At 45.8% G+C, this 65,155-nt stretch overlaps 1 protein-coding gene and 2 pseudogenes across 1 annotated transcript; 1 reads left to right on the top strand and 2 right to left on the bottom strand.

Annotated features, from left to right (window-relative positions):
* Window positions 1–38,273: 38,273 nt before the first annotated feature.
* On the bottom strand, window positions 38,274–40,987 carry LOC124669787 (annotated as a pseudogene).
* Window positions 40,988–44,741: 3,754 nt separating this feature from the next.
* Window positions 44,742–48,482, top strand: LOC124669786 (transcription factor ILR3-like). Its single transcript, XM_047206329.1, has 5 exons — window positions 44,742–44,985; window positions 47,185–47,250; window positions 47,320–47,397; window positions 47,500–47,662; window positions 47,965–48,482. Exons 1-5 carry the CDS (start codon window positions 44,813–44,815, stop codon window positions 48,247–48,249), a joined length of 765 nt encoding a protein of 254 aa, XP_047062285.1. The 5' UTR covers window positions 44,742–44,812; the 3' UTR covers window positions 48,250–48,482.
* A 918-nt stretch (window positions 48,483–49,400) lies between these two features.
* Window positions 49,401–50,065, bottom strand: LOC124672631 (annotated as a pseudogene).
* Window positions 50,066–65,155: the final 15,090 nt, after the last annotated feature.

Here is a 65,155-nt window from a genome sequence, read left to right on the forward strand (position 1 = left end):
AGTTTTGCCAAACAACTAAGAACTAGGGTTTATTTTTAACGTGGTCTAAAGCAGCTAGGGGGGCGTCCTAGGCACTTATATAGGCGTCCGGGACGACTTCTGGTCGAAAAGATACAAGAATAACCGACCCAGAATAGATCTGTCGAGACAGACTCGGACGAATCCGGTCTGGAATCCGGTCAACTGGGCCAGGGACCGGGTCGGCCGGTCTGGCATCCGGTCAACCGGCCGGCAACCGGAAAGTTCGCAAAATTCGTCTGGTTGGTTTTCGGTACGATGCATCTGGTTGGCGACCGGTCAACCGGGCCAGGGACCGGACTGGCCGGTCTGAAGGCCGGTCTAACCGGGCGCTGGGCCGGCCTGGACGTCGACTTCTCCTCTCGCGTATGCCTCCCGCTCCTCCCTCGCGCGTCCATGAGATATCTTCATGTCCAGCTCCATGTCCAGCTTCACGTCCATCTTGACGTCCGTCTTCATTTCCAGCTGCTCCTCTACTCCTCGTACAATGCTCGTCTCCTCTTGATACCTGATGATACATAAGTAATAGGACTTAGGCAGTATAAAGTTCTCATCAATCAAAGTACCGTTTAGAAACAAGTTCACCTGTTGTTTAAGTAGCTTCGCACGAGCCCTTGTAATTGGTCCAATCCAAACTTCATTGGACTTGAGCTTCACAGCAGGTTCATCTTCATTTATCAATGACGGAGGTAGTGGTGTAGTAGGGATGTCCTCATCAATACTATTTATTTTCCCAAGATGATTGATAAAGTATGTGGAGTTAATACAATTTCTAATTTGAGAACCATCAAAGTGGGAGCTATTGATTGTCCTATATATGAGCCTAAACAAGGATATCAAAGTATTATGATTGGATCCATATCAATTCAATACAAGGTAACATGATTGATTTGAGGTTTAATTCTTCTTATGTCATGTAAGATTTATTTGGTAGCAAGACTTGATCAACCTTGTTAACAAGTACACTTTATATGCATAGAAGAACAAAACAACATTTCTTTCTTCCTCCACTTGCTTGACCGGTTGGGGGTGTCTCTGGTAGTAGTACCTTAAATAAGCTCGCCGGTCCTCTGGATATGGAGGTCCGATCTCTATTTCTCCCTTCTTTTCGCTGCTATCATGGTGGTGGGGGTGGAGGAGGGGATCAATGGAGGCCTCAATCATCTCGATTGGTTCGGAGCTCATCCACATTGGCGACTTGCTGGAGCTTTGGTGCGGCCCGTGGCTGCTTGCCGATCCTTGCGCCGCTGTACTTTCTGGTCGAATGGCGACCGAAGAGAAATTTCCTCCCAGCCCATAGATGGCTAGATGGGAGGCAGTCCAGCTACATCTTGGCGTCCGTGTCATCTGCGTCCGCGAGGAGCTGGAGGTGGACGAGCGGCGGTTTCGTGGCCCCAAGTGGTAGCGTCCCCGGAAGCGATGGAACTGGATCCAGGGCGTGGTTGAAGAAAGGATCTGATCGCGTTTTCATTTTTCCTTTGGAGATCCTCCGTGCAAATTCCACGGACTGGAATGTATTTTATGTTTCTGTTGTGCCCTGTCTTGGGCTTTTCTTTGTACTGTGACTTTATAATATAGCCCTTGTTCAAAAAAAAATTTCATTTTCTTGTTTTTGCTTTGTTTTTTTCTTAAAACACAAAAAGACCAAAAATATTTTCTGTTGTTTCTCTTTACCATTTGTTTATTTTGGTTTCTTGTTCCTATTTTGCTTTATTTGCTATCATTGGTTTGCTATAAGAAAATCCAAAAAGATTTTGCTTTGTTTGCTTGTTTCCTTTTGTTCTTGTTTCCAATTCGAAAACACCAAAAATATTTGCTGTTCTTTTTTGGTTTTGTAAAGTTCACTATGGAGTTCAGAGGTCTTCGGTGGTTGGAGCTTGGCTTTCATTTCATATTATTCAAGCTACACAAGTGAAAGGCAATAATGACGATCTACGACAATTCGATCGTGGTGAGAGGTCTGGTATGAACTCTATTTCTTTTCATTTTTGTACATATACTCATCCATGTGAGCATGCTTAGTTGGTTCATGTGAGGTATATGTCATTTAAGAAAGTCTAGTAGTTCATGATCTCTCATGCTTAGCTCCAATTTATTAATATGAGTAGCATGTCATAAATATTTGCTTGCATTGTTTTATTCATAGATAGGTATGACATTGTGGTATCCTCCTCTGAATAATTCACTTGAATCAACTTGGCACATGCTCACGCATGCATATGACTGAACAAAAGTCAATTAAGCCTCGATGATTTACCTTGCCTCAGAGTTCTTGCATCACTTTTATGCCTCTGTTAATTTATTTTGTCGCAAGCATGATTATGACAGTTATTGCTCTCTTGATTGTCGCTTCCCGGTCTATTGCTAGCCTTCACTTGTATTGAGCGGGAACGCTGCTCGTGCTTCCAAACCCCTGAAAACCAAGTTATTCCAAAGTGTCCACCATAAATACCTATGCATGGCATTTCAAACCATTCCAAGTAAATTCTCATGTGCTACCTTTAAACCTTCAAAATACTTCTCAATTTGTGTCGATGTTTTATAGCTCATGAGGAAGTATGTGGTGTTTTATCTTTCAACCTTGTCATTTACTCCTGACAGACTTTCACCAATGGACTAGTGGCACATCCGCTTATCCAATAATATTGCAAAAAGAGCTGGCAACGGGATTCCCAGCCCCAATTAATTAACTTTCATCAATAATTCTCTTCACATGTTTTGCCCTGATTTATCAGTAAGCAACTTAATTTGCAAACAGACACTCCTCCATGGTATGTGAATGTTGGAGGGCACCCGAGGATTCGGTTAGCCATGGATTGTGTAAGCAAAGGTTGGGGGGAGTGTCATCCATAATGAAACTAAAAAATATGTGTAAACAAAAGAGAAGAGGGATGATTTACCTTGCTGGTAGAGATAACGTCCTTCATGGGAGCCGCTCTTGAAAGTCTGGTTGACGAGGTAGTTAGAGTACCCACTATCATTCGTTGACAACAACAAACACCTCTCAAAATAATTTTACTCATGTTTTACAAATGAAAAGCTCTAGCACATGTTAATCCCTACTTTCCTCTGCGAAGGGTCAATCTTTTACTTTTACATTGAGTCTCCATCCTTTCTTTGAGCACCTTCTTGAGAGCACAACTGTCATTCTTAGTATAATATGCTTGTCCCAAAATGTGATTAACTGTGGTATAACTTTGATGCTTTTATCTTTGATAATCTCTACTTCCAGTCTTTCCATGAACTTCGAAGGTACCCGGGCATTTATGTTTTGTTGTACAAATACGGGCAAGCGAGATACCACTTTATCATATCCTTTTATGAACATTGCAATCTTGCTGATAGACATGATTCATGATGCTTATTATTAATTTGTTGGTACCTTTTCCATGATTGACATAGCTATTAGATGACTTTATTTGCATGTATCTTATTATGAATTGCCTAAGTACTTGTCCATATCATGAGAATATTTACATCATATGAACAAATGTGTTCGTGAAAGTTCTTTTATAGCACTCAGTTGTTAACTGAATTGCTTGAGGACAAGCAATAAGCTAAGCTTGGGGGGAGTTGATACGTCCAAAACCTATCTACTTTCCCGAACACTTTTGCTATTGTTTTGCCTCTAATTTGTCTATTTTGGATACAACTAACACGGACTAACGCTGTTTTCAGCAGAATTGCCCTGGTGTCTCGTTTTTGTGCAGAAACTCAACTTTCAGGAAAATCCCCGGAATTAATGTCGAAGGGCCTATTTTCCCAGAAGACTCACGGAGCCAGAAGGGCAGGCCAGGGGGAGGCCCACGGCCTCCAGGCCATAGGCCGGCGCGGCCTAGGAGGGGGGCGCGCCGCCTTATGGTGTGGTCCCCTCGGCCAGCCTCCGACGCTCCTCTCTGGACTACTTAACGTCTTCGACCTAAAAACACACGGGGGGTTAGACGAAATCGCCAGAAGACATCCAGAACACCGCCGCCATCGCGAAACTCCGTCTCGGGACCAGAAACTCCGTTCTGGCAATCCGTCGGGACGGGGAATTTGAGGAGATCATCGCCATCACCACCACCGACGCCTCTCCATCGACCAGCCATGTTTCCCCCATCCATGTGTGAGTAATTCCCCCGCTGTAGGCTGAAGGGGATGGTAGGGATTGGATGAGATTGGTCATGTAATAGCATAAGATTGTTAGGGCATTGTGCCTAGTGTCCGTAATTGGTACTTTTATGATATTGTTGCAACTTGTTATGCTTAATGCTTGTCACTAGGGCCCGAGTGCCATGATCTCAGATCTGAACATGTTATCAATTCATGATGATATTCATTGCTTTATGATCTTACCTGCAAGTTGTATACACGTATTGTTGTCCGGAACCCGAGGCCCCAAAGTGACAGAAATAGGGACAACCGAAGGGGAAGGCGGTGATATGAGGATCACATGTGTTCACGGAGTGTTAATGCTTTGCTCCGGTGCTCTATTAAAAGGAGTACCTTAATTTCCAGTAGATTCCCTAGAGGCCCGGCTGCCACCGGCTGGTAGGACAAAAGATGTTGTGCAAGTTTCTCATTGCGAGCTTGTACGACTAAATATGGAACACATGCCTATTGATTGATTAGTACTTGGATACCGTTTTATTACTATCTGCAAATGCCCTACCTTGATTGTTACATGAGTTTCTCTCATCCATGCAACGCCCGTTCATCCATCCCTGTGCCTACAATATTTTAATCCTGCTATTTACTATAATCACTACTGCTGTCTTTGTTACACTGCTGCTGATATTTCACTACGCTACTTGCTATAAAGCTGTTACTATCGATAAACTCTTGCGAGCAAGTTCTGTTTCCAGGTGCAGCTGAATTGACAACTCCGCTGTTAAGGCTTACAAATATTCTTTGGCTCCCCTTGTGTCGAATCAATAAATTGGGTTTTACTTCCCTCGAAGACTGTTGCGATCCCATATACTTGTGGGTCATCAGTGGCCATCGGTGGGAGAGAAGGCACTTGTTCCACTCCCACCAAAAGCCTCACCACCGCAACGACAGCGTACGGAGGCAACATGGCAAGTTCCAAGCGGAGCGAAGCGCCTCTGCTGTCCAGCGCCCACATACCTGAGGAGTGGCGTTGCAGGTGTGCGACTCGCTCCCGCGAGAAATCGGCTGCCACCATCTCGCCCATCAACCCCATCGCCTCCAGGTCAGAGATTCGCTGCTCCAAAGCCTCCATCTCGACAATGGAGAAGGGGACGCTCTCCCAGTTGTGCCCGCGCGCCGGAAGAGCGGTGGGAACGTCGTAGTGGGGGCTCCTCTTCCTCACGTCCACAAAGAGCCATCTACTTCGAAATCGTGGAAGCGACAACTACCAGCTCATAGGAGCGAAGGCTTGACCAAGAACATGGATGAAGGAAAGGCACCCTGAACACTCCATCGGGTCGGCAAGGCGCAGTGAGTAGAAGGAGCGAAAGAAAGCAATGGATGGTGAGATGCTGATGAAGGCCTCACACCAGAAGGCGAATATTGCCAGGATGGTGATGATGTTGCGATGAAGGTGAAGCACCGAAACCTGATAGTGCTCCAAGAAAGATGAAAATGGTGGGACCAACCCGGCAGTAACGCAATGGAGGATGAGGGGGTACGCCGTGGCCAGAAGATCGCGGAGACGCACGGTGGCCGACCACATCTTGGTGGCACCCCACTCATTGGCTTCAGAAGCGCCGATGTATCGAGCTTTCCGAAGGCTCTTGGCGTCGGAAATCCACGACTCCGCCAGAGCGAGTCGTGGGGCTGGTGGCGGAGGAGCTCTTACCATCGCTGAAGAAGATCCCTCAGCCGCCATTAATGTGGTGGTACGGGGGCTACGAAGAGAAGGTGATCAAGGCGCTGGAACTGAAGATGTCTAGGAAGCTGGGAAAGTGAGGGCGAGTTGGCCAATGGCGAGGAGCAACCCCCTATTTATGGGAGGCTCCCCCGATGAGACTTCGCCCCCCCCCCACGAAGCCCACTTCCTGGTCCAACGGTCCATATGACTCACTTTCTCCATAACCAGCGTCATGGATGGCAACCGCTCAATCGTGTGCTGACTCGGGTCATAAGTCGGACCCAGCCACGATAGGCCCCCTATCATTTCGCCTCCTCTTGGACACGTGTAGGACAGGCACCCGGAGGCTACTGTGGGATCCCTGGCAACTAGTGTGCCATGGACCTACGGTCGTCGGGCCCTTAAACTTCCACAATAAGACAATCACTCGAGGAGGCCATTCTCGAGTGTGGCTACACGAGGCATCAAACCCTCTTGGAGACACCAAGCTGGAGTGGAAGGTAGATTCGGGGAAGGACTCCCTCGCGGAGGTTCTCCAGTTACCAGACTCTACAAGCCAGGAGGCCTCTGATACGTCCCAAACATATCTATAATTTCTTATGTTCCATGTGTAACACCCCAACTTTTGCAAACATGTTTAATATCCAAAGTGCAAAAATTAGGGGGAACAAAAACTTTTTCTAAAGACTAATTAAGATGAATTGCCTTGATCTGTTTGTTATGATGAATTGCCTTGATCTGTTGGTAGATGAATTGTCTTGATTTGCTTGTTGAGTTTTGTCTTGAGCTACCCCAAAGCACAACACATCTAGTGGTAAAAACAAACCTCTCACTAAATAAAACACATGTGTGGCCCTGGAAAATTCTTTTCATTTCTTTACCAATGCATAAACCCTATGCTTGGTGTATTCCCATAAAAACCACAAACTCACATAATACAAGTCTCGAGAATAATAGCTGAGCTATGGTCACTCTTGCATTACCTTAACCTCCAAATAATTGAACCTTTTGACCTAGACCCCTAAACCTCTTTTTGTTTTGTCCTATGACTCAAAATCTTAATTCAAAGGATCTTGCCGAAAACCTTTCTTTTAAAATTGGCTATGATCACCTTAGAACATAGTATCACAAAATGGTTTCTAAAGTTGTTTTGTTTTAACACAAATGGATTACTCTCATCTTGTGTGACTTCTTTTTTTTAAAAAAAAGGTTTTATATGTAGCTTTGGTTACCTATAATAAAATAGAATGAACCCTATTTTGTATTTTCTCTATGGATCATTCACTCCTCAAAATCCTCCTTTTTATTTTCTTCAAATACTTCAAGTAAGGTTCTTATTTTGACTTAAATAAAATAAAGGCCATATTCACCACAACAAAATTTTGGGACTATTTGATCCATGATCAAATATCCATGGCACTGCATTTGCCACTAACACATCTCAATGATCCATCCTTTAAACCTCACTCCTCCACCTTCGCTTAATCTAGGTATATGATCATTTGTCCAACCAATGGATAAATCTTCATTTTTCATCTATCCTCCCAAGACCATTCATCATTATCGGTCAATCCCCTAAAACCCTAAACCTCTTTGTCTTCCTTTTCTCCATCAAAAATATTTCTACATATATCAAATCCTTTTCAGAATATTTTTGAGAGTAAATTAGGAAATGTGATTGATGTGTCATATCATATATTTCTCTTTCAAAAATAATCTTCTTCTAAATTAATTTTCCCTTTATTTTTTTTTTTAACCCAAAATGCATGTTAATGGTACACATGACCTTGCTTGCATTTTTGGTATCACTATAATTTTGGGAAAAATCGACTATGCATGGATATGCAAGTAGACCTAAAATATTTTAAAAATATCTTCTTGTCTCCTTCAAAATTTTCAAAGTCAAATTAAAAACAAAACCCTATCTATATGTGATCAACTCTCATAGTGGGAAAGACCCATTCTTTCAAATTCAAAATTTTAAATACCAACTTGTATTCATTCAACCACAACTCGCTCCTCTATGACGCACTACCATCACCACCACCACCTTCCTCTCACCTTAGCTTTTCTTTTCAAAATCTTGCTGCAACCTTTGCCTAGCATGCACTTGATGCTAAGCATCACACCATATCTGATTTTTAACCATCTCACCTCTCTATTCCTCCCTCCCAAAAACTGGATTTTCTCCTTTTCCAAACTCCATGGCTGGGCCACTTCTCTTGGCACCCAGCCGGTGCACCACCTCCGGTCCGACCCTAAGCCCACCAAAGACACCACCCCGGGCCCTCTCCTCTCTCCCAAAACGAGCCCAAGCCAAGCGGACTACAACCCGACCCAAACCCTAAACCGAAACGAGAGAGGGAAACACGCACGCGGAACCCCTCTCCCGCTCGACCCCTTTCCTTCCCGCGCGCCCCTCCCCCCTGCCGACGTCTCCGGTGTGACGCCACCCCATCCCCACCCTCCTACGTCATCCCCGACGACCGCCCCGACCACCCATTGGCCATGGATGCCGCCCATGTTCCCCTCCCGTGCCTCCCCCGCCTATATAAACCCCGCTCCTTCTCACTCTCTTCTCCACACCCCACCACCTCTCCCACCTCCTCGGAGCCCGCGCGAGAGCTCCGGAGCGCCCCTCGCTGCCGCACGCCGGCGTGGTCACCACTGTCGTGGTCACCGTGAAGGAAACGGGCGAGCCGGGCGTCGCCCTGCCCCTTTTCCCTCCCCTCTATTCCATTGGATTGCCCGAGTTCTGCTCTTCCTAACGCATCCCTCCTCGTCGCCGGGATCGCTGGTAGCCGTCGCCATTGCCGTCCGCCCGGGAGCAGCTGCGGAGAAGAACGACCGGGAGGAGGCTGCTGCGAGGGAAAAAGGAGGCGCCGCCGGCCGTCCCTGCACTACCTCGACCCGCCGCATTCCCGTCCGCCTTCGGCGCCGTCCGCTGCAGCCGCCGGTGAGCCTAGCCCCGCCCTCCCTTCTTCCCTATCGCCTCCGTCCGCCGCCCGCCCGCGTCCCCGCATGTCCACGCGAGGACGACGCCTCAAACCGATCCTCCCGATCGTGGAGAAGGCTGCATGGCCACTTGGCCACTTGGCCCATGCAGCCTGGCCCACATGGGCCCTCTCCCTTTCTTTTTTCTTTTTTATGCCACCTGGAAAGAAACCACCCGGGCCAGCCCACTTCTCCACCCTGCGTGGCCCATGATTTTTTTCCCGCCCCCTTTTTAATTTGAAATTTCTGATAATTAGTGAGTAAAACCAGTAGCACTCTTTTGTGAATAACTCCTAATCTACAAACCCAAATCCAGTGAAACCAAGTGCATTAGTTCATAAATTTCAATATCTTTCAAATGCCACTGGCCCCATATTTTTATGATTTTTGTACGATTTTTAGTGCATTATACATGTTCACTGGTTGATAATTAGTATTTGTAATTCCTAAAAAAGTAGGATCAATTTTTTCGATGAATCCAATTTTGTTGGTCTTGTTATGTTAATGTACATCTAGGATAAATACTGTTAGTCTCTATTCAAGAAATGTTGTCTTTGTTTGCAAGTGTATGTGTGTCACATGCAATGATGATTTAAAATCCCTTTGAGTTATTCAAACCCTTGCCACCACTTTGTTTTTAAAATAGCCAACCTATGTTTTATTCGGCCAAACAAAACCCTCCGAGATTAAACCAAGTACTACTGTTTTGCTTAAGTTTTCAAAATGATGTGGTATATTGTTTACTTCCTAGTATTGGGTAGTATTTTTGCAAGCAAAATAAAATAGGAAAAATGATTTGTGCCTTTCCAAAAATGTTTGAAAATAAAAGATGGATGCTTTTGAGGCAAAACCGATTCACTTGTCTCCTTGGTGGTGTTATCTACCCGGGGGTATATAACTTGTTCCTTGGTAATACCCATAGAGGCATTTTCTTATTTTTCATACTCTCATACCTTGTTAAGTAAGATAAATTGGTTTCCTTTTCAAAAGTTGTTTTTGAAATAACTATAAGTCCTTATTATGTTAACCCCTAGTAGAGTGGTTAGCTTTTGATTGTTGATTGTTGCATGTTTGTTTTGTTGGTGCAATGTGTTGATTGTGTTCCTCTTATATTTTCCGGCGATAGATGCGAACAATTCCAGAGAAGAAGACGAAGTGGTTCGAACGAGGATTTTATTTATATTGTTGGAGTTCTTATCTGACGGAGTTGAAGAAGTCCAGGGACAAATAAGCCAATCAAGGCAAGCCATCTCTTGATCTCTGAATGTTGAACCACATATTGTGGTTACTTTGTTATTATTATTGTCTCTCGATTTATCTTGTGTGTTTTCTACTTTTGTTGTTGAGGCATGCTTACCGTGAGCATCTTTACTCTCTTTGGCACCTCGCCAACAAACCCCTTTTGTGAATGGTGGTTGTCAACATCATGATCTTGGTGTACCCTCTAAATGTGATGGGTATGCCCACTTATCTTGTGTGTATCGACCTCTTGACACCTTCTTGCACCCCTTAGAGGTATGATGATTAGCATCATTCCCTCTTGTTGATGCTATGCATACTTGCTCCCAAGTATGTTGAACCCATTGTTGATTTTATGCATACTTACTCTCAAGTATGTTGAACCCCTTGTTGTTGTTATGCATGCTTACCCCGAGCATGTATGCCCCCTTGACCACCTATTTTACCATCTTCTTAGTGGTATGATGATCAACATCATGACCCTTTGTCGAATACTCCTACTTGTGTTGTCCCCATGCATGCTTATCCTAAGCATGTATGATCCCCTTGACACCTCAATTATCATCTCCTTAGAGATATGACGGCTAGCGTCATGCCATTGTTACATCTTAGCTCCTACATAAAACTTTAGGTTGGGAACCCCTCAAGGTTTACCTTGTTGTAAATGTTTAGGAAAACCTTGGGTGAGTTAACCTTACCCAAGTGTATGGTTTATAAAGGCAAAAAGGATCTTGTCAAAGATGGTTGAGAAAAGGAATGTGTGTGTGTGAGTTGAGTTTTGAGAAAAACGACACATGGTTCTTTGTATTCGCCCGGAACAATTACACAGCGCAACCACATTATCCAAAGTGGGTACGGGCTTAGTTCGACGTCTGTTGAAATTGGCATGAGCACCCTTCACAACTTTCTAGGGAGGGTCACGACGACCTCTGACGCCGGGTTGCGCTCTGGAGGAGGCAATACACTGTAGTTGCCTATAGCCGGACGATTACTGAGGGTCTTCTGTCATGGCGCCGGAGATACGCTCAAAAGGAGGTATGCTGCCGGGGTGCCGGGAAGGGGTAAGCCCGCGAGGAAGGACTCATGTCAAGGGAGACGGGCGAAGGACTATGACCGATTATCCGAGCCTCGCATACTTTGGTATGTCGAACCGGGGATGATCCCGGCGGATTTGTCGGTTCTTGTGGTGAAAGTGCGCACACTCTGCAGAGTTAAAACTATTCGAATAGCCGCGTCCGCGGTCATGGACGGTTGGGATGGCCGTTACGTAGCTGTGTCGAGTTTTGGTTTTGAAAATGTTTTCCAAAGGAAATGTGTGTTGGAAGTACCGGAAGGGTACGGGAAAGATGGTGTGCCGACCATGTGGAGATGGTTGAGGAAAATGAAACAAAATGGGGTGACCCTTCCTAGTGTTTTCATGTAGAGGAACTCTTCTTCAATAAAGATGTAGAGATGTCATAGTTTATCTTTTGAAGTATCTTCTTCAATAAAGATATAGAGACGTCATAGGACTTCCATCGCGTCCGCTTCAATTGAGATGCCGGAATGCTACCTCTTCTTTCAAGATATAGAGATGTCGTAGTCTATCTTTTGAAGTATCTTCTTCAATAAAGATATAGAGATGTCATAGGACCACCAAAGTGTAGGATAACGTTGCATAGAAAACAAAAATTTTCCTACCGCGAACACGCAATCCAAGCCAAGATGCAATCTAGAAGACGGTAGCAACGAGGGGGTATCGAGTCTCACCCTTGAAGAGATTCCAAAGCCTACAAGATGAGGCTCTTGTTGCTGCGGTAGACGTTCACTTGCCGCTTGCAAAAGCGCGTAGAAGATCTTGATCACGATCGGTTCCGGCGCCACGAACGGGCAGCACCTCCGTACTCGGTCACACGTTCGGTTGTTGATGAAGACGACGTCCACCTCCCCGTTCCAGCGGGCAGCGGAAGTAGTAGCTCCTCTTGAATCCGACGGCACGACGGCGTGGTGTCGGTGGCGGTGTAGAAGTTCGGCGGAGCTTCGCTAAGCAAACCGGGCAATATGAAGTGGAGGAGCAAAGCTAGGGTTTGGGAGGGGGTGGCCGGCCACTCAAGGGGGCGGCCAAGCTATGGTCTTAGGGGTGGCCGGCCCCCTCCCTTGGCCCCTCATTATATAGGTGGATCCCAAGTGTTGGTGTCCAAGTCTTCGAATAAGACCCGAAACCAAAACCTTCCATAGGAGGGGGCAAACCTAGCCCAACTAGGACTCCCACCCAAAGGTGGGATTCCCACCTCCCATGTGGGGGTGGCCGGCCCCCTATGGTGGAGTCCACTTGGGACTCCACCCCCACTAGGGCTGGCCGGCCATGGAGGTGGAGTCCCTTGTGGACTCCACCTTCCTTGGTGGTTTCTTCCGGACTTTTCTAGAACCTTCTAGAACCTTCCATAGAACCTTCCGCGACATTTTATTCACATAAAATGACATCCTATATATGAATCTTATTCTCCGGACCATTCCGGAACTCCTCGTGATGTCCGGGATCACATCCGGGACTCCGAACAAATATTCCAACTTCATTCCATATTCAAGAACTACCATTTCAACATCCAACTTTAAGTGTGTCACCCTACGGTTCGAGAACTATGCGGACATGGTTGAGTACTCACTCCGACCAATAACCAATAGCGGGATCCGGAGATCCATAATGGCTCCCACATATTCAACGATGACTTTAGTGATCGAATGAACCATTCACAAACATTACCAATTCCCTTTGTCTCGCGATATTTTACTTGTCCGAGGTTTGATCTTCGGTATCACTCTATACCTTGTTCAACCTCGTCTCCCGACAAGTACTCTTTACTCGTACCGTGGTATGTGGTCTCTTATGAACTCATTCATATGCTTGCAAGACATTAGACGACATTCCACCGAGAGGGCCCGGAGTATATCTATCCGTCATCGGGATGGACAAATCCCACTGTTGATCCATATGCCTCAACTCATACTTTCCGGATACTTAATCCCACCTTTATAACCACCCATTTACGCAGTGGTGTTTGGTGTAATCAAAGTACCTTTCCGGTATAAGTGATTTACATGATCTCATGGTCATAAGGACTAGGTAACTATGTATTGAAAGCTTATAGCAAATAACTTAATGACGAGATCTTATGCTACGCTTAATTGGGTGTGTCCATTACATCATTCATATAATGATATAACCTTGTTATTAATAACATCCAATGTTCATGATTATGAAACTAATCATCCATTAATCAACAAGCTAGTTTAAGAGGCATACTAGGGACTTCTCGTTGTCTACATATCACACATGTACTAATGTTTCGGTTAATACAATTATAGCATGATATATAAACATTTATCATAAACATAGAGATATAAATAATAACTACTTTTATTATTGCCTCTAGGGCATATCTCCTTCGATCTCCCACTTGCACTAGAGTCAATAATCTAGATTACATTGTAATATACCTAACACCCATGGCATTCGAGTGTTGGTCATGCTTTGCCCTAGGGAGAGCTTTAGTCAACGGATCCGCTACATTCGGATCGGTGTGTACTTTGCAAATCTTTACTTCTCCATCTTCGATGTACTCGCGAATCGAGTGGTAACGCAGCTTGATATGCTTCAGCCTCTTGTGTGACCTTGGCTCTTGTGCATTGGCGATGGCACCCATGTTATCACGAGTAAATGATTAATGGGTCCAATGCACTAGGAACCACACCGAGCTCTACAATGAACCTCTTCATCCATACCGCTTCGATGAAGCCTCCGAAGCCGCTATGTACTCGATTCCGTTGAAGACTTCGCCACCGTGCACCGCTTCGAGCTTGCCCGAGCTTCTTGCAGCACCATTCAATATAAACACGTACCCGGATTGTGACTTAGAGTCATCGGGATCGGTGTTCCAACTTGCATCGGTGTAACCACTTACAACGAGCTCTTGGTCACCTCCATAACAAAGAAACATATCCTTAGTTCTTTTCAAGTACTTCAGGATATTCTTGACCGCTGTCCGGTGTTCCATTCCTGGATCACTTTGATATCTGCTAGTCAAACTAACAGCATGTGCTATATCCGGTCTAGTACATAGCATGGCATACATGATAGATCCTATCGCCGAGGCATAGGGGATATTACTCATCCTTTCTCTTTCATCTGCCGTAGCCGGTCCTTGAGTCTTACTCAAGACCTTGCTTGGTAACATAGGTAAGAATCCTTTCTTACTTTCGTCCATTCTAAATTTCTTTAGAATCTTGTCCAGATATGTACTCTGCGATAGCCCTATTAGGCGTCTTGATCTATCTCTATAAATCTTGATGCCTAATATATACGATGCTTCACCAAGGTCTTTCATTGAAAAACTATTATTCAAATAACCTTTTACATCTGCTTAATAGTTCTATATCATTCCCAATTAATAATATGTCATCTACATATAATATCGGGAATGCTACAGAGCTCCCACTCACTTTCTTGTAAATACAGGCCTCTCCATGACACTGTATAAACCCAAAGTCTTTGATCACCTTATCAAAGCGTCGGTTCCAACTTCTTGATGCTTGCTTCAGTCCATAGATTGAACGCTGAAGTTTGCATACTTTGTCAGCATTTTTAGGATCGACAAAACCTTTGGGTTGTACCATATACAACTCTTCCTCAATGTCTCCATTAAGGAACGCCGTTTTGACATCCATCCGCCAAATCTCATAATCGAAAAATGCAGCTATTGCTAACAAAATCCTCACAGATTTTAGCTTCGCTACGAGTGAGAAAGTCTCATCGTAGTCAACTCCTTGAATTTGTCGGAAACCCTTTGCGACAAGTCGAGCTTTATAGACGAGTAATATTACCATCGGCATCTGTTTTTCTCTTGAAAATCCATTTATTCTCGACAGCCTTTCGGCTATCGAGTAAGTCTACCAAAGTCCATACTTTGTTATCATACATGGATCCCATTTCGGATTTCATGGCTTCTTGCCATTTGTTGGAATCTGGGCTCATCATTGCTTCTTCATACGTCGCAGGGTCCTCATCATTGTTATCCACAATCATGACATTTAGACAAGGATCATACCAATCAGGAGTGGCACGTTCCCTTGTCGATCCGCGAGGTTCAGTAGTTTCCTCGTTCGAAGTTTCATGATCATTATCATTAGCTTCCTCTCGTTGCCGGTGTAGGCGGTACAGTACAACTTCCGATGCTTGCGCTACTCGATCAACGAGTATAGATTCATTAATCTCATCGAGTTCTACTTTTCTTCCAGTCACTTCTTTAGTGAGAAATTCTTTCTCAAGAAAGGTTCCGTTCTTTGCAACAAATATTTTGCCTTCGGATTTGTGATAGAAAGTATACCCTATAGTTTCCTTAGGGTATCCTATGAAGACGCATTTCTCCGCTTTGGGTTCTAGCTTGTCCGGTTGTAACTTCTTTACATAGGCTTCGCAACCCCAAACTTTCGGGAACGACAGCTTAGGTTTCTTATTAAACCATAATTCATACGGTGTCGTTTCTACGGATTTTGATGGTGCTCTATTTAAAGTGAATGTGGCTGTCTCTAATGCATAACTCCAAAATGATAATGGCAAATCAGTAAGAGACATCATAGAACGAACCATATCTAAGAGAGTTCGATTACGACGTTCGGATACACCGTTTCGTTGTGGTGTTCCCGGCGGTGTCAATTGTGAAAGTATTCCGCATTTCTTTAAATGCATGCCAAACTCATAACTCAGATATTCACCTCCACGATCGGATCGTAGAAATTTTATCTTCTTGTTACGTTGATTTTCTACTTCACTTTGAAATTCCTTAAACTTCTCGAAAGTTTCGGATTTATGTTTCATGAAATAGATATACCCATATCTACTCGGATCATCTGTGAAGGTTAGAACATAACGATAACCACCGCGCGATGCTACACTCATTGGTCCGCACACATCGGTATGTATGATTTCCAATAAGTCAGTAGCTCGCTCCATCATGCCAGAAAATGGAGTCTTAGTCATTTTTCCCATTAGACATGCTTCGCATCTATCAAGTGACTCAAAGTCAAGTGATTCAAGTAATCCATCGGTATGGAGTTTCTTCATGCGCTTCACTCCAATATGACCAAGACGATAGTGCCACATATAAGTAGAATTATCATTCAATTTAATTCGCTTAGCATCAATGTTATGTATATGCGTATCACTACTATCGAGATCTAACAGAAATAAGCCATTCTTTTGTGGTGCTTGACCATAAAAGATATTATTCATAAAAATAGAACAACCATTATTCTCGGACTTGAATGAATAACCGTCTTGCATTAAACAAGATCCGGATATAATGTTCATGCTCAACGCGGGTACAAAATAACAATTATTTAGGCTTAAAACTAATCCCGAAGGTAGATGTAGAGGAAGTGTGCCGACGGCGATCACATCGACTTTGGATCCATTTCCAACGCGCATTGTCACTTCATCTTTCGGTAGTCTTCGTTTATTCTTTAGTTCCTGTTTCGAGTTACAAATATGAGCAACCGAACCGAGTATCAAATACCCGTGTACTAGAACGAGAACCGAGTGAGATAAACATCTATAACATGTATATCGGATATACCTTCTTTCTTCTTCTTGACAAGGCCGCTCTTCGGATCAGCCGGATACTTGGAGCAATTACGCTTCCAGTGTCCCTTCTCCTTGCGGTAATAGCACTCGAGCATCGGGCTTAGGGCCGTTCTTAGGTTTCATAGGAGGCGTGGCAGCTTTCTTGCCACCCTTCTTGAATTTTCCCTTAGACTTGCCCTGTTTCTTGAAACTAGTGGTCTTGTTGACCATCAACACTTGGTGCTCTTTCTTGATCTCAATCTCAGCAGCTTTTAGCATGCCAAAGAGTTCGGGTAACTCCTTGTTCATGTTCTGCAGATTGTAGTTCATCACAAAGTTCTTGTAACTTGGTGGCGGTGATTGAAGGACACGATTAATCCCCGAGTCTGTTAGGAATCACTATTCCCAAGTCACTGAGTTTCTTCGCATGCCCGGTCATGGCGAGCATGTGCTCACTAATGGAGCTGCCTTCTTCCATCATACAGCTGAAGAAATGTTTCGATGCTTCATAGCATTCCACGGCCGCATGAGTCTCGAAAATAGTCTTTAACTCTTTCATCAACTCATGAGGATCGTGGTGCTCAAAACGTTTTTGAAGATCGGATTCCAGACTGCACAGGATGGCACACCGAACTTGAGAGTACCGAGTTTTCCGAGTCTCGTAAACAGCTTTTACTTCATCGGTTTCGGTTTACGCGGGAGGGTCACCTAGCGGTGCATCAAGCACATATTGCGGATTTCCGCCGGAGAGGAAGATCCTCACATGACGGAACCGGTCGGTGAAGTTGCTACCGTTGCTCTTAAGCTTTTCTTTCTCTAGGAACTGGTTAAAATTGATTGGGGACGCCATCTCTACAACATATATTTGCAATAGTTTAGACTAAGTTTATGACAAATTGAGTTCAAATTTTAATTCAATATAATTAAAAATCTAGGTGAACTCCCACTCAAAACAATATCCCTCGCATTGTCTTAGTGATCACACGAACCAAATCCACCACACCATAGTCCGATCATCACGAGACAAGGTGTAATTTCAATGGCGAACACTCAAAGTGTTCATCATATCAATCATATGATTCATGCTCTACCTTTCGGTATCACGTGTTCCGAGACCATGTCCGTACATGCTAGGCTCGTCAAGGCCACCTTAGTATCCGCATGTGCAAAGCTGGCTTGCACCCGTTGTATGCACTTGTTGATTCTATCACACCCGATCATCACGAGATGCTTCGAAACGACAAGTCTTGGCAACGGTGCTACTAAGGATGAACACTTTATTATCTTGAGATTTTAGTGAGGGATCATCTTATAATGCTACCGTCGCGATCTAAGCAAAATAAGATGCATAAAAGGATTAACATCACATGCGAGTTCATATGTGATATGATATGGCCCTTTTGTCTTTGCGCCTTTGATCTTCATCTCCAAAGCACGGATATGATCTCCATCATCTTTGGGCATGATCTCCATCATCGTCGGCGAAGCACCAAGGTCAATGGCGCCGTCTTCATGATTGTCCTCCATGTAGCAACTATTACAACTACTTTGAAATACTACTCAACATGAAATTTAAAGACAACCATAAGGCTCCTGCCGGTTGCCACAATACAATAATGATCATCTCATACATATTCATCATCACATTATGGCCATATCACATCACCAAACCCTGCAAAAACAAGTTAGACGCTCTCTAATTTGGTTTGCATATTTTACGTGGTTTAGGGTTTTCGATATAGATCTAATCTACCTACGAACATGAACCACAACGTTGATACTAATGTTGTCAATAGAAGAGTAAATTGAATCTTTACTATAGTAGGAGAGACGAGACACCCGCAAAGCCTCTTATGCAATACAAGTTGCATGTCGAACGAGGAACAAGTCTCATGAACGCGGTCATGTAAAGTTAGTCCGAGCCGCTTCATCCCACTATGCCATAAAGATGCAAAGTACTCAACTAAAGATAACAAGAGCATCAACGCCCACAAACCATTGTGTTCTACTCGTGCAACCATCTATGCATAGACACGGCTCGATACCACCTGTAGGATAACGTTGCATAGAAAACAAAAATTTTCCTACCGCGAACACGCAATCCAAGCCAAGATGCAATCTAGAAGACGGTAGCAACGAGGGGGTATCGAGTCTCACCCTTGAAGAGATTCCAAAGCCTACAAGATGAGGCTCTTGTTGCTGCGGTAGACGTTCACTTGCCGCTTGCAAAAGCGCGTAGAAGATCTTGATCACGATCGGTTCCGGCGCCACGAACGGGCGGCACCTCCGTACTCGGTCACACGTTCGGTTGTTGATGAAGACGACGTCCACCTCCCCGTTCCGGCGGGCAGCGGAAGTAGTAGCTCCTCTTGAATCCGACAGGCACGACGGCGTGGTGTCGGTGGCGGTGTAGAAGTTCGGCGGAGCTTCGCTAAGCAAACCGGGCAATATGAAGTGGAGGAGCAAAGCTAGGGTTTGGGAGGGGGTGGCCGGCCACTCAAGGGGGGGCGGCCAAGCTATGGTCTTAGGGGTGGCCGGCCCCCTCCCTTGGCCCCTCATTATATAGGTGGATCCCAAGTGTTGGTGTCCAAGTCTTCGAATAAGACCCGAAACCAAAACCTTCCATAGGAGGGGGCAAACCTAGCCCAACTAGGACTCCCACCCAAAGGTGGGATTCCCACCTCCCATGTGGGGGTGGCCGGCCCCCTATGGTGGAGTCCACTTGGGACTCCACCCCCACTAGGGCTGGCCGGCCATGGAGGTGGAGTCCCTTGTGGACTCCACCTTCCTTGGTGGTTTCTTCCGGACTTTTCTAGAACCTTCTAGAACCTTCCATAGAACCTTCCGCGACATTTTATTCACATAAAATGACATCCTATATATGAATCTTATTCTCCGGACCATTCCGGAACTCCTCGTGATGTCCGGGATCACATCCGGGACTCCGAACAAATATTCCAACTTCATTCCATATTCAAGAACTACCATTTCAACATCCAACTTTAAGTGTGTCACCCTACGGTTCGAGAACTATGCGGACATGGTTGAGTACTCACTCCGACCAATAACCAATAGCGGGATCCGGAGATCCATAATGGCTCCCACATATTCAACGATGACTTTAGTGATCGAATGAACCATTCACAAACATTACCAATTCCCTTTGTCTCGCGATATTTTACTTGTCCGAGGTTTGATCTTCGGTATCACTCTATACCTTGTTCAACCTCGTCTCCTGACAAGTACTCTTTACTCGTACCGTGGTATGTGGTCTCTTATGAACTCATTCATATGCTTGCAAGACATTAGACGACATTCCACCGAGAGGGCCCGAGTATATCTATCCGTCATCGGGATGGACAAATCCCATTGTTGATCCATATGCCTCAACTCATACTTTCCGAGATACTTAATCCCACCTTTATAACCACCCATTTACGCGGTGGTGTTTGGTGTAATCAAAGTACCTTTCCGGTATAAGTGATTTACATGATCTCATGGTCATAAGGACTAGGTAACTATGTATTGAAAGCTTATAGCAAATAACTTAATGACGAGATCTTATGCTACGCTTAATTGGGTGTGTCCATTACATCATTCATATAATGATATAACCTTGTTATTAATAACATCCAATGTTCATGATTATGAAACTAATCATCCATTAATCAACAAGCTAGTTTAAGAGGCATACTAGGGACTTCTCGTTGTCTACATATCACACATGTACTAATGTTTCGGTTAATACAATTATAGCATGATATATAAACATTTATCATAAACATAGAGATATAAATAATAACTACTTTTATTATTGCCTCTAGGGCATATCTCCTTCACAAAGTGTCCGCATCACTTGAGATGCCGGCATGCTATATCCACAAGAGAAACTATTCTTCCTCTCTTGTCTCTCTTAGTTAGCTTTTGTTAGCACCTTTCTTGATGGTTTGCGAGTACAATTCCAATGTACTCACGGCTTTGTCCCTGGCTATTTACTTGGCCGGACTTGGAGGAATTCGACGGATGAAGAAGGAGTTGGCGACGTCTATGCGAGCTAGGAACGTCTTCCCGGTCGGTTGCTCGTAGGGTTATGGCGAGATGACTTGGGTACTGCGACTGCTGAAGTGATGATGCTACTCGATGTTTAGTTAGCCCTTCGAGGCTATTATGTAAGTATGGGTCATGTGACCATGTTGTAATTTTCATATTCCGCTTTGTAATGGATGGTGTAATTTGATATCGGTTCGGTTATGTGTTCACGACACACCGATCATGGGATCGTGAACTGTATACATAACAGGGTATTTCGGACCGTTAGTCCGGGGTCCCCACAGAGCTGGTATCAGAGCTATCCTGACTGTAGGAGACCTTAGTTAGCATGGACGTTAGTTAGGAAACAAGTACTTGGGAAAAAAAAAAAACTATTTACGAAACAAATTCTTTCTTTAGTCGGAAGCTTAGCTTCTACTCCTCTTATTTCTTCAAAGCTTCTAAATTCTTATCTCTCCGCTTTATTAAAATGTTTGAAATTTCTTACTCTATTGTCTCATCCACTTCAAAACCTACATACTGGACGATGTCCCAACTCAGACCGGAGACTCGACCTCAATTATGGATCAATCCCTCAGGAAGACTCGTGTATCTCCAAACAACAGTTATTGAAGATTGGAAGCCGACTTAGTGTGCAGATAAAGGGATAATAAGATCATGCCTTTGGTTGTCACCAAAGTCTGTCGATGAGCTGACCTTGTTCCTCTGTGGACTTGCACCTTTTTGCACTCGTCTGGGATCAAGTCCTCAGTTCTTGACTAGTAATTTTTAGGCCAGCCACCGAAGTTGCCGACTTTGGGAGCACCTCAATAGCTACCTCTTCAAAGACCTCATGTTTCCGGGATGTCGAGACTAGAAGTTCTACACGGTTTTATCCTCTACCTCAACATCGACGACTCAACACCGAGCCGCATCATCACCCTCTCGCTTTGAGAAATCCTTGTTGAAGACGATGTCAACAAGTCGAAGACGCCAACATATGTGACCAGCCCCAAACCTATAGGATGGATAGGACAAACTCAATCGCTCTTATTGAGCTACCCCCGCGTATTAGTCATCCATGGGTACTTGTGTTACCATGTCTGGTTTGATGATTGCTGGTAGTTCCCTAAGTGTGTTGTCTTGAGTGTTTTTTATTTGTTTGTTGTGTGTTTGATTGTCTTGGTCTTTAGGTCCGAAAAACACTCTTGGTGTGATAACCTAGCTTAGAAATCCTCCCTAATATGTTTTCACCTCACCAATCTCGCCGATAAAATACTAACTTTGTCTAACCTTGGAGTATAATCGCGCTAACTTCAAGTATAACTTTTTGAAACTACCCTCTAACACACCGTCTAACAAGCTGAGAGGACAATAGCGTCAAAGCCAAGCTAGAACATGTGGTTCATCTGGTCCTCATCAAGTGAAGCTCATGGAGATACCTCAAGACTCAAGAATAGGTGTAATTTAACCGCTCACTTCTTAACTAGTAAAAGTCAGCACCGACCCTCAAGCTGAAGATTGTCTCCGACGACCTTTGATGCTGCTTCATATGAACAACCAGGCGCTTCATCAACTTACTAACTTACTGTGCCTTATATGGTCTAGTAAACACCGTGAGTGCCTCTTGAAGTCGTGGACTACACATCGCCTCCTGAAGATTCTTCAACTGATTACAGAAGATCGACGACTCCTTCAGATGCCCCGAACGGGACTACAAGGCGAAGCTCTTAGTTTTTCCAAAAAGCCCGATGAAAAATCTTAAGGGTGGAAGACTTCGTCTTCCATTAAAAATTGAAGCTGACCCTAAAATTTTAAACCTTTCTAAAAACGCCGTTGGGAACTTGGGATGCACTAACTCCCCTTGAAGCGGTGGACTGCACCTTGCTCCCTGAAGATGCTTCAACTCAAGACGAGGGAAAGATCACTTCTTCGAAAGCACCGACAACACCCGTGGCCGAAGCTTAGAGTTTTTAACCCCCCTATGAACAATTTTAAGGGTGGAAGACTTCGTCTTCCACAAAAATTTAAAGTTAACTCTAAAAAGTCTTCAACCCTGCTAAAGCACCGCTAGAGTGCACTAACTCTCCCGGAATCTTGAACCCTCGCTAGGATCGCTTAGAAGCTACAGATCTAATACCTACATGGAGTAGTCAACCCCTTCATGAAGCTCGCCATTGGCAGGAATCCATCATGTCTCCCAGAAGATGAAGCAACAACCTTCTCAACACTGGCACCTCTACAGAAGAATGGAGTCTAACTTTCGTTAAACTTTACAACCCCTCTAGTCCTACGCTTAGTAATCTCGGGACGAGATTATTTTAAGGGTGGAAGATCTGTAACACCCCAACTTTTGCAAACATGTTTAATATCCAAAGTGCAAAAATTAGGGGGAACAAAAACTTTTTCTAAAGACTAATTAAGATGAATTGCCTTGATCTGTTTGTTATGATGAATTGCCTTGATCTGTTGGTAGATGAATTGTCTTGATTTGCTTGTTGAGTTTTGTCTTGAGCTACCCCAAAGCACAACACATCTAGTGGTAAAAACAAACCTCTCACTAAATAAAACACATGTGTGGCCCTGGAAAATTCTTTTCATTTCTTTACCAATGCATAAACCCTATGCTTGGTGTATTCCCATAAAAACCACAAACTCACATAATACAAGTCTCGAGAATAATAGCTGAGCTATGGTCACTCTTGCATTACCTTAACCTCCAAATAATTGAACCTTTTGACCTAGACCCCTAAACCTCTTTTTGTTTTGTCCTATGACTCAAAATCTTAATTCAAAGGATCTTGCCGAAAACCTTTCTTTTAAAATTGGCTATGATCACCTTAGAACATAGTATCACAAAATGGTTTCTAAAGTTGTTTTGTTTTAACACAAATGGATTACTCTCATCTTGTGTGACTTCTTTTTTTTTAAAAAAAGGTTTTATATGTAGCTTTGGTTACCTATAATAAAATAGAATGAACCCTATTTTGTATTTTCTCTATGGATCATTCACTCCTCAAAATCCTCCTTTTTATTTTCTTCAAATACTTCAAGTAAGGTTCTTATTTTGACTTAAATAAAATAAAGGCCATATTCACCACAACAAAATTTTGGGACTATTTGATCCATGATCAAATATCCATGGCACTCGCATTTGCCACTAACACATCTCAATGATCCATCCTTTAAACCTCACTCCTCCACCTTCGCTTAATCTAGGTATATGATCATTTGTCCAACCAATGGATAAATCTTCATTTTTCATCTATCCTCCCAAGACCATTCATCATTATCGGTCAATCCCCTAAAACCCTAAACCTCTTTGTCTTCCTTTTCTCCATCAAAAATATTTCTACATATATCAAATCCTTTTCAGAATATTTTTGAGAGTAAATTAGGAAATGTGATTGATGTGTCATATCATATATTTCTCTTTCAAAAATAATCTTCTTCTAAATTAATTTTCCCTTTATTTTTTTTTTTTTAACCCAAAATGCATGTTAATGGTACACATGACCTTGCTTGCATTTTTGGTATCACTATAATTTTGGGAAAAATCGACTATGCATGGATATGCAAGTAGACCTAAAATATTTTAAAAATATCTTCTTGTCTCCTTCAAAATTTTCAAAGTCAAATTAAAAACAAAACCCTATCTATATGTGATCAACTCTCATAGTGGGAAAGACCCATTCTTTCAAATTCAAAATTTTAAATACCAACTTGTATTCATTCAACCACAACTCGCTCCTCTATGACGCACTACCATCACCACCACCACCTTCCTCTCACCTTAGCTTTTCTTTTCAAAATCTTGCTGCAACCTTTGCCTAGCATGCACTTGATGCTAAGCATCACACCATATCTGATTTTTAACCATCTCACCTCTCTATTCCTCCCTCCCAAAAACTGGATTTTCTCCTTTTCCAAACTCCATGGCTGGGCCACTTCTCTTGGCACCCAGCCGGTGCACCACCTCCGGTCCGACCCTAAGCCCACCAAAGACACCACCCCGGGCCCTCTCCTCTCTCCCAAAACGAGCCCAAGCCAAGCAGACTACAACCCGACCCAAACCCTAAACCGAAACAGAGAGGGAAACACGCACGCGGAACCCCTCTCCCGCTCGACCCCTTTCCTTCCCGCGCGCCCCTCCCTCCCGCCGACGTCTCCGGTGTGACGCCACCCCATCCCCACCCTCCTACGTCATCCCCGACGACCGCCCCGACCACCCATTGGCCATGGATGCCGCCCATGTTCCCCTCCCGTGCCTCCCCCGCCTATATAAACCCCGCTCCTTCTCACTCTCTTCTCCACACCCCACCACCTCTCCCACCTCCCCGGAGCCCGCGCGAGAGAGCTCCGCAGCGCCCTCGCTGCTGCACGCCGGCGTGGTCACCACTCGTCGTGGTCACCGTGAAGGAAACGGGCGAACCGGGCGTCGCCCTGCCCCTTTTTCCCTCCCCTCTATTCCATTGGATTGCCCGGTTCTGCTCTTCCTAACGCATCCCTCCTCGTCGCCGGGATCGCTGGTAGCCGTCGCCATTGCCGTCCGCCCGGGAGCAGTCGCGGAGAAGAACGACCGGGAGGAGCCGCCGCGAGGGAAAAAGGAGGCGCCGCCGGCCGTCCCCGCACTACCTCGACCCGCCGCATTCCCGTCCGCCTTCGGCGCCGTCCGCTGCAGCCGCCGGTGAGCCTAGCCCCGCCCTCCCTTCTTCCCTATCGCCTCCGTCCGCCGCCCGCCCGCGTCCCCGCATGTCCACGCGAGGACGACGCCTCAAACCGATCCTCCCGATCGTGGAGAAGGCCGCATGGCCACTTGGCCACTTGGCCCATGCAGCCTGGCCCACATGGGCCCTCTCCCTTTCTTTTTTCTTTTTTATGCCACCTGGAAAGAAACCACCCGGGCCAGCCCACTTCTCCACCCCTGCGTGGCCCATGATTTTTTTCCCGCCCCTTTTTAATTTGAAATTTCTGATAATTAGTGAGTAAAACCAGTAGCACTCTTTTGTGAATAACTCCTAATCTACAAACCCAAATCCAGTGAAACCAAGTGCATTAGTTCATAAATTTCAATATCTTTCAAATGCCACTGGCCCCATATTTTTATGATTTTTGTACGATTTTTAGTGCATTATACATGTTCACTGGTTGATAATTAGTATTTGTAATTCCTAAAAAAGTAGGATCAATTTTTTTCGATGAATCCAATTTTGTTGGTCTTGTTATGTTAATGTACATCTAGGATAAATACTGTTAGTCTCTATTCAAGAAATGTTGTCTTTGTTTGCAAGTGTATGTGTGTCACATGCAATGATGATTTAAAATCCCTTTGAGTTATTCAAACCCTTGCCACCACTTTGTTTTTAAAATAGCCAACCTATGTTTTATTCTGGCCAAACAAAACCCTCCGAGATTAAACCAAGTACTACTGTTTTGCTTAAGTTTTCAAAATGATGTGGTATATTGTTTACTTCCTAGTATTGGGTAGTATTTTTGCAAGCAAAATAAAATAGGAAAAATGATTTGTGCCTTTCCAAAAATGTTTGAAAATAAAAGATGGATGCTTTTGAGGCAAAACCGATTCACTTGTCTCCTTGGTGGTGTTATCTACCCGGGGTATATAACTTGTTCCTTGGTAATACCCATAGAGGCATTTTCTTATTTTTCATACTCTCATACCTTGTTAAGTAAGATAAATTGGTTTCCTTTTCAAAAGTTGTTTTTGAAATAACTATAAGTCCTTATTATGTTAACCCCTAGTAGAGTGGTTAGCTTTTGATTGTTGATTGTTGCATGTTTGTTTTGTTGGTGCAATGTGTTGATTGTGTTCCTCTTATATTTTCCGGCGATAGATGCGAACAATTCCGAGAGAAGAAGACGAAGTGGTTCGAACGAGGATTTTATTTATATTGTTGGAGTTCTTATCCGACGGAGTTGAAGAAGTCCAGGGACAAATAAGCCAATCAAGGCAAGCCATCTCTTGATCTCTGAATGTTGAACCACATATTGTGGTTACTTTGTTATTATTATTGTCTCTCGATTTATCTTGTGTGTTTTCTACTTTTGTTGTTGAGGCATGCTTACCGTGAGCATCTTTACTCTCTTTGGCACCTCGCCAACAAACCCCTTTTGTGAATGGTGGTTGTCAACATCATGATCTTGGTGTACCCTCTAAATGTGATGGGTATGCCCACTTATCTTGTGTGTATCGACCTCTTGACACCTTCTTGCACCCCTTAGAGGTATGATGATTAGCATCATTCCCTCTTGTTGATGCTATGCATACTTGCTCCCAAGTATGTTGAACCCATTGTTGATTTTATGCATACTTACTCTCAAGTATGTTGAACCCCTTGTTGTTGTTATGCATGCTTACCCCGAGCATGTATGCCCCCTTGACCACCTATTTTACCATCTTCTTAGTGGTATGATGATCAACATCATGACCCTTTGTCGAATACTCCTACTTGTGTTGTCCCCATGCATGCTTATCCTAAGCATGTATGATCCCCTTGACACCTCAATTATCATCTCCTTAGAGATATGACGGCTAGCGTCATGCCATTGTTACATCTTAGCTCCTACATAAAACTTTAGGTTGGGAACCCCTCAAGGTTTACCTTGTTGTAAATGTTTAGGAAAACCTTGGGTGAGTTAACCTTACCCAAGTGTATGGTTTATAAAGGCAAAAAGGATCTTGTCAAAGATGGTTGAGAAAAGGAATGTGTGTGTGTGAGTTGAGTTTTGAGAAAAACGACACATGGTTCTTTGTATTCCCCGGAACAATTACACAGCGCAACCACATTATCCAAAGTGGGTACGGGCTTAGTTCGACGTCTGTTGAAATTGGCATGAGCACCCTTCACAACTTTCTAGGGAGGGTCACGACGACCTCTGACGCCGGGTTGCGCTCTGGAGGAGGCAATACACTGTAGTTGTCTATAGCCGGACGATTACTGAGGGTCTTCTGTCATGGCGCCGGAGATATGCTCAAAAGGAGGTATGCTGCCGGGGTGCTGGGAAGGGGTAAGCCCGCAGGGAAGGACTCATGTCAAGGGAGACGGGCGAAGGACTATGACCGATTATCCGAGCCTCGCATACTTTGGTATGTCGAACCGGGGATGATCCCGGCGGATTTGTCGGTTCTTGTGGTGAAAGTGCGCACACTCTGCAGAGTTAAAACTATTCGAATAGCCGCGTCCGCGGTCATGGACGGTTGGGATGGCCGTTACAGAGCTGTGTCGAGTTTTGGTTTTGAAAATGTTTTCCAAAGGAAATGTGTGTTGGAAGTACCGGAAGGGTACAGGAAAAGATGGTGTGCCGACCATGTGGAGATGGTTGAGGAAAATGAAACAAAATGGGGTGACCCTTCCTAGTGTTTTCATGTAGAGGAACTCTTCTTCAATAAAGATGTAGAGATGTCATAGTTTATCTTTTGAAGTATCTTCTTCAATAAAGATATAGAGACGTCATAGGACTTCCATCGCGTCCGCTTCAATTGAGATGCCTGGAATGCTACCTCTTCTTTCAAGATATAGAGATGTCGTAGTCTATCTTTTGAAGTATCTTCTTCAATAAAGATATAGAGATGTCATAGGACCACCAAAGTGTCCGCATCACTTGAGATGCTCGGCATGCTATATCCACAAGAGAAACTATTCTTCCTCTCTTGTCTCTCTTAGTTAGCTTTTGTTAGCACCTTTCTTGATGGTTTGCGAGTACAATTCCAATGTACTCACGGCTTTGTCCCCGGCTATTTACTTGGCCAGACTTGGAGGAATTCGACAGATGAAGAAGGAGTTGGCGACGTCTATGCGAGCTAGGAACGTCTTCCCAGTCAGTTGCATGTAGGGTTATGGCAGATGACTTGGGTACTGCGCTGCTGAAGTGATGATGCTACTCCGATGTTTAGTTAGCCCTTCGAGGCTATTATGTAAGTATGGGTCATGTGACCATGTTGTAATTTTCATATTCCGCTTTGTAATGGATGGTGTAATTTGATATCAGTTCGGTTATGTGTTCACGACACACTGATCATGGGATCGTGAACTGTATACATAACAGGGTATTTCGGACCGTTAGTCCGGGGTCCCCACACCATGCTACTTTTATGATGATACTCACATGTTTTATACACATTATATGTCATTATTATGCATTTTCCGGCACTAACCTATTGACGAGATGCCGAAGAACCAGTTGTTGTTTTCTGCTGTTTTTGGTTTCAGAAATCCTAGTAAGGAAATATTCTCGGAATTGGACGAAATCAACGCCCAGGGGCCTATTTTTCCACGAAGCTTCCAGAAGACCGGAGGAGATATGAAGTGGGGCCACTGGGCGCCGCCACACTAGGGCGGCACGGCCTAGAGGGTGCCCGCACGGCCCTAGCGTGTGGGGCCCCCGTGACGCCTCCTGACCTGCCCTTCCGCCTACTTAAAGCCTTCGTCAAGAAACCCCCAGTACCGAGAGCCACGATACAGAAAATCTTCCAGAGACGCCGCCGCCAATCCCATCTCGGGGGATTCAGGAGATCGCCTCCGGCACCCTGCCGGAGAGGGGAATCATCTCCCGGAGGTCTCTTCATCGCCATGATCGCCTCCGGATCGATGTGTGAGTAGTCCACCCCTGGACTATGGGTCCATAGCGAGTAGCTAGATGGTTGTCTTCTCCTCATTGTGCTATCATGTTAGATCTTGTGAGCTGCCTATCATGATCAAGATCATCTATTTGTAATGCTACATGTTGTGTTTGTTGGGATCCGATGAATATTGAATACTATGTCAAGTTGATTATCAATCTATCATATATGTTGTTTATGTTCTTGCATGCTCTCCGTTGCTAGTAGAGGCTCTGGCCAAGTTGATACTTGTAACTCCAAGAGGGAGTATTTATGCTCGATAGTGGGTTCATGCCTCCATTGAATGCGGGACGAGTGACGGAAAGTTCTAAGGTTGTGGATGTCTTGTTGCCACTAGGGATAAAACATCGATGCTTTGTCTAAGGATATTTGTGTTGATTACATTACACACCATACTTAATGCAATTGTCCGTTGTTTGCAACTTAATACTGGAGGGGGTTCGGATGATAACTCTGAAGGTGGACTTTTTAGGCATAGATGCATGTTTGGATAGCGGTCTATGTACTTTGTCGTAATGCCCTCGATTAAATCTCATAGTACTCATCATGATATATGTATGTGCATTCTTATGCCTTCTTTATTTGTCAATTGCCCAAGCTGTAATTTGTTCACCCAACATATGTTTATCTTATGGGAGAGACACCACTAGTGAGCTGTGGACCCCGGTCCAATTCTTTACATCCGAAATACAATCTACTGCAATTGTTCTTTCTTGTTCTTCGCAAACAATCATCATCTTCCACACTATACATCTAATCCTTTGTTTACGGCAAGCCGATGAGATTCACAACCTCATCGTTACGTTGGGGCAAAGTACTTTGATTGTGTTGTGCGGGTTCCACGTTGGCGTCGGAATCCCTGGTGTTGCGCCGCACTACACTCCGCCACCAACAACCTTCACGTGTTCCTTGACTCCTACTTGGTTCGATAACCTTGGTTTCTTCTGAGGGAAACTTGCTGCTGTGCGCATCACACCTTCCTCTTGGGGTTCCCAACGGACGTGTCAACTACACGCAGCAAGTAAATTTACGGTGCCGTTGCAGGGAGATCAAGACACGCTGCAAGGGGAGTCTCCCACATCCAATCTCTTTACTTTGTTTTTGTCTTGCTTTACTTTATTTTATTCTTGCTTTGTTTGCTCTTTATATCAAAAACACAAAAAAATTAGTTGCTAGTTTTACTTTATTTAATGTCTTGTTCTCTATATTAAAAACACAAAAAAATTAGTTACTTGCATTTACTTTATTTAGTTCGCTTTATTTACTATTACTGAAAATGAGTAATCCGGAAGTTGAAGTTCGTTCGTTTAAGCAACAAGGGGGAGAAAGTTTTAAAGATGCTTGGTATAGAATTAGCGATGCTCATCATAGGTGCATTAAGAAACACCCCACTATTATACTACTTAGGAACTTTTATGTTGGTATCTCTAGCTGGAATAGGTATGTTCTTGATACTCTTGCGGGAGGTAATTTCCTAGGCACTCCTGCTTTAGAAGCTAGTTGCATCATTGAGAGTCTAGTTGGAATACCACCTGTTAATGAAGCTAAAATTGAAATCTCTCTTGAAGATGTCATGAAAAAGTTGGAGGCCATAGAGAAAGATCTTCCAAGTATTGAGACTAAATTGGGAATATTACTTAATAGCAACGATAAACTCGATAAATCTCTAGGTGGAATTAATGAGAGAATTGCTGTTTTAGAAACTTGTGCTACTCATGATAATCGAACCCATAGGATTAGTGAACTTGAAGAAGCTATGGGAACCTTGGGTTCAACTTTTTCTTCTCTTAAGTTTAAGGAGAAAGCTTATGTGGGTAAGGAGCAAAAGTTTATGTATGTCTCTAAAGTGCCTAAGCCAAAAAACTATTATAGGCCTAAAATTGACAGAGCCCTTAGCACCACTACGGATGGGGAGCATCTAAGATACCTATTGATGTTGATGCTTCATCTCTTGATAATACTTGATTTACACTTTCTGCGCCTAGCTGAAAGGCGTTAAAGAAAAGCGCTTATGGGAGACAACCCATTATTTTACTTCTGCACTTTATTTTATATTTGAGTCTTGGAAGTTGTTACTACTGTAGCAACCACTCCTTATCTTTATTTTATTGCATTGTTGTGCCAAGTAAAGTCTTTGATAGTAAAGCCAATACTAGATTTGGATTACTGCGCAGGAACATATTTCTTGCTGTCACGAAATTGAGCTGCCCCTGCTGTAGAAAATTTATAAAAATCTGCCAATTTACGTGTGTGATCCTCAGGTATGTACGCAACGTTCATTAAATTTGAGCATTTTCATCTGAGCAAGTCTGGTGCCTCTAAAAAATTCGTCTTTACGAACTGTTCTGTTTTGACAGATTCTGCCTTTTATTTCGCATTGCCTGTTTTGCTATGCTTGATGGATTTCTTTGTTCCATTAACTTTCAGTAGCTTTGTGCAATGTCCAGAAGTGTTAAGAATGATTATGTCACCTCTGAATATATGAATTATGCACTAACCCTCTAATGAATTGTTTTGAGTTTGGTGTGGAGGAAGTTTTCAAGGGTCAAGAGAGGAGGATGATACAATATGATCAAGAAGAGTGAAAAGTCTAACCTTGGGGATGCCCCCGTGGTTCATCCCTGCATATTTTAAGAAGACTCAAGCATCTAAGCTTGGGGATGCCCAAGGCATCCCTTCTTCATCGACAACTTATCGGGTCACCTCTAGTGAAACTATATTTTTATTCCGTCACATCTTATGTGCTTTACTTGGAGCGTCTGTTTGTTTTTGTTTTTGTTTGAATAAAATCAGATCCTAGCATTCTTTGTTTGGGAGAGAGACACGCTCCGTTGTTTCGTATGAACACATATGTTCTTAGCTTTATTCTTAATGTTCATTGCGAAAGTTGAACTACTTCGTTCATTGTTATATGGTTGGAAACGGAAAATGCCGCATGTGGTAAATGATATAATGTCTTGAATAATTTGATACTTGGCAATTGTTGTGCTCATATAGATCATGTTTAAGCTCTTGCATCATGTACTTTGCACCCATTAATGAAGAACTACATAGAGCTTGTTAAATTTTGGTTTGCATGATTGATCTCTAGAGTCTAGATATTTTCTGGTTAAGGTGTTTGAACAACAAGGAGACGATGTAAAGTCTTATAATAGTTACAATATGTTCATATGTGAGTTTTGCTGCACCTTTTATACTTGAGTTTGCTTCAAACAACCTTGCTAGCCTAGCCTTGTATTGAGAGGAATTCTTCTCGTGCATCCAAATCCTTGAGCCAATAACCATGCCATTTGTGTCCATCATACCTACCTACCACATGGTATTTCTCTGCCATTCCAAAGTAAATTACTTGAGTGCTACCTTTAAAAATTCTATTCCTTTGTCTTTACAATATATAGCTCATGGGAAAATAGCCTTAATAACTATTGTGGTGAGGAATATGTACTTATGTGTCTTATTTCTTAATAAGTTGCTTGTTGAGCGGTAACCATGCTTCTGGGGACGCCATCAACTTTTACCTTTGTTGAATATCATGTGAGTTGCTATGCATGTTCGTCTTGTCTGAAGTAAGGGCGATTTTCATGATCATATGGTTTGAGTATGCATATTGTTAGAGAAGAACATTGGGCCGCTAACTAAAGCCATGATCCATGGTGGACGTTTCAGTTTGGACAACTAATCCTCAATCTCTTATGAGAATATTAACTGTTGTTGAATGCTTATGCATTAAAGAGGAGTCCATTATCTGTTGTCTATGTTGTCCCGGTATGGATGTCTAAGTTGAGAATAACCAAAAGCGGGAAATCAAATGCGAGCTTTCTCTTTAGACCTTTGTACAGGCGGCATAGAGGTACCCCTTTGTGAAACTTGGTTGAAACATATGCTATGCAATTATAATCCATGTTAATCCAAGCTAATTAGGACAAGGTGCGAGCACTATTGGTATACTATGCATGAGGCTTGCAACTTATAGGATTTGTTATACATAACACATATGCTTTATTACTACCGTTGACAAAATTGTTTCTTGTTTTCAAAATGAAAAGCTCTAGCACAAATATAGTAATCCATGCTTCCCTCTGCGAAGGGCCAATCTTCTACTTTATTGTTGAGTCAGTTTACCTATTCTTTCTATCTCAGAAGCAAACACTTGTGTCAACTATGTGCATTGATTCTTACATGTTTACTTATTGCACTTGTTATATTACTTTGTGTTGACAATTATCCATGAGATAAATATGTTGAAGTTGAAAGCAACTGCTGAAACTTATATCTTCCTTTGTGTTGCTTCAATGCTTTTACTTTGAATTTATTGCTTTATGAGTAACTCTTATGCAAGTCTTATTGATGCTTGTCTTGAAAGTACTATTCATGAAAAGTCTTTGCTATATGATTCATCTGTTTACTCATTATCTTCACCATTGCTTCGAATCGCTGCATTCATCTCATATGCTTTACAATAGTATGATCAAGATTATGATAGCATGTCACTTCAGAAATTATCTTTGTTATCGTTTACCTACTCGAGGCGAGTAGGAACTAAGCTTAGGGATGCTTGATACGTCCCAAACGTATCTATAATTTCTTATGTTCCATGCTACTTTTATGATGATACTCACATGTTTTATACACATTATATGTCATTATTATGCATTTTCCGGCACTAACCTATTGACGAGATGCCGAAGAGCCGATTCTTGTTTTCTGCTGTTTTTGGTTTCAGAAATCCTAGTAAGGAAATATTCTCGGAATTGGACGAAATCAACGCCCAGGGGCCTATTTTTCCACGAAGCTTCCAGACGACCGGAGGAGATACGAAGTGGGGCCACGGGGCACCGCCACACTAGGGCGGCGCGGCCTAGAGGGGGCCCGCGCGACCCTAGCGTGTGGGGCCCCCGTGACGCCTCCTGACCTGCCCTTCCGCCTACTTAAAGCCTTCGTCGCGAAACCCCCGGTGCTGAGAGCCACGATACGGGAAACCTTTCGAGACGCCGCCGCCGCCAATCCCATCCGGGGGATTCGGGAGATCGCCTCCGGCACCATGCCGGAGAGGGGAATCATCTCCCGGAGGTCTCTTCATCGCCATGATCGCCTCCGGATCGATGTGTGAGTAGTCCACCCCTGGACTATGGGTCCATAGCGATAGCTAGATGGTTGTCTTCTCCTCATTGTGCTATCATGTTAGATCTTGTGAGCTGCCTATCATGATCAAGATCATCTATTTGTAATGCTACATGTTGTGTTTGTTGGGATCCGATGAATATTGAATACTATGTCAAGTTGATTATCAATCTATCATATATGTTGTTTATGTTCTTGCATGCTCTCCGTTGCTAGTAGAGGCTCCGGCCAAGTTGATACTTGTAACTCCAAGAGGGAGTATTTATGCTCGATAGTGGGTTCATGCCTCCATTGAATGCGGGACGGTGACGGAAAGTTCTAAGGTTGTGGATGTCTTGTTGCCACTAGGGATAAAACATCGATGCTTTGTCTAAGGATATTTGTGTTGATTACATTACGCACCATACTTAATGCAATTGTCACGTTGTTTGCAACTTAATGCTTGGAGGGGTTCGGATGATAACTCGAAGGTGGACTTTTTAGGCATAGATGCATGCTTGGATAGCGGTCTATGTACTTTGTCGTAATGCCACTGATTAAATCTCATAGTACTCATCATGATATATGTATGTGCATTGTTATGACTTCTTTATTTGTCAATTGCCCAAGCTGTAATTTGTTCACCCAACATCTGTTTATCTTATGGGAGAGACACCACTAGTGAACTATGGACCCCGGTCCAATTCTTTACATCTGAAATACAATCTACTGCAATTGTTCTTTACTGTTCTTCGCAAACAATCATCATCTTCCACACTATACATCTAATCCTTTGTTTACAGCAAGCCGATGAGATTGATAACCTCACTGTTACGTTGGGGCAAAGTACTTTGATTGTGTTGTGCGGGTTCCACGTTGGCGCCGGAATCCACTGGTGTTGCGCCGCACTACACTCCGCCACCAACAACCTTCACGTGTTCCTTGACTCCTACTGGTTCGATAACCTTGGTTTCTTACTGAGGGAAACTTACTGCTGTGCGCATCACACCTTCCTCTTGGGGTTCCCAACGGACGTGTCAACTACATGCAGCAGCCTCTTACCGGGACGATAAGATCAAGGATGGGATCATTGGATTCTCTCCTCTCAAGACCTGCAGCAAGGACGAGAAGAGCGGACCCCGAAGGCTACGAGACAAGCCGGGCTAGCACCATGCACGTCATGGCTGAGCTCAGAAGCTCCGTCCCGAGGAGGCGAGATTCCATTGCCTCTTTGGTGATTAAAGCAGACTCGACGAGGGCCAAAGCATCAAGACCCTGTCCTTGCCACTTTGGTGCAAGGCCGGGTGGACGGCACAAGCTGTCAGGAGAGGATTCATAGCCTACCTCAGCATCTGCCATGGACTGACACTTTAATCGATCATGGACTAGGTCCATCCTGTAAAGGGCGTGGGAGTTTCCCGCCCTCGATTTGGAGATGTGGCAACCCTTCCCCCTCAAGATATTTTGGGGGAAGAGGACCAGCTCCTCTATAAAAGAACTAGCTTAGCTAGCGTAGAGGGGGACGATCCAGCGATCGCAAAGCCTAGACATCTGTACGGTCATCTTCTCCATTGTGACTTCCAATACATCCACCAAGGTAGGACGTAGGGGTTTTATCTCTTCGAGGGCCATGAACCTGGGTAACTGTTGTCTCTCTCTCTCTCTCTGCAGCGCCCGCCTCGGTAAGGCGACGACGTGATCTTGAGTCCCCTATGTTCGAACCTCTCGGGTTCGGTGATACCCGTGTTCCGGAATCTCTGGCATTGTATTTCTCAGTTTTCTCTTGGTTTTTTCTACAAATATGAAGATAACGGTTTTAGTTAAGTTTGGATGTATCGTTTGTAGTCATTTTCATCGGTTAATATATAGTTTGTACAATGTAACTTGCGCAAAATGCTTGACCAATAATTATTAGTTAACATTTTTTCACATTCAACATCTTGTAGATGAATCATATACTCGGTGAGGTTACATAAAAAATAATCTATGTTCTTTGATCATGTCTAATGGTGTAATTATGAGATATTTTATACGCTAATATTATGAAATATTGTTGTCCTCGATCTCATTCCGCTGCTATAAAACACCCATGGTGAAATTAATTCCCATGTAGTAACTAATGCTTGACGGTGTAGCAATTATTTGTGATGGAGCTTCTAACCAGTAGTTATAACTATTAACTATACCCTCGACTAAGAAGGATTGAATGGGGAACATTACCCATCACAAAATGAATAGCCGACAGGGAACCATCGGCCATAAGTACCGTAGAGCTGGTGCGATGACCCTATGCTACTGACATAAACATGCCCGACGGCTCACCGTCAGTTTACTACCGTTGGCAAATTTATTACCCAATAATATTGTCGGTTATTATTGTAATGCCGACGGGATAACCTCCGCCGGGACGCGCGGCGACGCGGATTGATCGCTTCACTCCGCCGGGAGCATGATTGGTGCAGAGCGAATCTGCGATGGAGCGCCTCTCCGCCGCGAGAAATCTTCTTCCATCCGTTGCACCGTCCATCCATGTATCCATGTGCCTTTCGTCCAATCATTTCGGAAAAAGGACAGTAGGAGTACACGACGAAGCACATGTGCAAGTCTTCTATTGTGTGTGGTCACACGGGTAGTTGTGATCGACCGATCGAGGCAGGCACTGACTGCCTGCATTTAGTACGCATGCACATGGAGCTAGGTGTATCGCCTTGTTTTCTGATCACGTTTCTTTTGTTCCGATCGGAGCTTCTCCAGCACATTCCTAAAAAATTAACAGTAAAATGTTTTTTTTTTAAACGAGGTAAGACTTGCTATTTTTATTAATAGAGAAAAAAGGTGGCCGGTTTATTAATGGAGAACCGGCCAAAAACCGGTACAAACACCCTCGCCGACTGTCGTGGATCACGACCGTCGCGAGGGCACACACAACCACCCTGGCAACCCACATGAACTGCACAAACACCATTGAAGCAAAGATCGTCGTCGAGGTTGCCCACCAACGTCATCGTCATCACTCTGCAGTGACTCCGACTTCCCCGAAGAAGCGACCAAAAAGAAGACCTCGCTGAAGCGACACCGTGAAGTGCAAGCCGGCCAACGCCAAACAGGTGGCTCCTCGTGAAGGGACCGGCAGCTCCGACTCTGGTGACGAGCTCCGGAGAGACGATGCACAAGACCCGCGCCGAAGAAGAACTTCACCTAACCGCCCCTTGCAGGTCATCGTACGCCGCTCAAATGAAGACGCTCGAAGAACATAGCAGCTCCGACTTCACTGCAAGGGAGAACCAACATGAAGAAACTCGGACACACCAGAGTAGAGCCGACTAATAAGGTCTTGCAGTGACCAAATCATCACTCTTCAACACCATCGTTGCCCTACAAGCCACCACATGGAACACTCGCTCTTCAACACCATCGTTACCACACAGGCCGGCACACGGAACACTCGCATCGTTGCCACACAGGCCGTAAAATGTTTTTAGTATACTGAAAGCATTTTTACGCTACGCCGCCAGCTAGCGATAGATAAGATATTGAAAAAAATGGTGGACATTTTTTTCCTTGATGGTCTCGCGTCGCCTCACCCTTGCGTGCGACTTGTATCGGAAGTCGCCGCCACAAATTCCCGTCATCCTAACTAAACTCGGAATTTGCCTTCTTGCTTCCGCTACCGGTTTACAGTGCACTAGAAAATTTGCCTTCCAAATTGAGAATGCGAGGTACACTCGCGCATCGATTTTTAATGCCGCTTAAAACTATTTACTAGTCGGCAAAGTTTACAAGATCTAGAGTTGAGCTTTTTTAAGGGCAGTACTCCCTTCACCCCATAAATATGTCAGAAGTTTATCTAAATTTGAAATTTAGATAAACTTTCGATACTTCATGATACAGAGGGAGTATTTCTGCTGCTCTGGCGTTCCCAATGGTGCGAATGATGCGTGTGTCGGGTAAAGATCCATGTGCTAGACTGCTAGTCCTACTAGTGTATAATTAGCCTACTGCTCCTGGGTGCGCGCGCGTGTGTATCAATCAGATTTGAATTTGTTTCCTCAACCGAATATCCATTCGATCTTGTCGAACGCCCAGTCGATGAGCTCCGCGAGGTCGCCGCCGACGCTCATGTCCGTCTCGGCCTCGAACGGGTACGGCGCCTCCGGCGACGTCGCCTCCAGCAGCCGGTCCATGGGTATCGCCGGCCTTGACCGCTCCAAAGGCTTCAGAGGCCGGAAGTACTGGGCTGGGTCCGGGCAGTAATCCTGAAACAAGCGCGACACTTTTAGCCCAATCCATTTCGTCAGACGGTGTCCAGTGGGACTAATCTAGCCCATGTCCTGATGAAGCCCATAACTGGGTCTACCTGATCGGCGTGCATTTTCCTGATAAAGGTTTTGAAGGCCCGGTACTTGTTCCCGGTCAGGAGTTCGTCCGTGAGCCGGAGGTACGTCAGAGCGGCGATCCGGCGCGTCGGGCCGCCGCCGCCGCCAAGGCCGACGCCGTTTGGCCGCGCGTTCTTCAGCATCTGGTTGTACGCCCGTCGGTCGTACCTGGGCAGCGCGTTCTCGCACGCCACCTCGATCCCCTCCCTCCACCCGGCGCTCAGCACCTGCACGCGCCGCCGGCAAATAGTTAGAGCAATCTATAAGCATCGATCCATGAACGGAGAGCGACGAAGCGGGTACCTGCTGCACGACCTCCTCCGGGGCGCTCATGGCCTCCTCGGGCTGCTCCGAGTTCCTCATCTCCGCGCAGGTGAAGTTGAGCACCGCGCCGTCGTGCCGCGCCAGCATGCGCGCGATCGGCGCGTACCCGTCGCGCCCGCCCAGGTTGTAGTACCCGGCGGTCAGCTCCGCGGCGTGGCTCGGGTGCCTGTACCACCAGTGTATTCCAGACACCTGCAGATCAAATCCGCGTCATCGATCACCGCCTCAACAATTTCTCGCTTGCTGCATCGTGAGCGTGACACGGCGTACCTTCGCGGCGAGCTTGACCTTGCAGCCCAGGAAGACCCTGTTCGCCTCATCCAGTATCCTGTCCCCGTGCTCGATCAACTTGCTGGAGTACCACGTGAGGAAGAACCGCCCCTTCTCGGTGAGGTACGTCGCGCCGGCGCCGTCCGCCGCGAAGAACCGCGTGTCGTCCGGGTCGTCGTTATACTCTCCGGCGTCGTCGGGAAGCTCCCACTCCGGGCGCCCGGCATCCGTTGCCGCCGCTCTGAAATCCTCCTCCAGGTACTTGTCGTAACACTGCAGCAATGTTGTTTCAGTAACTTGAAATTCAGAGTAGTAGGTACGGATGTCTGTACGTGTCAGTTTCAAAATCGCCGTACTTGGAATTGTCCGATGCCGGGGAACGCCCACCCCTGGCTCTCCGGGTAGGACGGGTACCTCAGCTCGCCGGCGGGGCCAAGCCCGACCTCGATGTCCACGATCAGGCCAGAGTCCAAAAAGTCTGCCATGTTCTCTCTGAAGCTCTCCATGAAATCGGCGTACAGCTGCCATTGCAGCAGTTCACGAAATCAAGCAAACCAATCGATTAATTTGTCTTGATCATCAACCAATTTGCATTGCCGAAGCTTGCAATATCTACCTGGATGGCAGTTCTGCCGTGGAACAGAGGCCGGTCGTCGACCCCGATGGTGAGGTACTCCTGGTTCCTGGCCCCGCCGGGGCTCGTGTAGTACACGTCCGGGTCCGCCTCGCCGACGTCGCGCACCCACGCCGGTATCGGGATGCTCACGGCGTCGCCGATGTTGCCGCCGCACGCGTGGAAGGACATGATGACCTGCAGCTTCAGTCCTTCCTCCTGCACCAGCCGGAACAGCTCCCTGTACCCGTGCCAATGGTACCGCCCCGGCCCGGCGCCCTCCACGATGCCCCACCACACGTCCGTCATCACGCCGTCGACGCCGGCCTCCCGCAACCGCCGCAGCTGCGCCCTCAGCCCCTCCGCGTCCTCCACCTCGTTCTCAGCGGTGATCACCTCCAGCTGTTAATTAATACAGTGTCAATCTCAATCAAGTAGACCAAAGGCTCGCAAGAAGACCACATGAATTTGCTTCGGTTCGTACGGGGAGCATGACGAAGACCGGGACGTAGTTTGCTAGCATCTTCTCCTCCTCGACGTCCAACGGCGGAGGCTTCGCCAGCAACGAGACAAGAACTCAGATTCAGGTGTCCCAAGAAACACTATTTTTGTAACGATGTACCTGCGGTTGCGGCACAGCAGAAGTCTGCGCACTCTCGGCGGCCACAGCTCGGAGAGGAGGAGCAGACGCCACCATTCTCCCGGTGATCGTCGGTGGAAGAAGGGAAGGAGATGCCGTCCTTCTCCGGCAGCTCCCCCACCATGGCTGTAACTTGACTACCTGTGACGACGGTGAGGTCGCGAGCATGGTGTGCATGCAGTTCTTGAGCTTTTGCTACCTGTTATTGCTCCGATTTTGCTTTACCCGGGCAATCTCGGGTGTCCTGTGTATGTAAGGGGCCGTCGCCGTTGTTGCCATGGCATCCGCGTGATACACGAATATGTTCCTTAATTTCTGGCGATGTGCAGCCATTGGAAGATACTGCCCGGACCTGCCTGCCGGTGCCCATGAAGGTGTGGTTCGCATGAGCTGTGTGTGTTTTGTGCGTGTGTACCTGTGGTTTTCAAATGGTGTCCTTTTCTTCTGTATGCGCCTTTGTCTGTAGTTTCGTTATTTCGTGGCACTGTGCAGTGATAGCTCTAGCAACGTTGTAGATTCAGCATGTGGGCATTCTCAAATTTAGAGGCCAGGAAGAAAAGACGAGCTGATTCTCTTCCATTCTTCTTTTGCAATACCGAAATTCTTGATAACATAATCTATACCTAATAATAAAGGAGCTAAGGTTTCTGCCAAAATTTTCGTCCAACATTTTTTTGGACGGTTTTGCCCTCCCACCAAATCACATAATACACAGTTTTGCCATTGTACCGGTTCATTTTCTCTTTTTTTTTAGCTCCTCTCTTTGGCGCCTCCGAGCAGACCGACAGCGGCAGAGCGCCCCTCCTTTCCCTCCTCCACACCAATCCCCTCCTCCACCCGACAACAGACCCGTTCTAGAGGCGATCCGGGCGGGGCGGAGGCTGGGTGAAGCGCGCGTCGAGCTCGCGGGGACGCGGCGCCGGGCCGGTGGAGGCAAAGGTCGGTCGGTTGCTCGATGCAAGGTCGCTCGGATCCGCCGCCGTTGCCGCCATGAGACAACATGGAGTCCACCGCCGGAAATCCGCGAGGGAGAGAGCGACGCGGGGACACGACGGAGCACCCCATCGATCTAGCAGGTATGGGGGAGAGAAGCGGCGGGAGAGTGGAGCCGAGAGGGAGGGAGAGGCCGCGTGAGGCTGCACCTGCCGCCGGCCGACGGGAACGAGCTGCAGCATGGGGGAGAGAAGCGGCGGGAGAGGGGAGCTGATAGGGAGGGAGAGGCCACGCGAGGCTACACTACCGGCGGACGGGGACGAGCCGCCGGGCGCTGGAGGCTCTGTTCCCTTCGTACTGACTGCTCAGTACTGAATCTGGCTGTTCGAAGACTGAAATCTTGCAGTTAGCTATGCATGTACAGTGGTTTTTGTTCCGGTGTCTCGTCACGAACTCGAAACCAAGTGGCGATCTACCGACTAATTCTATCTTCTCTCGCTGCCAAAACTGATCGAGCTGTGTTTGTTACTTGGGAGCATTGTGGCAGTGGAATGAACATTAAATGGAACAATCTCCAATCGCTGCCAATAAAGTACGATGGGGTTTGGGGAAAAGAAAGGGGCAAACATTTTCAAAACAAATTGTAATTCCGTGATACTTTTTTGAATACAAAGAAATTGAAAAATAAAAGCCTTACATAGGGTTCTTGCCAATCATCCAATGCAAAATAGAATGAGGTAACAGCAGCAAATAAAGGCAAAAAAAAGTTTCATACCAGAATACGGCGGAGCTGCACACTGATCATGTTGTCAAGCGACGCCAAATTTTGGTGTGCAATGAAATATAGTTATAAATACACAATAATTGACCCCATAAATGTTCGTTTTTGACATCGCTGCAACTTCTGCTGAGCTTTGACATCACTTGCTCTTAACCAGAGGTACTGAATGGGAATGATGTCGAACTTTCAGGACCTATTATTCTCGAAGGACGGAGTCGAAGGACGAAATGGTGGTTCGAGGGGTTACAAACATTGCCAATATCGAAGCGGAAGGGGTAATTGGGTGGCGAGTCTTGCCAGGACTCCAAGAGAGATGCACACGCAAGAGCTAAAGCGGCGGGCGACGGCCAGCCGAGCGGAGCTAGGAAGGGGGCGACATGCATAGTGGGCGGGGCTGGTAGCCAAGTAGCGACGAGGTGAAAAATGTGTGGATTGATATGTTGAAATATAGTGTCATTTCGAAAGTCCACCATATTGATACAAACCGAATCAAATTTATTTAGAGAATCATATAAGTGGATATATAGAGAGGTATATTTGCACCCATGATGTATTGAAGGAGAAACGAGAAAAGACCAAAGAAAGGCTAGGGTTGCACTGTGACCTAAATTGTCGGGCAAAATTTGAGTAGTATAGATGTTTTAAGTACAAAATTTAGGAACCCTTAATAAAATTTAAGAATGGTGCTCACCATCTTATCGGTGTACGATATTGCAAGTCGGTGCGACAAGCTGCTTACAATTTAATCTTATTAGGTTTGACTATCTTAGTCATAAAACTTGACCACCATCACCTCAATTGTAACAAAGAGAAGTTTCAACGCAGATCGTTTGCTTAGTGTTTGACTATTTTTGTTTTCCCGATGCAACGCACGGGCAGTTTTGCTAGTAGATAAGAAACGTCCAGAAGTTGGTGCTACATCGCGACCCTGGTCTGAAACGTCGGATCGCACACATAGAAAAAATCAAATAAATCTCGTTAACATAGAAATATACAAAAAGACATCTATAGCTCCACCTTCCGCAACTCGTCGTTTCTCCGTACCTTTGGTGAAAAAATCGTAAAATGAATAGATCAATACAAATTAGCCTAGATTCACATATTTTGAAGAGAACATCCTTGATAAGAGGTTGCCTATGAAGGTTGTCGGTGAAGAGTCTCAGCGCAAAAAGAACGATACATGAGAACCACATGCTAATAAAAATAAACTTAACATCAACATCAGCACTACCATTGCCAACCTCGTTTGAAGAAATTATGCGACAAGTCGACAACTTGCTAGCTTTAGAGTCATCAACATGCAAGACCAAAACACCGGGAAGCCTCTTTTTCGGTCACGTCGGCCAAAATGCCGACAACCCCAATAGAACAAGGATATGGTCATGATCTTTTATCCTATGTGATGTTTTGTTTACCGTCGAGACATCCCTGCCAAATACATTCAAACCTATTGTAGGAGTGACTAAAAATTTATCTCATGAAGAAGCAATCCTAGATTACTTGGTCGGGAGAGTGGTTGTACAATCTTACCATACAAGTTAAACTTAGTTTAGACGTGAATCATTGTGTAGTTTCCCTCTACCTCCTTTGTTAAAACATCGTATCTCGACTGTCAGCCCAAGTGCGATGACTTGAGGCAAAAAGAACTAAGAGGAACCAGATCCCTAACACTTCTATATAAGGTCTTTTTACCAAGAAATAGTTTAGTTCACATTTTTTTAAAATATTGCTCTCTCTGTGTAATAACATTTTTAGGAAAATCAAATATAATTCATTTTTAGGAAAATTAATTTGAACAATCGATGTGACTTTATTAATTAATTAAAGAGAATCCAGTACATCAAATTGAACAAAAAACAACAAATAAAGAACAGTGACAAACTTTAAATTCAAATCAAATTCTTCAACTCAACATCTCTAGATCCGTTAATCGCATTACATTGGTCTCCATGGTGCACACGGTAAAGAATGTGCGCAAGACCATACGTGCACAACCTCTAAGACTTCGAATAGCACATGTTCCACTTACCACCATGATAAAAATGTTGGATTGTTCAATGCTACGATGCCAAAATCATATCCTTTTTGAAGGAAAACTGCCAAAAAAACACCATGATTGGCTTTTTTATAGCTGAAATACCATGATTACCATGTCCTTCGTATAGTCTGTGCTTTCTAAGGCCCAGTAGCCCTTCTAAGCTAACAAATGGTCTATAAGACAATAAAGCAGTACCATTCGTATAGCTTTAGGCCCATTACGCACAGACCCAACTGTCCGTACTCGTTAACCTCGTGCTCCAGCACCTCGCTCGATCCTTATCTCGGCGCCGGAGCCCACGACACGACCGCTTCCCCTGTCTCCTCCCCCGAAATTTCCCCCAAATCCCGACGCGACACCCAAACCCTAGCCACCGTCGCCGGCCACGGCGAGCCGCTCCGTCGCCATGGCGTCCCCGGAGGGCGCCAACTGGGTCTTCGACTGCCCGCTCATGGACGACCTTGCTGCCGCCGACTTCACCGCGCCGCCCGCAGGAGGCTTCTACTGGACCCCGCCGATGCAGCCGCAGATGCACACCCAGGCGCCGGCCGTCTCCGCCACCCCGGCTCCCAACCACTGGTAAGCAATTCTGGTTTCTCGCCTCCTCGGGCTCGATCGCGCTTACCAGCGGCTGGGCTCGATGGTTACTTACTTATACATCCCCTGTCCTGATTTGATGCTGCGGTGTCCGTATGTTGTCGCCTGTAGGGTAAACTGACATGAGTTATAGCATAGCTGTTGTTATTGAGCTTGTGGCTGTAGATTGGTAAAGCCTATGTGGATCATGGAGTAGAAAATCGCATGCATGTCAGAACCTATAGAACTAGTTCCATGCGGGAGTATTGCCTGTTAGGAGTGTTTGCTGGTTCTGTCAGTGGTATTATGTTAGAGGAGATAAAAAAATTTTACTTGAATGTTAAACGTTTTTTTAAATATTTTAAATGGGTCTTTGTTGAAAGGTGCATCTATACTAAATAAGGATAGAATGCATACACAGTTTCATACTTATTCTAGATTGCCAAGGGGAGAGATCCAATGAACTAGTTACTTTAGAGGCCAATGCGTGTTCCATTCATATTTCAAAGATATCCTTATAAGATACATATACAATGTTACACACTCAAATGAATACCATGGAAACACAGCTGTCTCCACACTCATACACAAAGAAGAAAGAATCCTGAATCGAGAAACAAAAGTACTATCAGGCCACTGAATGTCGCATGCCGCCTTTCTTTGCTGCTGGAGCAACTACCGGAAGAAGATGAGATGAAGAACCTTCTTACCCAAGTCTGGGGTGGCTCCCTCGCTGTTCTTGAGATTTATGTGCCTCGAATGTGGCTTGCCCATGTAGAATCCGTCTCCTTTGTGGTATATTTGCTGGGGCCAGGTGGTGAACCCGCTGTCAAGCTCCAGATCTGCTGCCATCACTCGACGACATCAAAGGAGAGAAGCAGATCTTCCGTCCATCTTCTGCACAACCAATATAGATCTGTTGATGCTTCCTCCATGAACAACCACTGCCGTTTCATACTGCTCTACAGCCTCCCAGGCTCCGTAGTGGCCCTCTGAGTGCGCAGCATGGTGGCAGTTGAGTTGGAGGACGAAGTTCCATATCAAGGACGAAACCGCCGCCACACCACCCCCTTTGGAAAACTAGATCCTAGATCCATCGTTGTTGGGGGCTGACCTAAAGCACCTTTACTTGTCGCCACATTGTTGGACAGCCAGAACCTTAAGCTGCTAGTCCCTAACCTACAGTGATACAGCTCCATGTGGCCGATCTGGCCAGATCGACAAGCATGAGACCCTGGGTGGATAGGAGTCTGCTGGGACGATGCTGGAAAACATGTCGCCTCTCTGATCGCCCTTTCTACAAAGAGAAAAAAGATTTTGCCCCCTGAAATGAAAAAAAGTTGACATGATCGTTGGCAAAATTTAGGGATCCAAGGGATTAAGTTGAATTTATGTTGAGTATAAAGATGATGTTATCAGTTTTATATGGCTGGTATTTTTATTTTATCATTGATCCAACTTTCCAGATCAAAATTATGTAAAATAACTCGTGTTATATCATCATATGCTATTTTTAGTTGGATAGCCCATTTTTTCCTATTACCTGATGTATCAAGGATCAGAAAATGGGTGGAAAGAGGGCTGCTTTGCTGAACCGTGTGTTGCGATCCCAGCATGAAGTCGAGCACGGTCCATTTTAGAAATTATTCATGATTGCGCTTTTGGGCATGACTTCTCTTTGATTTGTGATAGTTCTCTGTGTTGTCATGTTGCTGCATTAAAGAGGCGACTCTTGTCATGTTGCTGACGTATCAAGGATCAGAAAATGGGTGGAAAGAGGGCTGTTTTGCTGACCCATTTGTTGTGATCCCAGCATGAAGTCGAGCATGGTCCATTTTAGAAATTATTCATGATTGCACTTTCGGGCATGACTTCTCTTCGATTTATGATAGTTCTCTGTGTTGTCAACTTGTCATGGTGCCGCATTAAAGAGGTGACTCTTGTGGTGTTCAATGCAAACTCTTTTCTGTCACTCCAATAATTCACCTGATGTATGCTGTCTGTTTTAAATTTGCGTGTCTTATTATATTGCCCTTCCTAGCTAATTTGGCAAGCATACTATTTTCCAATATATTGTGATTTTGACATTCTTAACTCCAAGTTTACTCTCATAAGTGCTGTGTTTTACATTGCCATGATAGACTATATTTCCCTTATTATGGCGCTTTTACAACATTAACTACAATTTTACTTATTTACCAGTGCTGAAATCAATAGCCCTATTTCTGTGGACTGGGACCATGCCAAAGGACAGCCAACAAATAAACGGTTTGTTTCTGTTTCTGCTTGTTCCCCATTTCTGTTGAAATTTTTAAACTTAGCATGGAATTACGGCAGTCCTAGGTCAGAATCTGGTGCTCAACCCAGCTCCAAAGCATGCAGGGAGAAAGCGAGAAGGGACAAGCTAAACGAGAGGTATGTCTCTGCCAGCAAATGCATTTTGTAGTGTTCTTAGAATTGTTTTGTTGCAGCATTTTATCTGTTTGTTAACTGGAGTTTATGGTCTTGTATCGTTAGATTCTTGGAATTGGGTGCTGTCTTGGATCCAGGGAAAACACCTAAAATCGACAAGTGTGCTATATTGAATGATGCTATTCGTGCGGTGACTGAGCTACGTAGTGAAGCAGAGAAGCTGAAGGATTCAAACGAGTCTCTCCAAGAGAAGATCAAAGAGCTGAAGGTTTGTGTACTGCTTGCCTTTGAGGGAGGGGGGCGCTCTATCTTTGGCGCTTCTATTTCGTCATACAGAAATTGTTCTGATATTCGCACATGATTTTTTTAACCTGCTTAAATGGCCTATGAACTACTGTTTGTTGATTCGTTAGGCATGTACGCCTCAACCAATCCATTAACTCTTAAACCTGATCTACATTTTTTGTATAAATTTCTTTGTTCAAATTATTTTTTATTGACAGACATGTAAGATACACATTTGTTCATCCAACAAACAAATTGAGTCTTCAGATCCTTCGATTTTTGCAGGCTGAGAAGAACGAGCTGCGGGATGAGAAGCAAAAGCTGAAGGCAGAGAAAGAGAGCCTGGAGCAGCAGATCAAGTTCATGAATGCCCGTCAGAGCCTCGTACCACACCTACCGCACCCTTCGGTTATCCCGGCGGCTGCATTTGCTGCTCCCCAAGGGCAAGTGGCAGGGCAGAAGCTGATGATGCCTGTCATTGGCTACCATGGATTTCCCATGTGGCAATTCATGCCACCTTCTGATGTTGATACCTCCGATGATCCCAAGTCGTGCCCTCCTGTTGCATAAGCCAGCTAATACCATTTGCCTCATCTATCTTGTGGGGAAGGGGGGCGAAACTGCCTTCCATTCAGGTCTATTTTGGTCGTCAGTGTTACTATGTAGTTAAACCCAGAACAGAACTCAAGCCTCTTCGTTGCATCGTTTGGTGGCATGTCATCTTGCGACACCGTTGTACATCGTTAGTATAGTAAATAAATACCACCTGTTGAATGAAATGGTCATCAGATGTTGCAGAATTATTGTCTCTCCTTCCTTGTTTGCCATGTCGCCTATGATTCTGCATACTAACATAATTAGGCTGTAGCTAATGGTTATTCTTTTTGGACCCGAGTTTTTTTCTCTCGAGAAAACGCAATGACATTGCGTTTTTTTTGTTGGTTTGGGTTGCTCATCAAGCATTTCGCTTGATACATTGCATTTCTTTTCATTGCATAGAAGAAGAGTACAAGCCTCCTAGGAGGGGAGGGACATGAATAACAGGAATTAGTGCACATCCCAGGTGGTTGGGATGATCTCTCAGCAGCTCCGACTTTCGCCCGGATTTTTATTGGACCTGAGTTGCCCTCACGATTCTTCCACATGTGAAAACTGAAAACGAATGCTGGAACCAGGATGGATGCATCAGTCTATGCAGAGGCACGAATACAACGTGATGTCCTCTCTTAGCAAGACGTGCCGTCCACTGATATTATACTATTGGTTTACCTTTCTCTGCAGTATTAATGTAGAATCGACAACTGTTTTTTACCTCTTTGCAATTTCCCGCCAGTTTCATCCTCCAGTTTCGATTGACAATTATTTTGTTTCACCGAAAAGATTGAGACAAAACACACAATTCATCTGAGACATATTTTGGATAACATACGCACCAAAGCAGATTAGGACAAACCGAAACGCAGTACAATATCAAATTTCTCGCAAAAACTATGGAGTATATATCATATTACGAGGACTTGTTTCAAAATGGAGTTACAGAGTATCCATACACCAAATATACAAGGAATTAACAATGGAAATAAATAAAGTTTATAAACAAGAAAAAAAGACAGCCTTCGGTACAAAGAATAGTTAACCACGCCTCGAAGCAAATACTCAGATGCATACAACGGTAGTAATCGCACTACACGTTGGCAGAAATCGTCCGTTTGTTGCTTGATTTACGCAGCAATGGCCAGAAGGGCAGCGAACGCCAGCCCGGCCACGGCCGCCGACGTCCGCTGATACCGCGGCGCTGACGATTTGGGCACAGAGGCGGCTGGGGCGCCCGCCGGCGCGGTCCTGGCGTCAGCGTAGACGTCGGAGGGTGGGGAGGGAAGCGGGGCCGAAGAAGGAGCAGCGCCGGGCGCCGCCGCTGCTTCTATTGCGGCGGCGGTGGCGGCGTCGTAGGCCACGGTGGTGATCTTGACGTGCATGGTGCCGTTGCTGCAGTGGCGAGGAATGCCGCAGATGAAGTAGCGGGTGCCGGCCTCGGTGAGCTCGAAGGTGGTGTCGCCGCCGGAGTGGATTGAGAGGGGGCTGCCGGTGGCGCAACTAGCATAGTCCGCCTTGGTCACCTCCAGCACGTTGTGGTACACCTCGTACTTGAACTCTGTCAAATTAAGTTGAAATTGATGCACGTAGTGTGTTACACTATCATTGAGAAGAAATCATGTAGACCATAGGAATGTTATACGGGGATGAAGGGATTACCTATGTTGTCGCCGACCATGAAGGTCTTGGCGGCGGTCCACTTGTCGTAGTTGACGTAAGTGTCCCAGCCGGTGGAGCCGTCGACCGTGTAGTTCTTCGCCAGCGCCGTGGTGGCCAATGCGGCGACCGCCATGGCGGCGAGCAATGCTCCGCAACTAGCCTTCATATCGCCCCTCGTACGTTGATACCGAAAGGATGCAAAAGGGGATGATCGGTAAGTGTGTGGCTCTGTGATCGCCTGATGAACGATATTGCTACAACCAGGCTAGGTGGGGTTATATATACCGGCGCTAGAACGATCAAATACTTTCTCGTCCTTGTACTTTTTCTATTGAAAAATGGTTTATGGCCTGCCATGAAACATGATATGGGCAGCTAGGTATGCTGCGCGTTCACTTCACAAAAAAAAGGTATGCTGCGCGTTCAATTGTCAATCTTGGAATCGAAATGATTAGTTATACATAGCACCTGGTTGATTTTGGAGCCGCGTTAGGATATCAATTTGACATGCGAGATTCACTAGTAAATCAATTGTTGATGATTCCTCTACGTGAGCACATGTCGTTGCTTCGCTCGTACCCGAGAAATAATAACTCCCTTGTTCGTGGCTTCGTGCTTCCCATGATCGATCTTACATGCCATTATACATGTTATCGCAACAAGTTGTCATTATATAAATTATTTTTTTCCGAGGAACAAAGGTGTCATTATGTAGATCTTACCTCCGTTGTTTAACAATAAGCATCAACCTAATGTATCTTGCACCAAAAATAAATATGTTACTACCATGTCCTCTTCGTTTTGGTGTCGTTCTTGTTTTTCTAAATTGTAGTAGCTTTTCTAAAACACTTTAAATTATATTTTATTCCCTTAAGTATATTAACATGACTTTGCTGACTCTAGGGCACATTTGGTAAACTACATCAACGTTGGGGCTCCTTGGAGCCTGCCGTGGGGGGCATAGTCCGTCCAAAACAAACTCCGGACCAAATTTTGCATTTTGTTTGACAACTTGTGAATGGGGGTTTTGGGGCTTTGTGGAGATTTCAGCTCCGTCTCTTTGGTTGCATGGGTTGCATCCCATGGAGTGACCTAAAAGCATCCTTCTGCTGTTTGGTTGTCACCATAAGAGGGAGTACGATAACCTCGTCTCATAATAGGTAAGGTAACTATGCACTATAAAAACCAATCAAGTCAATAAACTAGAGATAACTTTCCAGACTACCATATTATAACAAAAAGTTCACAATTCAAATCCTACCATAGTAGTTAACTTAGCAGAGTGCCAAATTTGACACACAAGTTCAGACATTTGACATGTCACAACGAAAAGTTCACAATTCAAATCCTACCATAGTAGTTAACTTAACAGAGTGCCAAATTTGACACACAAGTTCAGACATTTGACATGTCACAAATAGTGTTCAGACACACAAGTAAACAACGATAAATTTCGCTCTTCCACTATCCTCCTGGTGGCATCTCCATGGTCCGGGCACCTGGTGATGCATATAAAATGCATACATGAACTTTGTAGTTTATTGTCACATGTTACCATATATTTGCATCTTATGTAATGTTATTTGCATGTTTTATATTATTTTTGGGGATTTTCAAAACAATCCCCTCTCCTCTGGTTCTAGCTTTGTCTAGCAGAAAATACCTTATGTTAGTATTTTTAACTTTCCAGGAGCTACGTGTCAAAAAAGGGCAAGGTCAGGGATCACGCTTCGGAAATTTCTAGACGAACAAAATAAGCTAAAGCAGGAGACCGTGGCATCAACAGGCTGAGAATAAGGCCAGGTGGCGCGCCCCACTCCACCTAGGGCACGCCACCTGTGCTCTTTTTCGCCTCGTCCGTTCGATTCGCCTCAATCTCGCGATCACGAACTTCTTTTGACCTAAACCCCCCTATAAATACGCCCCCTAGGGTTTCATCGATGCTACAGTAACGATCAAAAACACATAAACAGAGAGTCAGCAGGCTGCCGCCGACGGAGATCGAAGGGGGGAAACTGAAGGGATTTGGTGCCCAAGAGGCACTAATAAAGGAATATTTATTATCACAAATCCATGTTCATGATAATGTTTATATACCATGCCTATTGTATTATCCGTAAACATAATACATGTGTGGAATATGAACACAATGTGTCCCTTGTATGCCTACAAGTTCTTGAAATAAGTCTTGGTTATTGGTTTTCATAGCTATGGACATAATGTCACTTATTAGCGAGGTCATATTATTAAGGAAAATAATATGGAGGACTTGACCTAATCAAAGCGTAGCAATTGATCGCGTTAATAGTTCTAATTGCGAAGGTTTCCCATTGTCATCTATACTATTCCTTTGACCATGAGATTATACAACTCCCGGGTATTGGAAGAATGCATAGCTTGTTGAAAACGTCACTTCGTAATTGGATGATTATAAATCTATCTCTCATGTGTTCTATAAGATACTTTTTGGGTTGTATGTTACCAAGAGTGGGATTTGTCCATCCAATTACGGAAAGATATTGTCTGGGCCCTCTTGGTAATACACACTCAATTCGTTGCAAGCCCGTGACTAGATCACATGAGGGTGCACTATTACGACGAGAAAATAGTACTAACCGGTAACGAGATAAGAACAATGTATGAAGGTACCAACGATCAAATCTCGGCTAACACTACTAGGGAAAGGCCCATTGCCGGCGCACCTAAAACCCCCATTGCCGGCGCACCACGAGCCCGCCGGTGCGAACGCGCCGGTGATAACGGACATTGCCGGCGCACCTGGTAGTGCGCCGGCGATATCTCTCGCTACTGCCGGCGCACCACCCCGCTTCGCCGGCAAAGATCTATTCCACCGGCGCACTATCAGGTGCGCCGGCAGAGTGCTTCCAGCATCGGCGCATGCCTCGTGCGCCGGCAATGTGTCATTTAGGTGCGCCGGCAATTAATTCGAAAATTCTTTTTCCACTTTTTTCCAAAGCATATTACAATACAATTTTGACAGACATATTACAATACAATTTTGACAGCAGTATATATTTACAACGCAGTTCATATTTATACGGTATTACATGCAATATGAGAAGCACATAGAGAGCCAAGTTTCATTTCGGTATCGGTACACAAATACGCAAGTCTCGTTTCGGAATGTGTTGATTCATACAACACATGTGCATATGCAACACCGAACGACGAAGTTTCACAAAGTTAGAAGTCTTGGTACATAGTCGTCACAAGTATCGTCATACACCTCACAATGTAGGTCCTAACCTAAACTAGAATCACATAGAACATGACCAACATGGTCATGACCATCATCACGAAGGCCATGGTCTTCATCCGGTTCCTCCTCATGTCCCTCATCTCTCCCGCTAGATAACGGGCGTATCTTCCTTCCGCCTCCACCCTAGTGGGGTATCCCTTGTAGGCTGTTGCCGCTGAAACGGTGCACCTGTCTCCGACGGTCCTCCCGATCGTCGTAGACTCCGGGAACCCTCCCCTTGTACACGACATATGTCGTCGGCATCTCCATTCACAAGACAAGTAAAACGTTAGTACCAATGCAATGAACAAGTGCCAACTCAAATAAGAGACAAGTAGTATGAACTAAATAGCATGTGCCTCATACTTTGTTGGTCGAAATAAATAATAACATACAGGGATGGGGTCAGTGAGGCTAGGTAGGATGCACAATAGATTGATATTTGTGGCCTTCACACCAAGCCTCACTGGCCCCACCCCGGAGTGTACAAGTGACCGAACATTTTAATCATCGGCCAATGCAATTAAGAAGTGCGAACTCAAATAGAAGACAAGTAGTACGAATTAAATAGCGTGCCTCATACTTTGTCGGTCGAAACAAATATTAACATCCAGGGATGGAGTCGGTGAGGCTAGGTAGGATGCACAATAGATTGATACTTGTGGCCGTCGCACCAAGGCTCACTGGCTCCACCCCGAGTGTACGATTGACCGAACATTCTAATCATCGGCGAACTCCAAATACGAGGCAAGTAGTGGTCGAGTAAATGCAAATAATTATTAAGCTATGTACGCCATAATCTTGAAATATATAGCAAAGTAAATGAAACTACAGACACATGTTCACATGCACATTCATACAACTAAATAAAAGCAACTAGTCGATTCTATGGGAATATATAACAATTATTACGAGTACGGAAGTTCAAGGACATATCGTTCAAGCTTTAGCAAGTGTTCCCGTCGTAGGATCAGGTTGTACGCCTAGGGGGAATGGACGGCAGCCCTCAAGCGAGTTGAACGGCCTCTCATCACGCGACATCTCCAAGCGGAGGTCTATCTCGTCATTAGGTGGTAGACCATAGCCGTAGAAGAACTCGCCAGACCTATTGTTGACATCCTGCAGGATTATCGTGCAAATGAACTGCTGGATGCGACCCCAGTTCTTTCTAATCTCTCTATCAGGGACATCCGCCATGTTTGCAAACCTGTTTCTGAGATTATCTGGCAGCAACATGTCATCTGCGTACTTTATGTACTCCTGCATCTGAAGGATGGCGTACCACGCGTCCATCCCATTGTCGGGCGTCGACCGCCTGAGGCAGGGGAAGTTGGTTGTGTGGGTTAAGACGAAGCCTCCTCGGGATTTCCTCTCTACTTTGAGGGGCCTGCCTTGTTGGCGAAGCCGGTGAGAGCATCATTGAGAAGGGCCATGATGTGGGAGTAGTCTTTCTTGCGGTCCCTACCCGAGTCGAGATAGACTGCATGCGAGTGTTGCGGGTGCACGACGATGAGGGTGCAGAACTTGTCTCTGCGGAAAACACACGGATTAACCTTTGGAAATGCAAATGGAGATATAGGATAGAATGGTGATGGGGGACTAGCGAGTGATTACTTACTCGGGGAAGTAAGGGATGAGAATGGCGCCCTTCTTAATGTTCGCCGGCATGAAATCCTCGACCTGTCGGGTGGCAATCGCGCGATCCCCGGGGTTGCGGATGATGCTCTCCCGCATATAGAAGGGGTCCATGATCGCGATGGTCGGCGTCCCCTCCTTAACAACTGCGGAAGACATGCTAAGAGCAACTAGGCGAACCACACTAAAGTGGAGCGCTTGCATGCGATAGATGCTGAAGATGTCGTTGAACCGGATGAAGCACAAGTCCGCGGGGTACTTCTCGACGAAGTTCATGCCGATTGGCACCTTCGCCACGAAGAGAGGGTAACCGGGATCTTTTGATTTGAGAAGAAGGTTCTCCACATGCAAGACAGTCTCATGCAAGCTCCTCATATCCGGGGTGAGTTTCTTCACGACATGCTCCGGCAGCATCGGTTGACCCAAGTGATGCGGAGGTCGCCAATTGTTTGGCAACTTGTCAAGGAGTGGGACCTTGTCCTTGGATTTGGCCGCCGCCGCCTTGTCTTGGGCGTCCTTCTTATTTGCCCTCTTCCTCTTCTTGGGTTGTAGTGCTGGACCATCCATCGCCGTAGTGGCCGTAGCACGGAGTGTGTTTGGGCTCAACATATTTTTGACGGCGGCGGTGGCGACCTCCTCAGGATTTTCCTCCTCATTAGCCGTTTCTTGAGAATCGAACAGCTTCTTGGAGCACACATATTTGAAGCCCGGCGCATCCTCATGGACAACTTGTGAAGACGTAGGAATATCCCATTGGAAGTTGTCACGTTCATATTCCTCGGCCTCTGGCGCAGCTCGGCTGTTGTGGTGGGGCGCCGACCTCCGGCGCAGCTGGCCGTTCGGTGGGGCGATGACCACGGGCGCCGGCTGGCTGTCGTGGAGGGACGCCGACATGTGGCGCCGCAAGGTGCTTGTCTTTGCTTGCCGTCGACCCCGAGTAGGTGTTGATCCGAATTAGGGTCTTCGGCCATAGCGAGTAGCCAACCCTTCGGTGAGGCCGGATTCAACGGGCTATCGTCATCGGCACCATGCGGTTGATTAGGAGGAAACAAATCCTCATAGCCCGGTAACGCCCGATCCACTTCAACCCGGTAAACGTCATCCGCCATATCTCGTGTGTGCCACTTCTTATCCAGGGGCCGAATGATGGACCCCCTCGCGACGTCTTTGAGTTCGTCGTTTACTCTCATCAAAAAGGTGCATGGCGTCGAGAGCGCCTGCGAGAACATGTGTATGGCGTTAGAGAGAGGGCAAGGATGACGAAACTAATATATTAACTTGATGTACACATTAGTTAATTACCGTGAGGGCGTTGAGCTCGGCTAATGTCGACGGGCCAGCACATGCGGCGGCGGGCGTGCAAGTGACGGAGGGGCTGCTACCCGGCATGGACGGTGAATCCCTAGCACCAGCGACATTGCCGGCGGCCGGAGGAGTCTCCATTATAACATTGTCATTGCCGGCGGACGGCGGCACCATCGAGTTGCTGCCGTTGAAGCTAACCACTTGCATTTTCGGGGGGGGGGGGCCTTGTTTGCCACCCTCATACCACGCTTGCATAGCGTTGAAATCTGCTTGGACTCCAGCGGCGACTTCAGCTTTGACTTCAGGTACGAGTGTAGCTTTGAGTTGCGGTACCGGTTGCGGTACCAAACCAGCTTGGACTTGGGCTAGGATTGACTCCCTCATTTCCTCCGCCTCCCGCTGCTTCCTCTCATTACGCGCATTTTTATCGGCCGCGGACGACAAGCCATAGTGACCATGCTTGTAGCCCGTACCGGCGCCAGCCACACGGCCTCTATGCGGCCTTCTCGTCGGTGAATGCTCATTAACGATGTTTAGCGCCCGTACGAGAGGCTTGTCCCGAGCTACCCTGCCCGTCGACGCTCGGGACGAGGAGCCTTCGTCACCTTGGGAGGCTTGAGAAAGTCTTTGTCTTTCTTCTTCCTCGCGGAAGAAACGCGAACCATTTAGAAATGTTGCTACTATTATATGAACGATACTTGATCTAATAAAACCGGTAAATTGCTTACCAGTTTTTTCTCCAACGCCAGGACCTTCTCGGTCGTTCGTGAACCAAATTATGTCGGTTACGACCTTCGGGTCCGTGACAAGTTCCCCGGTTAGTTTCTTCTTATGGTACCGGGACCTGATGAATCTTCTTTCAAGCGGGTCCTTGTACTTGAGCCAGGGGTTCTCAATGCCGGCATTTACATACGCCTCGTCCTCCTTCGCCCAATAGGGCTCCTTTCCCTCGTACCCACGGCTCCCAAGGTTGTGGTTGCCGATGTTAAGCTCCCGCATTTCCTTCCCCCACAACTTGCGATTCTTGGTTGCTTGTAGCTCTTCATTGGCCACAAAAGCATCAAAGTCCGCCCGGGTGACATGCGGAAAGGCGGAGTGGACCTCTTCGAAACCTTTGCCCTCAGCAATCAGCCTCCGCACCATGTACTTATAGGCTGCTGAGGTGTTTGGTGAACTTCGGGAGGGCTTGTGAGTTCACAATGTTGTTGGTTTGATGACCGGAGGCGTAGTCGCCTAGGAACTTGTATCGTGCGTGCAACCTCGCAATGAGCTGGGCTCGCAAAGGCGCTTTGCTCTCAGCTCGGAGGTCCGTCTCGTTGAGATTGACGACCTCTCGGAGGATACATGCCGGTTGGTTGCCGTACCCCTTGGCAACATCCTTAGGCAACACCGGCAAACCACCGGCGGGGTCCACCTCTCGTGACTGTGTCTCCGCCGGTGCCGACCGTGTTTTGGCGCCTTGCCTTCCGCGGCCTCTTGGCTCCACTTGTCCCGGTGCCACTACTCCCGGCGGCGGCGCTAGGATCGTCGCCGCTTGTCTCGCCGCCACCCCGGCGGCGCCGGTTGCCTCATCGCCGCTAGGCTCGTAGGTACTACCCCCGGCGGCGGCGCTTGCCTCGTTGCCGCTCGGCTCGTCGGCACTACCCCCCGCGGCATCCTCCATCTCATGGTCCTCGTCGCCGCCAACACCCGCGGCCTCGGCATCCTCCTCCGTCCTAAAGAAGTGCCTATTGTAGTGCTCCTCTAACTCTTCTTGAGACGACATGGTGGCTTGCACTAATAGAAGATGAAAAAGAGTTAGAATTCACGGAAAAATTCGGCATGACCTTTGCTAAAAATTGGTCATGCCGAGTGCTAGAATTGTCGGAACGGAAATGAATCGACATTCCGGCACTCAATAGCAACTCAATCCCCGTAACAGAAATGCAAACATAGAAATGCCATAACCATAACCATAACCATCTCCATAACCATGCCATCACCATAACCATCACCACATAAATTACAGTAGCTAGCTTTTTAGCATATACATTACAGTGGCATTTTACATCAGCATAAAAATAACACTTGACAACCTCCATCAAACTCTGCTTAGCAACATCATACACTCCAGCTAGGCTAATTCCAAATTCAACCGAAGTATGGGAACAATCAAATAAGACCACAAATTGCATAGCTAATAAAATATGGGAACAATCAAATAAGGCTCAACAACGAGCATCCCAATAGAATTTGAAGGTTCAACGGTTCTGCGGCACCAAGTGCACGGATGTCCAACATGACAACTTAGGAATAGACATCCCAGGTGTCCTACTAACAACAATAGGATGTTACTAAACAACAGTCTAAGAATGAATTTAAAAGAATGAATTGAACCAGAATTTTAGCCAGACAAACATCTATAGAATTTATAGAATAGCACTTGTTCTTTTTAAACCAACCGAGAGAACAAATTTTATCAACTAAACCAACTAATACTAGCTATTTACATTTTTTCATTTAGTTATTTCTATATCACAATTTCCAACCGGAGAACAATTTCCAACCAGAGAACAATTTTTAGCATTTAACTAAATCAATTAAATGAAACCTACTGCTAGCATTCAAAATTTTATGTATAACTTATAATGAAAAATTGAAACCTACTGCTAGAATTTGAAACCAATTTTTAGCATTCAAAAATTCAAACCAGAGAACCCTATTTCCAATTTGAACCCTATTTCTTGCAATGTTAACCAAAGGTAACCAAGCGAAATCCAAGGGATCATATTGACTTGCACTAGTTCTCTGAATGAACATAGCACTTGTTCTTTTGATCAATGTTAAGCCAAAGAGTATAACCATACTGCTTCTTGCTAACAAAGTGAAGCTAATGACCACTAATGCTAGCATTCTTGGCTAACCCTAACCCTACCATTCTTGGCTAGCTACTTCATTTGCATTTCATCTAAACCAACTAAACCAACATATATAAAGTTCATTTTCAACTTGATTCCAGTAGCATAAGCATGAACCAAAGAACCATGTACATCATTTTTATTTTGTTTTAAATGAACCAGAGAGCATTATTGCTATATCAACCAGCCAACATCTAGAGAATTTATAGAATTTAAATGAACCAGAGAGCATTGTCATAGAAGGCACTACATTTATAGAATTTCAGGCAGCCAACATTTAATAGCATTGCCATAGAAGGCACTACATTTAAATGAACCAAGTAGCAATTTATTTTAGTGCTCTCTCAAAATTTCAAACCGGAGAATGAATATGAGTGCATTTCATCATTTTCTACCGCATTTCATCATTTGGTACTGCATTTCATCATTTTATGAACCCTGATTACTGCATTTCATCATGAGCACAACATTGAGTAAAACTAACTAATCAACCTAAGTACTTAACTCATATAGACAATGATGTGCTTAATTTTTCAAATTTGAACTTCAAAATTGACTCTTTCACCTGCTATTGCATTTATTTAATTCTTTAACATGAATATATAGCAAATTGAGCATGAGCAGTAGCAAATTGAGCATGAGCAGTAGCATTTGAACCAATGAATAGGGCAGTACGGGGCCAACCAGGGCATCAAATTTGCAAGGGTACAGGGCATCAAATCAAATTTTCTATGAGTAATACAAGAATCGGCGCAAGATCGAATTCAACTACTGCAAGAACAACGGCGCGAGAGAGAGGGAAGGAAGAGGGGGATGGAGAGGGAAGGAAGAGGGGGATGGAGAGGGGAAGGAAGAGGGGAAGGGAGAGAGGTTCTTACCAACGGCGATGGCCGGCGACGCCCTGCTTGCTCCTCTCCGCGACGGTGGCCGGCGATGGTGGCGCGCAACGGCCTCCTCCTCCTCTCCGCGACGGTGGCCGGCGCGTGACGCCCTCCCCTCCTCTCCGCGGCGACGCCCTGCTCCTCCTTGCGTGGCGGCTCCGGCGTGCTGCGAGGTCGACGACGGCGCAGGGGCGTGCAGAGGTCGACGACGGCGCGGCGGTGCTAGGGTTCGGCGTGTGCTAGGGCGCGTGAGATTGTGACTGGTGGGAAGAGGATCGACACACGCGCGCGTGCGGCTAAGTCCCACGTATAGCCGGACCCATGTTATTGCCGGCGCACCACCTGTTTGGTTCGCCGGGGACAACTCTACCCCCGGCGAACCAAACAGGTGGTGCGCCGGCAATAACATGGGTCCGGCTATACGTGGGACTTAGCCCCCACCAGCCCCTGGCTGGCCATTTCCTTTTCTATTTTACTTTTACTTTTTCTTCATTTCTTTATTTGTTTTCACTTTATTTTATGTTTATTTTCTTTCCTCCCAAATCATATACAAAAAATGAGTTATGCATTATATTTATGTTCTTATCTTTTTAAGATAATAACAAAGCAATATGCATGAGTTATGTAAAAACATGAAGATATGAGTTATATATACATACACAAAATATTGACCAACACAATATTAATTAGTCATACATAAAATATTGGCCATGACCATATGAGTAGTTATGAATTACACAAAATATGAGTTATAGTTTGCAAATAAAATTTTACATCATCGATTGAGAAGAGTGTTTCGCTTTCTTCTTGCTTTTCTTGCTCGTCGTTGAATAATTTAGCCCCGTGTCGTGACTTCTTCTTTTGAAGGGTCGACCCGACCTCGGTAGCGTGGTCCTCGCTTCTTCTTGTGGTGTATGTTGTGTCTTCATCCTCGGATTCTTCCATCATTGGGTCTCCGACTTGTCCTTCGAAGTCTTCCTCGTTGGCGACTCCATCCATTCCGACGATGGTCCTCTTGCCTCTCCTCACGATAACACGGCTAGGCCTCGGATGGGTCGGTTATGAAGAAGCATTGGTGCACGTGTTCGCCAGTACCCATGGCTCATTCTGCGCGGTGGCGTTCGTGGATTTTGATTTGTTGGCTTCGGGTAGAAACATGGTGGTGAAATACCGGTCTTCTTTTTCGACGCTCTTAGCCCATCCGATACGGAACATCGGCACTTTCTCCCCGGCGTAGCTAAGCTCCCAGATTTCCGCGATTCTTCCGTAGTATCTAGTCTTTACGTCACCCGTCCGAGGAATCCATCGTTACCCCGAGTTCGGTAAACACTGTTCTTGTCTTTTTCTTCCGTGTAGAATGTGTACCCGTTGATATCGTACGCTTGGTAAGTCATGATGTTGGGCGCGGGGCCATGTGACAAGGCCAATACTAGTTTATCCTTGTCAGAATCCATTGGTGGGGGATTAGCAACAATGTGGTCTTTGAACCAGCGCGCGAAAGAGGAGTTGTGCTCTCTGTATATTTCTGCTTCCGTCATCATCGGCTTGCCACTGTTCTCTATCATGGTTTTGTGCTCTTTCAACCAAGGATCGATCAAGTCAATGTGTTGTAGCGCTACTAAGTTGGCCTCGTCAAAGTCGGAACTCCGACCAGACATGTGCACGTGCAGTTCCTTCCTTCCATTTTTGTGGCCTACTCCCTCGAACCTACGGAGGTACTTGTTTTGAGGCAAACCAACAGGGTCCTCGATGTCTAGATAATTCGTGCGTGAAAGAGATGCACTCTTCGGTGAGCCAGCCACGTACGATGCTTCCATCCGGATGTGACCTGTTACGAACGTATCCTTTAATGACCCCATTCATTCTTTCAAACGGCATCATGTTGTGTAAGAATGCCGGCCCTAGACTCGACGATATCATCCATTATATGGACCAACGGATGGACCATCACGTCAAAGAATGCAGGCGGGAAGTACATCTCCATCTCACATAGGATCACCACGATCTCTTCCCGGAGCCTTGCGAGTTTCTTCACGCTTATCGACTTCCGAGTTATGACGTCGAAGAAGTTACGGAGCCCGATCAGCGTTGCACGGACATGGTCATCCATTATACCTCGGATTGCAACCGGAAGAATCTGCGTCATCATCACGTGACGGTCATGAGACTTCATGCCGCTGAAGTTTCGTTTCTTGGGGTCCATGTATCTGCTTATTACCCCGGAGTAACCGAAGGGCACTCTGACTCCTACAAGGCAATTGAAAAATTGATCGACCTCGGCCGGACTAAAAGTGAAGCAGGAGGGGGGACAGGTAATAGTCTGGCTGCTTAATCCTTTTGCGCTTCTGACCGCCGTCCGCCTCCTCCTCCGATCGTCCCTCTTGGGCCGGCGGGATCCGAAGCTCTTCCCCGATGCCCAAAACTTTCGGGTCCTGTCTTGCTTTCGGCCCATCTTTGGTCCGGTCCGGCATGTTGAGAAGAGTGCCAAGCAAGCTCTCGCACACGTTCTTTGTAATATGCATGACATCAAGGCGAGTGAGGTGTATCGAGAATTTTCCGATACGGCAAGTCCCAAAACACGGACCTCCTTTTCCATACACCAATGAGCGGCGTCGTTTCCTTTTTCTTCTTCTTCTCTCCAGGCTTTTGACGAATCTTTCCCGGCGCAGGGCACTCCTTCCAACCTTTCGGTAATGTATCGATCTCTTCGCCGCTCTTCTTACGTGGAGGTCCTCGGGGTTCATTTGTACCATCGAACGGATCTCCACGCTTTCTCCACGGGTCAGTTTTACGTAGCCACCTTCGATGCCCCATGTAAACTGTTTTCGAAGAGCCATCCTTACCAAGCTGCAAAAACATCGTCTCTTCCATGCACTCGACACATGCCTTGTGTCCATGGCACACCCGGCACGAAATGTAACCGTATCCGAGGTAGTCCTGCACCGTCGTGATCAACGCGGCTCTCAAAGGGAAATATTCTTCCGCGACGGCGTCCCATGTATCTACCCCTTCCTCCGCCCACAACGTTTCAAGCTCCTCCTTTAATAGTTCGAGATACATGTTGATATCGTTTCCTGGCTGTGTCGGCCCTTGAATTAGCATACTCATCCGTATGTACTTCCTCTTCATGCACAGCCGGGGCGGGAGGTTGTAGATCCATACAAACACGGGCCATGTGCTATGTGTGCTGCTTACGGTTTCCGAACGGATTGAATCCGTCCGTGCTCGCACCCAACCCGATGTTTCCGGGATCTGCCCCAAAACTTCCGAATTCATTGTCTAATGCTTTCCACCGGCTTGCATCCGAAGGGTGCGTCGGCACTCGGGTGCTCAATCCGCTCTTTATCATTCAACACTGCCTCCTTTCTTTCCGCGTGCCGGCGCATGAGCTTTGCTTCCTTGCGGTCCGCGTAGAACCGTTGAAGCCGGGGCGAGCGGGAAGTACCACACAACTTTCCGAGGAGCTTTCTTCTTCCCTTTCTTGTACCGTTCAGCTTCACACACAGGACATTTGGTCTTGTCCATGTGCTCCTTGCGATACATGATACCGTCGTTGATGCAGGCGTGATACTTTTCGTGGGGTAAGTCGAGAGGGCACGTGATTCTCTTGGCCTCGGCTAGACTACCAGGACACGTGTTCCCGGCAGGAAGGAGATCTTTCACGTATTCCAGGATGTCGTCGACGCTTGTGTCCGTCCATCCGTGTTTCGCCTTCATCCGCAGCACATCGAGAGCTACTCTCAAGCGAGACTCCCCCAACCCGCGACCTGAGTCGTACAACGGAGTATTCGAGTCTATCTCGAGTTGCTCAAGCTTTGATTTCCGCTTGGCGCCTTTCGTCTTTTCGAGAAGCAGATCTTGAAGATGAGGGTCCCGCACGACCGAAGCTAGCGGCACCTCTTCGTCGTCGTCAAGGTTATTGTCGTCGTCAAGGTTATTGTCGTCGTCAAGGTTATCGTCATGTGCGACAAACTCTTCATCGTCATCAGTATCATGATGCCCTCCTTCTTGCCGGCCATTTTTACCAACTGCCGCCGTCGCCCCATTGACCTCCGCGCCATCATCACTCATCCATTGAGTGTGTCCATGCATGAAACCATTAGTGAGCAGGTGCCCCTGCAACTTGCCTGAATACGGGTCAAACCATTTCCCTCGTTTGCATCTCCGGCACGGACACAATACCTCCGTGCGGTTATTTTCATACATGTCGATGATCGCGTGTTTCAGATATCTCATCACGATGCTTTCACTCATCTCGATAACCATTATCGCCTCGCATGGTAAGATTACATAATTCATTAGAACCATGCATCCGTCGGTAGTTTTCACGGAAAATTTCGGCATGACCTTCCTACACGGTAGGACATAGGAGCGCCAGAAATGTGCCGAAACGGAAACTTGAAGAATCAACATTTCGGCGCAACGTTGGCAACTCATTTTCAACGCCAACACACACACAAGCACAAGCACAACATATATATATGCCACACACGAGAGCTTTTCTTCAAATGTCCAACATACATCGATTTCATTCCTTAATTTGTTCATTAATCACCTATTTGTTTGATATATTCGTCGATAAGATCGAGACGACGCGCCGCGACAATGGCGTATGGAAGCCGACTTTCTAGATCTAGATCTAGATTGAGCGGTCAATGCGGGATAGTAGATCTAGATCTACATAGGGGGATGTGGGAGATGCATGTAGGAAGGGAAGATTTGCTCAAAAATTTTGATTTTGTTTGGTCAAATTGGTGAAATTGGGGATAGAAATGGGCAAAAATGAGCTGGGTTGGGAGAAGGCTCGGGTTTGTGTGGAGAAGTGGAGTGTAGTGAGTGTGTGAGTGAGTGGGCTGGTTGGTGGCTGAAATAACTGCCGGGTTATTGCCGGCGCACCTGGACCATGGTGCGCCGGCAACATATACCCCTTTCGGCTATATCACAACCGGGCCAGGCCCAAGAATCATTGCCGGCGCACCGGCCCGAGGGGTGCGCCGGCAATAGCAAACTTTCCACCGGCGCACCACTGGGCCGGTGCGCCGGCAATGATTCTTGGGCCTGGCCCGAATCGGCCGGGGCCATGCCAGGAAATATCGCCGGCGAGCCTTTCCCCGAGGTGCGCCGGCAGTAGCCCTTCATCGCCGGCGCGGCTGAAATGTGGTGCGCCGGCAATCCTTTCCACCGGCGCATGCACAAGGTGGTGCGCCGGCACAACTTGCCTCCACCTATAGGCTTTTCCCTAGTAG

This window comes from Lolium rigidum, chromosome 7 (genome assembly GCF_022539505.1).
Source record: "Lolium rigidum isolate FL_2022 chromosome 7, APGP_CSIRO_Lrig_0.1, whole genome shotgun sequence".
In the NCBI taxonomy this organism is placed as follows: domain Eukaryota; kingdom Viridiplantae; phylum Streptophyta; class Magnoliopsida; order Poales; family Poaceae; genus Lolium; species Lolium rigidum.

Bases quoted from the DNA above. Each gene is read 5' to 3' on its own strand.
- LOC124669786 (XM_047206329.1), top strand. From the start codon at position 44,813: ATGGCGTCCCCGGAGGGCGCCAACTGGGTCTTCGACTGCCCGCTCATG. The intron at 44,986-47,184 runs GTAAGCAATTCT...CTTATTTACCAG, and splicing joins ACCCCGGCTCCCAACCACTG to TGCTGAAATCAATAGCCCTA. The intron at 47,251-47,319 runs GTTTGTTTCTGT...GAATTACGGCAG, and splicing joins GGACAGCCAACAAATAAACG to TCCTAGGTCAGAATCTGGTG.